Raw genomic sequence first — 72,089 nt, forward strand, 5'->3', positions numbered from 1 at the left:
TGATGTGATGGGCTCAGGAAAAAGATTGTGCACTTTTCCTGATGCGAGTTCTTATCAACCATATACATTTTGCCATATAACTTCGTAATTTACAGGACTGCCGCAATCATACTCATACTGATTATTCTACACATTGTATATTACCATTAGAATACCTCAAAGTTGATGTGATGGGCTTAGGAGAAAGATTGTGCACTTTTCCTGACGCAAATTCCTATCAACCATATAGATTTTGCCTTATAGCTTCGTAATTCACTGGACTGCCTCAATCATATTCATACTGAGTGTTCTACACATTGTATATTACCATTAGAATACCTCAAAGTTGATGTGATGGGCTTAGGAAAAAGATTGTGCACTTTTCCTGATGCGAGTTTCTATCAACCATATACATTTTGCCATATAACTTCGTAATTCACTGGACTGCCGCAATCATATTTATACTGAGTATTCTACACATTGTATATTACCATTAGAATACCTCAAAGTTGATGTGATGGGCTCAGGAAAAAGATTGTGCACTTTTCCTGATGCGAGTTCTTATCAACCATATACATTTTGCCATATAACTTCGTAATTTACTGGACTGCCGCAATCATACTCATACTGATTATTCTACACATTGTATATTACCATTAGAATACATCAAAGTTGATGTGATGGGCTTAGGAAAAAGATTTTGCACTTTTCCTGACGCAAATTCCTATCAACCATATAGATTTTGCCATATAACTTCGTAATTCACTGGACTGCCACAATCATACTCATACTGATTATTCTAAACATTGTATATTACCATTAGAATACCTCAAAATTGATGTGATGGGCTTAGGAAAAAGATTGTGCACTTTTCCTGACGCAAATTCCTATCAACCATATAGATTTTGCCATATAACTTCGTAATTCAATGGACTGCCGCAATCATACTCATACTGATTATTCTAAACATTGTATATTACCATTAGAATACCTCAAAATTGATGTGATGGGCTTAGGAAAAAGATTGTGCACTTTTCCTGACGCAAATTCCTATCAACCATATACATTTTGCCATATAACTTCGTAATTCACTGGACTGCCTCAATCATATTTATACTGAGTATTCTACACATTGTATATTAGCATTAGAATACCTCAAAGTTGATGTGATGGGCTTGGGAAAAAAGATTATGCACTTTTTATGTTCGGAGTTTTAATTGATCGCGTTATGTTAAGCCTAAGCTACGTATAATGTACAGTACGGTCTCAAATATGCCTTTTAAAATACGTCAATTAATTAGTTTTAACTTGTATACACGTTTTATCAATGTATAATTGACATTATATAAATATAAAAACATCATTTCGCACCGTATTGTCATTGATTTGTGTTTCCGACATCCCTGCAAAACACGTTTGTGGCGTCCGCAGGCGTACCAACCCACATCTATTACAAACCGAAACTTTTCCTGACGCAAATTCCTATAAACCATATAGATTTTGCCATATAACTTCGTAATTCAATGGACTGCCGCAATCATACTCATACTGATTATTCTAAACATTGTATATTACCATTAGAATACCTCAAAATTGATGTGATGGGCTTAGGAAAAAGATTGTGCACTTTTCCTGACGCAAATTCCTATCAACCATATAGATTTTGCCTTATAGCTTCGTAATTCACAGGACTGCCTCAATCATATTTATACTGAGTGTTCTACACATTGTATATTACCATTAGAATACCTCAAAGTTGATGTGATGGGCTTAGGAAAAAGATTGTGCACTTTTCCTGATGCGAGTTCCTATCAACCATATACATTTTACCATATAACTTGGTAATTTAGAGGACTGCCTCAATCATACTTATACAGATTATTCTACACATTGTATATTAACATTAGAATACCTCAAAGTTGATGTGATGGACTTAGGAAAAAGGTTGTGCACTTTTTCCTGATGCGAGTTCCTATCAACCATATACATTTTACCATATAACTTGGTAATTTAGAGGACTGCCTCAATCATACTTATACAGATTATTCTACACATTGTATATTACCATTAGAATACCTCAAAGTTGATGTGATGGGCTCAGGAAAAAGATTGTGCACTTTTCCTGATGCGAGTTCTTATCAACCATATACATTTTGCCATATAACTTCGTAATTTACAGGACTGCCGCAATCATACTCATACTGATTATTCTACACATTGTATATTACCATTAGAATACCTCAAAATTGATGTGATGGGCTTAGGAAAAAGATTGTGCACTTTTCCTGACGCAAATTCCTATCAACCATATAGATTTTGCCTTATAGCTTCGTAATTCACAGGACTGCCTCAATCATATTTATACTGAGTGTTCTACACATTGTATATTACCATTAGAATACCTCAAAGTTGATGTGATGGGCTTAGGAAAAAGATTGTGCACTTTTCCTGATGCGAGTTCCTATCAACCATATACATTTTACCATATAACTTGGTAATTTAGAGGACTGCCTCAATCATACTTATACAGATTATTCTACACATTGTATATTAACATTAGAATACCTCAAAGTTGATGTGATGGACTGAGGAAAAAGGTTGTGCACTTTTTCCTGATGCGAGTTCCTATCAACCATATACATTTTACCATATAACTTGGTAATTTAGAGGACTGCCTCAATCATACTTATACAGATTATTCTACACATTGTATATTACCATTAGAATACCTCAAAGTTGATGTGATGGGCTCAGGAAAAAGATTGTGCACTTTTCCTGATGCGAGTTCTTATCAACCATATACATTTTGCCATATAACTTCGTAATTTACTGGACTGCCGCAATCATACTCATACTGATTATTCTACACATTGTATATTACCATTAGAATACCTCAAAGTTGATGTGATGGGCTTAGGAAAAAGATTGTGCACTTTTCCTGACGCAAATTCCTATCAACCATATAGATTTTGCCATATAACTTCGTAATTCACTGGACTGCCGCAATCATACTCATACTGATTATTCTAAACATTGTATATTACCATTAGAATACCTCAAAATTGATGTGATGGGCTTAGGAAAAAGATTGTGCACTTTTCCTGACGCAAATTCCTATCAACCATATAGATTTTGCCTTATAGCTTCGTAATTCACTGGACTGCCTCAATCATATTTATACTGAGTGTTCTACACATTGTATATTACCATTAGAATACCTCAAAGTTGATGTGATGGGCTTAGGAAAAAGATTGTGCACTTTTCCTGATGCGAGTTCCTATCAACCATATACATTTTGCCATATAACTTCGTAATTCACTGGACTGCCGCAATCATATTTATACTGAGTATTCTACACATTGTATATTACCATTAGAATACCTCAAAGTTGATGTGATGGGCTCAGGAAAAAGATTGTGCACTTTTCCTGATGCGAGTTACTATCAACCATTTACATTTTGCCTTATAGCTTCGTAATTCACTGGACTGCCTCAATCATATTTATACTGAGTATTCTACACATTGTATATTACCATTAGAATAGCTCAAAGTTGATGTGATGGGCTTGGGAAAAAAGATTATGCACTTTTTATGTTCGGAGTTTTAATTGATCGCGTTATGTTAAGCCATAGCTACGTATAATGTACACTACGGTCTCAAATATGCCTTTTAAAATACGTCAATTAATTAGTTTTAACTTGTATACACGTTTTATCAATGTATAATTGACATTATATAAATATAAAAACATCATTTCGCACCGTATTGTCATTGAATTGTGTTTCCGACATCCCTGCAAAACACGTTTGTGGCGTCCGCAGGAGTACCAACCCACATCTATTACAAACCGAAAAAGCGCCGATGAAAAGAGCCGCTAACTTCACGACGGTTAGTCAATTCCAAATTCCAATTCACTTCACTATTCAGTAATTTTCCATCCACTCTCTAAAGTTACCACCTGGGATTTGGGAAAATTGAGCTTTGTCTATAAACAAGATTACCAATGGTTATTATATGCTAAGAGATAGATAATAGTATAACTATTTTATTAAACTATCGGCTCAGTGATGACCAATTAGGTTAATTATTAATAAGTATAAAATACATTAGTTCCAAATTAACTAGTAGTACGCTTATTCTGCACGTAACGGGATGAGTGAACATGAGCGCAATAATAAAAGTGTCCACCCACACCTAGCATACCTACCAGTGTCACTGGTGAACACAAAAATGTTATTTGTATGGGCAAATCAACCCATGAGTCGGGGCAAATAATGGTGAGTCGGTGGCTCAGTCGGTAGCGTCACGGACTTCGGGCCCAAGGCAGCGCGATGTCGTGGGTTCGGATCCTGGTCACTGCCACTAATTTTATCAGTGCAGTTCACCTTTGTACTGTACCGGCTCACCCCTTACTTTGCTGTAAACGATCCACGCACGGGCGCTTAGTCTATGTGGACGGGCAAATGCAAGGTTAAAAGAGGCTGCCAACCTCTTAAAAAAAAACCAAATCTCAGTCAACAACCATCCTAACTTCTCGTCCATTAATTAACCAAAGTCATTGGTAATATACGTAATGTATTTCCTGTTTCCCTCTCTTCTCATAGCATTTTATTATTGCAGATACATTAATCTAACTGTCACAAAGAGTTCGCACACTCTGGACTGTTCACCTTGACTACTTCCTTCACAACTTCCTACGTCGTGGACCTGTTTCCCTCTCTTCTCATAGCATTTTATTATTGCAGATACATTAATCTAACTGTCACAAAGGGTTCCCACACTCCGGACTCCTCGCCTCGACTACTCCCTTCACCACTTCCTACGTCGTGGACCTGTTTCCCTCCCTTCCCGTAGCATTTTTATAATTGCAGATACTGTACATTATTCTAATTATCACAAAGGGTTTCTACACTCCGGAATTCTCGCCTCGACTACGTCCTTCATCACTTCCTACGTCGTAGACCTGTTTCCCTCCCTTCCTATAGCATTTTAGAATTTCAAATAGATTAATTTAACTTTCACAAAGGGTTCCCACACTCCGGACTGTTCACCTTGAATACATCCTTCACCGCTTCCTACGTCGTGGACCTATTTCCCTCCCTTACTGTAGCATTTTAGAATTTCAAATAGATTAATTTAACTTTTACAAAGGGTTCCCACACTCCGGACTGGTCACCTTGACTACATCCTTCACCGCTTCCTACGTCGTGGACCTGTTTCCCTCCCTTCCCATAGCATTTTAGAATTGCAGTTACTGTACACTAATCTAACTGTCACAAAGGATTTCTGCACTCCAGAATGCTCGTCTCTACTACTTCCATTACCACTTCCTACGTCGTGGACCTGTTTCCCTCCCTTCCCATAGCATTTTAGAATTGTAGTTACATTAATCTAACTGTAACAAATGGTTTCTACACTCCAGAATGCTCGCCTCTACTACTTCCATTACCACTTCCTACGTCGTGGACCTGTTTCCCTCCCTTCCCATAGCTTTTAGAATTGCAGTTATACTAATCTAACTGTCACAAAGGGTTTCTACACTCCAGAATGCTCGCCTCGACTACTTCCATTACCACTTCCTACGTCGTGGACCTGTTTCCCTCCCTTCCCATAGCATATTAGTATTGCAGATATATATTAATCTAACTGTCACAAAGGGTTTCTACACTCCGGACTGCTCGCCTTGACTACTTCCATCACCGCTTCCTACATCGTGGACCTGTTTCTCTCCCTTCCCATAACATTTTTAGAATTGCAGATACATTATTCTAACTGTCATAAAGGCCCCCCACACTCCGCAGCGCTCGCCTTTACTACTTCCTTCACTATTTCCATCACTATGACCTGTTTCCCTATCTTTCCATAGCATTTAAGTATTATAGATACGTTAATTTAACAGTCATAAAGGGTTTCCGTACTCCTTTCTTTTCACTGCTCACCTTTCCGCTTCCTTTACCACTCTCTACGTCGGGGACCTGTTCCCCCCCCCTTCGCATAGCATTTTAGTATAAAAATATACCAACATCTTTGAATATTTAATATTCAATGCCAACATTAAATTGAATAATGTAAAAAGCTGCTATGTTCTAAATACATACATACCTATATACTTTTAATTTAAAGGTGAATTGTAATGCTAAACACAAACGGTATATAACTGCCGACTAATATTGTTAAGTTCAATTTATTATTCTGAAAGTTGTGAAATTGAATTAGCTTAAATAACATTATTCTGAAAGCTGTGAAATTATAATGATATATATTCATAGACGCCAAACTGTTTACTCCATGAATGAAAGAGCTTAGAGTAAAAGTCGTTCTCTTTGTAAGTAGACAACAAAATTGTTGGTCGCAAAACGTAAACAAATAAAAAGAAGAAGAAGGTAGCTCCTAATGTTATTCTTATGGGACAAATTTAAAAATGTTTTTTAAGTATTTTATAATTACTACTGAGCGGAATCGTCTAGAATTTTAATGGTGTCTTTACACTGGTGTCATAACTAACTGTGCAAAATTTGAACGCTATAAGTGCAACGGTTCTTGAGTTTTAGGTGCGAACACACTCACTCACAGACAAGCGGACAACTTTTCTCCGACTCCGCTATACACGATACATAGATTCGTTCACTTCGTTCACTCATCTATTAACTATAAACTGAAAACCAACCATTCCTTGATCACGGCTACCTTTAACTCCAGGCCGCCCAATTTGTTATTCAGGATTAGTTTTGCCAACAGTTCATTTGGAGGCTTGATTGACTTTAATGAAGGCTTACTAATTGAGAAATTAGTTTTGTTCATAAAATAAAATTATAAATGCCTTAAATTCAATTTTATAATTTTTTTATTATGAAATGAAACTGTCATAAACTAACCAAACCAACCAAACGTGCTGATAATGAAAAATCCAATGAGGGTTTATTAATCGAAAAAATAATTCAGTTCATAAAATAAAATTATAAATGCCTCAAATTCAATTATATAATTTTGTAATTATAAAATTAAACTGTCATAACCTAACCAAACTAACCAGACTTGCTGATAATGAAAAATTGAATGAGGGTTTAATCGGAAAAATAGTTCTTTTTATAAAATACCCCCGCCGCAGCAAACCTGCTGACTAAGCGAATTTCCATTCGTCTGAATTGATTTTCAGTTAAATATATTTTAATAACATTAGGTTTAACGAGTACCTAGGTTTGCTGCTACAAGGAAACTAACTTAAGTGTGTTTTTGAGTATAATATTGATAGCTTAGTACAAAATAAATAAATTTGCAAAGTTTGATCAAAATATATTCATAAACAAGCAAACTACAACATTTGACAATATTCTCCATAAGAATAACATGGGAATTTTGAATTTACAATTTTTTAAATTTTCTCCGTTACTAATAATCGAACAAAAATACTTTTATTTACTAAATTATTTGTTTTTTTAAGCTCTTTAAAAAGGTCTAAAGAGAAATTGGGAAATTTTGTGTTTTGAGGGTCAAAAGTGAGAAAAACCAATTTTTACCCCATAAAACCCCCCGTAAAGCCCCGTTCCCATGGTCCAATCGTGCTGGTTCGCGAACTCATTCAAGTTTATCCCGCTTTACACCTTTAAACCAAATTTCATCAAAATCGGACAAAAATTACTCAAGTTATCGCGTTCACGGACGTATATATATATATATATATAAATCTATATATATATATATATATATATATATACATATATAAAAATTTGAACGAATAGTGTTTTTGGCCTCTGGGGACATCAAAATGAAAAAGTAAATCGGTCTCGGGCCTAGGTCTTACCGTGCCACCTACGGTAATAGCTACTTCCCTATAGGGAAATTCGCTAATAAAACTATAAATGGCTCAAATTAAATTCGATAATGTTTTAATTATACAATTTAACCGTTTCAAACCTAACCAAACCAACCAAACTTGCTGATGATGAAAAAATCCAAGAAAAAAATAGTGCTACGAGTGGGTATCTAACCCAGCTCCTTCAGTTTATCAGCCCGGCACTATATCAAATGATTCAAATGATTTTTTTTGGCCATTCCGTTACATAACAATAGGCTACGTCAAATAAATAGTAAATAAACATGCCAAACTTCTTCTTGCACTCTTGACTAACAAGATTAAAGGCTGAAATAAATACCCCCGCCGCAGCAAACCTGCAGACTTAGCGAATTTCCATTTGCCTGATTGGATTTAAACTAAAATGTCTCCTTAAAAATATCACATTTATTCCCTATTTAAACAGAATTATAGGTTAATGAGTACTTAGGTTTGCTTCAACAGGGAGAGTAGAGGCAATATGATGGTTTAACGCCACTTTAGGCACGTTTTCCCCATAAGAATAACATGGTGAGCTTTTTTTGACCACTTTTTTAAAAATCCAGCTCTCGGCCTATACAAGCCTATATAAATGTTCAATACCATTGTACAACTCCATTACTATTTCAAATCCACATCCATTCACAAAATCGTGCGAGGTTTGTATGCGAACTTGGGCGCGCTCCCCCATATAAAATGCATGCTACCCATATAAAATAATGTTAAATTTTTTTTCTTACTTTTTGATTTTTTTATGTTGTAATATTGTTTATAATCAAAAGTTGACACCCACTACGTTTGCCAGAATTTCAACCGTTTTGCCGTATCTCAAGCCGTTTTCGAGATATAAGCGTTTTTAGATAGTTTTACGGACTTAGACGATTTTTCATGGTAAATTTTATTTCTACCCATATAAAATAATGTTAAATTTTTTCTTACTTTTTGATTTTTTTATGTTGTAATATTGTTTATAATCAAAAGTTGACACCCACTACGTTTGCCAGAATTTCAACCGTTTTGCCGTATCTCAAGCCGTTTTCGAGATATAAGCGTTTTTAGATAGTTTTACGGACTTAGACGATTTTTCATGGTAAATTTTATTTCTACCCATATAAAATAATGTTAAATTTTTTTCTTACTTTTTGATTTTTTATGTTGTAATATTGTTTATAATCAAAAGTTGACACCCACTACGTTTGCCAGAATTTCAACCGTTTTGCCGTATCTCAAGCCGTTTTCGAGATATAAGCGTTTTTAGATAGTTTTACGGACTTAGACGATTTTTCATGGTAAATTTTATTTCTACCCATATAAAATAATGTTAAATTTTTTTCTTACTTTTTGATTTTTTTATGTTGTAATATTGTTTATAATCAAAAGTTGACACCCACTACGTTTGCCAGAATTTCAACCGTTTTGCCGTATCTCAAGCCGTTTTCGAGATATAAGCGTTTTAGATAGTTTTACGGGCACTGCTACAAGGGTCAAGTGAAGCGGTCATGCGACTGGGGAATCCCCAGGTGGTGACGTCACTGGGGACGAGCCTATATATAGAAGTGGCATCCGGGTGATATTTCATTCTCGTGCGTGATGCCGACCTGTCAACACTGCGCTGCCTCGCTCTCCAAGAAGAGCAATTTGGTCCGCCACTACAAGCTAGTACATCAAATGAAGGTGAAACTGTGCAAGGTATGTGATTTAATCTGTGATGATAATGTGGTTCTAAAATCGCATATATTACAAAGTCATAAGAATTGTAATTTTTGTAAGAAAAATGTGGTTGGTCATTTTAAAAGACATGTCAATTCTTGTAATAATTGTCCATATACAATGATTGAATTTGTTGGTGAATCGATTAGAAATGAACTTAAAAATAATCTTCAGTCTTGTCCTCTGCCGATAAAATGGACTTTAGTAAGGAGAATTAAATTTATAAAATATTCAATGGATCAAAATGGACAATTAGTTAATGAAAAAGAATGTATTGCAGATTTTAGAAGCCTTACCACCTTAACTATTGAGAAAAGAGATTTAATACCCCAAATTGAAAATGCTCTTTTAAAGATTGACGCTTCCATGCACAAATACCAATCTCAGGGCAGTGGATGGATATATGACCATACTAAATATTGGCAGTTGCATGTTTACAAGTATAAGCCATTAACTCCAAAGTCATACATTCCCACACCAGAGAGTATTAAATTGAAACATGCAGTTTTAAATATAAAAAATGTTGATAATAAATGCTTCCTTTGGTCAATTTTAGCAGCTTTATATCCACAGAACTCTAATGAACATGCTAATAGAGTCTCTAATTATCTACCCCATGAAAGTCAGTTAAATATGACAAATATAAAATACCCCGTAAAAATATCTGATATAGATAAATTTGAAAGACAAAATAATATAAGTGTTAACGTATTTGGGGTTGAAGACCATAAATTCATATATCCATTAAGAACAACCAAACTAAATAGTGATACTCATGTAGATTTATTATTATTACATGAAGGTCGTAAATCACATTACTGTTTAATTCGTGATTTTGATAGGTTAATGTTCCACTCTACAAAACATATGAATAAGAAGCATTTTTGCAAGTTGTGTTTACAACATTTTTACACTAATGATAAATTAGAACGTCACATAACGTATTGTAAAAACTTTGATGCCCAACGAGTGGAAATGTCTAAACAAGATACATTACAATTTAAAAACTATAAATATCAACTTAAAGCCCCATTTGTGATTTATGCAGATTTTGAATGTTTTATAAACTCAAACGAGCATACTCCATCTGGATTTGCATTTGTTGTAGTAAAAGATTCTAAGATTATTTCTGAAGAGTTATATAGTGGTGAAAATGTTATGGACATGTTTTTCAAAAGGTTATTTGAGACTTATGACTTCATTAAACGTCAAATGTCAATATACATTCCTCTTGTAATGACTCCAGAGCAAGAGGCATCTTTCCAAAACTCAACACATTGTCATATTTGTGAAAAGCCCCTATATTTTGATAGGGTGAGAGATCATTGCCATTCCTCTGGGCAATACCGTGGAGCTGCCCACAATGATTGTAATTTAAACTATAAAGTAACAAAGAAAATACCAGTATTCTTCCATAACTTGAAAAATTACGATGGGCATTTAATAATGCAACACTTGGGAAAGTTTAATCGTAAATTAAATTGCATAGCTAAAGATATGGAAAAATATATATCATTCTCTGTAGATGATTTAGTATTTTTAGATTCATACAACTTTCTGTCCCTTCCATTATATAAATTGGCTTCCAATTTAAACACATTTAGATTCATACAAAATCCACTACTACAACGTAAAGGTGTATTTCCCTATGAATATATGACGGGACCAGATACGTTTGCAGAGTCTCTACCCCCAATTGAGACATTTTATAGTACTCTAACTAAAGAACATATCTCTCCCAATGAGTATGAACATGCAAAAAATGTATGGACACATTTTAATATAAATAATTTACAAGAATATCATGATTTATATCTTAAAACAGATGTATTACTACTAGCTGATGTCTTTGAGACATTTAGAGACCTGTGTTTAAAGGATTATAAACTTGACCCCGTACATATGTATTCACTTCCTGGACTTACATGGGAGGCCTGTCTTAGAATGACCGGTATAAAATTACAATTATTTCAAGATATTGACATGCATTTGTTCATAGAAAGTGCAATCAGAGGAGGAGTCAGTATGATTTCCACACGTTATGCTAAAGCCAATAATAGATATATGGGCGAACACTATGACCCCAATCAAGAAAGTGTCTATTTAATATATTTAGACTGTAACTCACTATACTCTACAGCAATGTGCGAGCCACTGCCTGTGGATGGATTCCGTTGGACTAATGAGATAGACTACAAATACAATCAAAATGACGAGTTTGGATACATTTTAGAAGTTGATTTAAAATATGATAAAAGCTTACATGATTTACATAATGACTATCCATTAGCACCTGAGAAAATGAATGGCAAATTAATACCTAATTTAAATGACAAAACTAAATATATTTTACATTATAAAGCATTACAAAAATATGAGGAATTGGGTTTGATTGTTACAAAATACCATAGAATTTTAAAATTTAGACAGTCTAGATGGCTTGCGCCCTATATTAATTTTAATATTGAAAAACGCAAATGTGCTAAAACTGATTTCGAAAAAGACTTTTATAAATTGTTAAATAATAGTCTCTTTGGTCGAACAATCATGAATCAACGCAAGTTTCGTGATATATATCTCAAGGATGAGTCACTATTAACAAAATATGTCACTAATCCAAGGTTTGACTGTAGCAAAAAGTTTGATAATAATTTACATGCTATACATTTAAATAAATTAGTTGTAAAGTTTAATAAACCAATATATTTGGGAATGACCATTTTGGATATTAGTAAAGTAATAATGTATGATTTCCACTATAATTATATGTCAAAATTTAAGAATAAAAGATTTCTAATGACAGATACAGATTCATTAATGTATGCTATAGTTACAGAGGACTTTTACAAGGAAATAGAAGGTGACTTACACTATTTTGATACCTCTGGATATAGTAAAGACCATTTCTTATACTCTGATAAAAATAAAAAAGTCACTGGCAAGTTTAAAGATGAATTAGGTGGTCATATTATGTATGAATATTGTGGTTTAAGACCAAAGTTATATTCTTACATTCCTCTAAAATGGTTATATGAAGAAGACAAGCAAGCTTTAGAGGTGAAGAAAGCTAAAGGAGCTGATGGTGCCACTGTTAAACATCTCCTCAGACATCAACATTATTTGAACTGTCTTGCAACTGGGCAAGATTACTATGAGAATGTGACAAGAATTAAATCTACAAATCATCATCTTCAAACCTTGACCATGAACAAGAAAGTACTATCCTTTGACGATGACAAGAGGTTTATTCTTGAAGATGGCATTAATACTCTTGCGCTTGGTCATTATAAAATTGATCAAACATGAATTGTATGTGTAGATATAAAATAAATGCAAATGTTAAAAAACTCCAGTCTTTTATTTATTTACCCTTACCATCCTCTTGATAGAATTGGTCAAACATAAATCTATATTTGCCATTATTCTTTGACCTTTCTTTGTCTATTACGAAAAAGCCATATTTAGTTTTATCCCAACATTGATGACAGAGATTTTTAAATTGGTCAAATGAAAAGTCATTACCAACATGATTGTGATATACATGTTTTAAATTTAAATCATCTTGTTTGAATAATATTAGGAAATTTACATTATCACGTAAATGTTTGTGTACTTTGCTGTAAGATTGACACAAGTAAAAACAGTTAATATTTTTGTGTCGACCCATTGAGAAAAATTGTGTAATATTTGGACTATTTATGTCATCAAATACAACAACTGACTGTGATTTTACATCATTTGGTGTGATTTCACAGTCAGTAAACGTGTGTAATTTCACTTCGTCACACAAACTAAATATTTCAATTATTTTTTTATATTTTTCTTGTTCTAAAGATTTAGATATTAAATATAAGTTTGTAAATTTTAATCCTTCCTTTCTTACAATTAAATTGTAAATTACAACCGTCTTCCCACTTCCACTTGGACCACAAATAACACATCGAATATTGGTAGGAAATAGACCCAACTTCTTTGGTATATTTTCCTTAGTATGTACTATTTTAAATTTATGTTTTTGTTGAATAAAAGACATTTTTTATATAATAAAAATGGTAAAAAATGATAATAAGAAAACATGTAAAAAGGGCAAAGGTTTATTCCTAAAGCCTTACAGGGGTCGAGGGTTATTGAATACTCTTATAAATAACCTTCCATTCCCACTTCACATACCATCATATCAGTACTGTGGACCTGGAACGAATATACGTGGGAATCTAGCCAAAAATGTACCTCCAAAAAATAAACTAGACTCTTATTGTAAAGAGCATGACATATTCTACATGAATAATCCCGATACCGCTGCTCGGAACAAAGCAGACATGAGATTAGCAGACTTAGCTTGGACTAGAGTTACGGCCAAGGACGCAAGTCTTGCTGAAAAAGCTGCTGCTTATGCCGTGACAAATTTGATGAAGGCAAAAGCAAAAATGGGAATGGGATTAAAATTTAATAAAAAAGATGGACAACTACCAGCTGTTAGAGGCCGCAAAAGACGTGCCTCACTTCAGGGGGGTGTACCTAAAAAACGAGCTAAAAAATCTAAAACCAAGAGTAAAAGAGTGCGGAATAGTTAATTTGGATAGCTCATCTGGCACACATTGGACAGCATATCGTAAAAATAAAGATATTGTAATTTATTTTGACCCATTTGGAATCCAACCTCCAAAAGAAGTAATTAAATATTTTGAGGGATATAAAATCTTCTATACAACCGATCAAATACAAGATTTAAATAGTTCTATTTGTGGAATTTTATGTTTATCATTCATAAAAAAATTTTGTTTATAAAAATGGATTCATTTACTATAACATTTTCGGGTACAGAGCCAGAGCTTAAGTCAGTGTTCTTTCCTCCCATAGAATTAAATGATGATTATGTAATTGGATTAGTAGATTTTCAAAGTTATAATTCTATATTTAATGTTAAAAAACCTCTAAATACTTTAACATATTATAAAGTAGAGAAAAAAACATTACCAAAAGGAGATATCTCAGTTGATGATTTAAACCAGTTATTAGATGGTAAACTTAAAGTTATAATAGATAAAAATGGAGACGCATTAATTAATACTAAATCCAAACTTTTATTCAAAGGGCTTATTCCAAAATTAAATCAACTTAAAGGCAACAAATTAACCATTGGAGAAGGTGATGATGTTTTCTATTATGATCACAATGCTCCAGTTACAATAGAAATTTCTGAAGGAACATATGAGGTGGTTGAGCTTGCAAAGGAAATTCAAAAGCAAATCCCAGACTTTTTCCTTACAGCTAATAATAAAACTATGAAAGCGACATTACTTTCTAGCCATGTGTTTGATTTTACAAAACCATGTTTAGGGTCTGTCTTATTGGGATTTAAAGGTGTTTCTACTCCTGGTGTTCAGTTTGAATCTACAAATAAAATAAACATTAATAATGTAAATGTGATTAGAGTAAAATGTAATATTGCAAACGGGTCCTATTTAAATGGCAACAAATCACACACCATACATAGCTTTTATCCAGAAGCTCCTCCTGGCTACAAAATTATTGAAGTTCCAAGAAATATTATATATTTTCCTGTAAATAAGAGAAGTTTAGATGTTGTCAGTATTACATTTGCCGATCAACACGACAAGGCAATTGACTTTAACGGAGAAGAAACTACAATTACTTGTCATATAAAAAAGATATGAGAATTTATAAGAATTTATCTATAAGTGTACAAAATGCTAGGTTCCTAAAGTCAATAGGACTAAAGTTAAAATTTTCTATTAATAAAAATGGAAGATTTTCTAGACGTTACAGGGAAATCCCAATTCGACGATAGTGTGGTTAAAATTACAAATCACTCCTATGTTCCCCACAACACTTTGGCAATAAATAATTCTGATGAAATTCGAATATGTATTAATAATCAAGATTTGCTAACTCTCCCATGTAGGAGTTATCTGTATATTAAGGGAGAAATTGAAAATCATGATAAAGGTCATTTTATAAATAATGCATTTGCGTTCTTATTTGATGAAATTAGATACGAAGTTGCAGGTAAAGAAATAGACATTGTAAGAAACCCAGGAATTTCTAGTCTTATGAAAATATTGAGCTCTTACAATAAAACTACTAAATTGTCAAATGTAGCATTTGATTCTGACACGAATTTAAAAGAGTTCCATAAAGGTGGCAAGTTCAGTACTTGTTTGCCATTAGAGTTGTTAATGGGAGTATTCGAGGATTTTAATAAGGTTTTAGTAAATGTCAAACAAGAATTGGTGTTGAAAAGATCCAAAAATGATTTGAATTGTATATTAACAACCACTAGTGCTCCAGCCAGTGGCACTGCTGATACGATTCCCAAAATTACACTTAACTCTATTGGGTCATGCCACATGTGATACCATCAGATGGGGAGAAGTTACAATTACAAAAGATGTTATTGCAAAATAAAAATTTGCAAATTGCATTTAGAAGTTTAGAGTTGCATGAACTTCCATCATATCCCAATACCACAAGACATACATGGTCAGTAAAGACATCTTCAAGTTTAGAGAAGCCTAGGTATATTATATTTGGTTTCCAAACAGCTAGGGATATTAGTGCACGAAAAAGAACTGACGAATTTGATCACTGTAAATTAAAAAATCTCAAAGTATTTCTAAACTCTGAATATTATCCTTATAGTGATTTAAATCTTGACTTTGAAAATGGAGATGTCTCTAAAGCTTATGAGATGTTTATGAGGTTTAGAGAGACTTACTATAATACTATCCCAGATCCTATGATTAGTAGGGCTGAGTTTATGAAGAAATATCCACTAATTATAATAGACTGTTCTAGACAGAATGAAACAGTGAAGGAAGGAATTGTTGATATTAAATTAGAGATTGAAACTGCAGACAATGTGCCAGCAAATACATCTGCATATTGTTTGATAATACATGATAAAGTGTTTGAGTACAATCCTTTGTCAAATGAGATAAATAAAATGTAAATAAAAGATGAAAAACATTCAACAAGAATTGGTTGACTCTGCAAATCAAATACGAGAGAAATATAGAGCTTTAAAACGTGGCAAGTTTCTAGAGGCTGAAGAGAGGTTCCAAACATTCCAACCTTTAATAGAGCCATTACAAGAATTAAAAAAAATCACAGCTATTGGCAAAACAGAGAGGCCTCAAATGGAGATACTCCCAATGACTCCATCTAGAATATCAATGATACCAAGATTACAACCATTACAACCATTACAGCAATCCACTCCACAGAAATTAGATTTTGGTCTTTTAGCATCAGACTATTTAGGAAATTACCTCAGTAAAAGTAGTATGACAGACACTACATATGGTATTAGACGAGAAGCAAATAAATTTTTTATTGGAAATAAGGAAGTTGATATTGCCAATGATGATGTCACAGTTGCAAATAAAACCTACAAGGGGACAAAAGGCTTGTGGCAGTTGTTAACTTTAAAAGAACCTGAGGATTATACTCAGGCTGATTTGCAAAATTATAAAGAGATTTTGGAAGCCACAAATGGACATTTAAAGAGTTACAAAGATGGTGCACCAATTTCAAGTAATAGACATACTAAATATCTTAATATAATTAAACCTCTTTTTAAATCTGTTGGTGAAGGTTTGAGACAAGTGACTGGTAATAAAATAGACTATATTTATTGGGATGATCCTAATGAGCTTGTAGATAGGTTAAGACTTCTTTGGCTAAGTCGCCAAGCCGGTAACTCAGGAGTGGATAATGAAATAGATTCCATTATTGAGGAATTAAGAGAAAGTGGAATTATTTATTAAATAAAAATATGTTTATAGATAAATTTTATCGTTTATATAATCCATATAAAAAGCCTACAGAACCCAGGGCTAGTAATGAACCTACTTTAAATTTACAAGACGATAGTTGGAATTGTTTAAACCGTAAAATTGGTAATGTTAAAGATGGGGAGTTTGTAGACGATGTATCAACTTTGGGTCAGACATTAACTAGAAAAGGTGATGTATTTTTACAAGGTAAAACTAAATATGAGTTTTTAGAATCTAAGAATAAAAATTGGAATGCTAAAAAACAGAAAATTACTAATGTGGAAAAGGGTGAAAGTTTAGATGATGTGCCCACTTTACAACAGACTTTAATACGAACAGATGGTGGTACATTTGTACAAGACAATAAAAATTATGAATTTTTAGAATCAGAGAATGGTGTTTGGAATGCTAAGAAACAGAAAATTACTAATGTAGAAAAGGGTGAAAGTTTAAATGATGTGCCCACTTTACAACAGACTTTAATACGAAAAGAAGATGGTAAATTTGTACAAGACGATAATAATTATGAATTTTTAGAATCAGAGAATGGTGTTTGGAATGCTAAGAAACAGAAACTTAGCAATTTGATAGAAGGTACAGATAGTAAGGATGCTGTGAATGTTTCACAAGTTCCAAAAATGGAAGCAGGCTATTGGGATTTTAATAATAAAAGGTTAGTACGTGTTAAACCTGCCGTTGATGACACTGACTGTGTTACAAAAGAACAGACTATAACTTTTGATAAAAAAGAAAAATGTTGGGATGCCAAAAAACAATATATAAGAAATCTGCCAATGGGGGAATATTTAGATGATATTTGTTTAATGTCACAAGCTATGTATTATGATGGATCAAAATTTGTATATGGAGGAAGAAAATTTAATTTGATGGAATACAATCCTGATTTATTAGTTGCCGACCCCACATCTTTGAGTGGATTTAAGTATATAGATAATAGACCATATATACCAGAAAACTATGTATTTAAAAGAATGGACGATAATCTATTGATTGGGGCTAATGGTAATATATTTACAGTACAAGGAAAGAGTGATGTTATAAAAAATGAATGAAATTGCATACGAACTTCATAAGCCTGCGAGAAAGAATTTCATTAGAAGGTCTTTTAAAGTTTTAGGTATAAACGAAACTGTACAAATAGATTTAATTGATATGCAAAACTCTGCTAGAGAGAATTCTGGCAATAAATATATTTTAACTTTAATAGATACATTTTCTAAAAAAGCTTATGCTGCTCCGCTAAAGAATAAGACGGGTTTGGTGGTTACAGAAGCCATTAAAACCATTCTACCAAAGGGGGTTAAAAACATTCAATCTGACAATGGAAAAGAATTTTTTAATCAATATTTTAGCAAACTAATGAAACAATTAAATATTAATCACTATCACACATTTTCTACAACTAAGGCTGCAATTGTGGAGAGGTTTCAGAGAACTTTAAAGAATTGGTTATATAGGGAATTTAGTGCTCAGGGGAGTTATAAATGGTTGGATTTACTTCCAAAGTTAATTAGAAAATATAATAATAAGGTGCATAGATCTATAGGAATGAAGCCTAACCAAGTGAATATTAAGAACAGTAAATATGTGCATGAGAGGTTGACTTCTAAAGTAGTGCAAGTTAAAAAGCCAAGATATAAGGTAGGTGATAGTGTGAGAATTTCCAAGTATAAACATGTTTTTAGTAAAGGATATACCCCGAATTGGACAGGGGAGCTATTTACAATAGCAGAAGTAAAGAATACAAAGCCTGTGACTTATATCTTGAAAGATGAAAATGGTAATATAATCAGGGGAGGCTTCTATACAGAGGAATTGTTAAAGACCAAATATAAAGACATGTATTTGATAGAAAAGGTTATAAGGAGAAAAGGTGATTTATTATATGTCAAATGGCTTGGGTTCCCAAGTAGCCAGAATTCATGGATTTCCACTAAGGATGTCCAAGGGAGCGCGACATGAGCCGGGAGCGCGCCCAAGTTCGCATACAAACCTCGCACGATTTTGAGAATGGATGTGGATTTGAAATAGTAATGGAGTTGTACAATGGTATTGAACATTTATATAGGCTTGTATAGGCCGAGAGCTGGATTTTTAAAAAAGTGGTCAAAAAAAGCTCACCATGTTATTCTTATGGGGAAAACGTGCCTAAAGTGGCGTTAAACCATCATATTGCCTCTACTAGGGAGGGTAAAAAAGTTTTTTTTTTATGTAGAATATTAAAAGGTACTGTGGTTTAGTAAGAAATTAATGTATTTTCCAACTTTTATCAAAATATGTTCATAAAGAAGCAAACTACAACAGTTGACTTATTCTCCATAAGAATAACATGGGAATTTTAAAATTACAATTTTTTTGAATTTTCTCCGTAACAATTAGGCGCATAATAATGCTTCAATATACTAAATTATTTGTTTTTTTAAGCTCTACAAAATGGTTTAAAAAGAAATTGTGAAATTTTGTGTTTTTAGGGTCAAAAATGGGGAAAACCTATTTTTACCCCATAAAACCCCCCATAAACCCCCGTTCCCATAGTCCGATCATGCTGGTTCGCGAACTCATTCAAGTTTATCCCGCCTTACACCTTCAAACCAAATTTGATCAAAATCGGACAAAAATTACTCAAGTTATCGTGCGGATGGACATATATATATATAAACACACATATATATATGGTTTTATATATATATATATATATATATAAACATTTGAACGAATGGTGTTTTTGGCCTCTGGGGACATCAAAATGAAAAAGTAAATCGGTCCCGGGCTTAGGTCTTACCATGAGACCTACGGTAATAGCTACTTCCCTATAGGGAAATTCGCTAAAACATGCAGGAGCTCACTCATTACAAACCATGCAAAGCAATGTATGCATAGGTACTACTAGGTGGCGTTCGCAGAGGCATCCACAAAATTGAGCGGAGTCATCAAGGGTTCATATTATATTGTTTTTGTCTTACTGCAGTAAAAACAGTATTTTTTCATGCATGCGCTGCGGGTCTAAAGTAGCATTTTTAATATTTAGGGAGTAAAAATCGTTTTTAGCCTCTATGGAGTAAAAATCAGTTGTTGTCAACTCAGTTGTAAATTTCGATTGTAAACGATTGCATGTATCGAAAATATGTATCGATTTGTGCTTCGTAATCATTTTAACATATTACAGTCTACAGTCTCTTCCCGTAGCATTTTAGCATTGCAGATACATTAATCCATTCCCAAACTCAACACTGCTCACCTTTACTACTTCCTTCACCACACCCTACGTCGTGGACCTGTTTCCCTCTCTTCCCATAGCATTTTAGGATTGCCGATACATTAATTAAATTGCCAAAGACAGTTCCCACACTCTGCGCTGTTAGCCTTACTACTTCCTTCACCATTTACTACGTCTCCTTCCTACTGGCCTGTTTCCTTCCTTTCTCATAGCATTTAAGTATTACAAATTCATTTATCCATCTGCTCAAACGGTTCCCCCACTCTGCACTGCCAGCCTTTACTACTTCCTTCACCACTTACGTCGTGGACCTGTATTCATCGCTTTCCATAGCATTTTAGTATTTTAGATACGTTAATCTAATTGCAACAAACATCCCCACTGTCCGTACTGCTAGACTTTACTACTTCTTTCACAATTTCCTATGTCTTGGGCATGCTTCCATCCCTTCTCATAGCATTTCAGCATTGCAGATACATTAAAACTGCTACAAACGGTTTCCAGTTCCCACACTCCACACTGCTCACCTTACTACTTCTTTCACCTGTTCCTACGTCGCGGATCTGTTTCCCTCTCTTCCCATAGCATTTTAAGATTGCAGATACCTGAATCTAATCGTCATAAACAGATCCCACACTCCGAACAGCTCGCCTTTACTACTTCCTTCGCCACTTCCCACATCGCGGACCTGTTTCCCTCCCTTTCCGTAGCATTTTAGGAACGTTGTGACCTTAATCTAATCGTCATAAACAGTTTCCATACTCCAGACTGTTCACCTTTACTACTTCCTTAACCTCTTCATACGTCACGAACCTCAAGCTAGTGTCGTCATTTGATTATAGTACCTGGGGACCGAGCTTTGCTCGGGGAAAATCATTTCACTCTGAGTGAAATGCTTCAGAGTGCTTTCAGTTCACTCTGAAAGCACCGTAGTATTGGAGATGCATAAATCCACACATCTACATCCTACACAATTTCCTACGTCATGGATCTGTTTCCCTCCATTCCATTGCATTTAAAGATTGCAGATACCTTAATCTAATCGTCATAAACAGTTCCCACACTCCGGACTACTCGCCTTGACTACTTCCTTCACCACTTCCTACGTCGCGGACCTGTTTTCCTCCCTTCCCGTAGCATTTTAGGTTTGCTGATACCATAATCTAATTGTCATAAACATTTCAAACACTCCGGACAACTCGCCTAGACTACTTCCTTCACCACTTCCTACGTCGCGGACCTATTTTCCTCCCTTTCCATAGCATTTTAGAATTGCAAATACCTTAATCTAATCGTCATAAACAGTCCCCACACTCCGGACAGCTCACCTTGACTACTTCCTTCATCACTTTCTACGTCGCGGACCTGTTTTCCTCCCTTCCCGTAGCATTTTAGGTTTGCTTATACCTTAATCTAATTGTCATAAACATTTCCAACACTCCGGACAACTCGCCTAGACTACTTCCTTCACCACTTCCTACGTCGCGGACCTATTTTCCTCCCTTTCCATAGCATTTTAGGATTGCAAATACCTTAATCTAATCATCATAAACAGTTCCCACGCTCCAGACAGCTCGCCTTGACTACTTCCTTCACCACTTCTTACGTCACGGACCTGTTTCCCTCCCTTCCCATAGCATTTTAGGATTGCCCATACCCTTATCTAATCGCCATAAACAGTTCCCTCACTCCTGACAGCTCGCCTTGACTACTTCCTTCACCACTTCCTACGTCGCGGACCTGTTTCCCTCCCTTCCTATTGCACTTAAAGATTGCAGATACCTTATTCTAATCGTCATAAACAGTTCCCGCACTCCGGACTACTCGCCTTGACTACTTCCTTCACCACTTCCTACGTCGCGGACCTGTTTTCCTCCCTTCCCATAGCATTTTAGGATTGCAGATACCCTAATCTTATCGTCATAAACAGTCCCCACACTCCGGACTGCTCGCATTTACTACTTCCTTCATCACTTCCTACGTCACGGACCTGTTTCCCTCTATTCCCATAGCATTTTATGATTGCCTATACTACTTCCTTCACTACTTCCTACGTCACGGACCTGTTTCCTTCCCTTCCCATAGCATTTTAGGATTGCAGATACCTTAATGAATTCGTCATAAACAGATTCTAGACTTCGCACTGCTACCCTTGACTACAATGTATCGAGTAATCTTAAGTATAATCTTTGCTCAATATTAACAAGTGATGTTTTTCCTTTTGTACTGTATTTGTTATTTCCTAGTATACTGTGGGTAGTTGGCTTATTATGAGCACATGCTAAAACTTCAAATCTTTTGTTTACTTTTTACTTGTTATTTAATTCAGCCAACATGGTTACCTAGCAACCCATAAGACTAATGTTAAAAAATGTGATTTTCAGTTTCATTTTTCTACGGATTCCTGAGAGACTTTTTTAACGCCATATAGATGTTGGCACTCACCGATATGATCTTTATCACCATGCAAAATTTGAAAACGATTGATTCAGCCGTCTAGGAGGAGTTTGCGTATTACGAAATGCATAAAAGTCGACGTATAAGAGCTTCGCTCGCTTCGCTCGCTCCGCTCAAAAAATGAAAAATAACACAAAAAGCTGCAAGCCATGCAATGCAGAGAAAATTTATTTTACAATTTTGTAAACCGTAAGACTGACAGACTACACTGTGGGTTCGACCCAATAGTAACATGCTGTGCATACCAGCAAAACTCTTTTATGGAATAAAATGGATTGGCAAGCATCCAAGCTTTTAGTGTGGTCGCAAACTTGTTCGGTAAGAGTTGTCTGACAGTTATGGGTAAGGTATTGTAGAACCTTATTTTATTCCTGCAACAGGAAAACAATTGAGAGTTAAATCTAGTCTAACTCTATCTCTAAAAACATTTTCATTGTTCCTAGTGCTATAATTATGTACATTATTAACCAAAGGAAACGCTGCTTCATTGTTTTTAATCTCTAACAAGCATTTGTAAATAAATACAATGTGTACAGGCATTATACCATGCTGAACAGAGGTTTACAATGCTCCAGTTGATGGGCTCGTGGGGTCTCATAGCTTATAATGTCATAGCTTATAATCGTGAATTTGTTCCATAGCTTATAATGTTGAAAATGTGGCATAGCTTATAATCAGTTATAAGCTATGCCACACTTTCACGAAAAATTATAAGCTATGCCACAATTTCTCTAAAACGTTATAAGGTATGCAACATTTTCAGTTTCACAACTTATAATGGTCAAATAGTGGCACAGCTTATAATTCCGAATCTGTTCTATAGCTTATAATCCTGATTTTGAGTCATACCTTATAATTCTGATTTTGGGGCATAGCTTATAATTTTTCGTGAAAGTGTGGCATAGCTTATAACTGATTATAAGCTATGCCATATTTTCAACATTTTATAAGCTGCAGCACATTTGAGCTATAACATTATAAGCTATGCCACATTTTCAAGATTATAAGCTATGCAACATATTCGCAATTATAAGCTATGACATTATAAGCTATGGCATCGTACCGCAGCAGGCAGAGGCAGAAGCAGAAGGTTTTTGCTCGACTTGACTAGACTGAAGAAGAATGAGTGAGTGAGTTGAATGTTGGTTTTGGTTGAATCGTTACTATAGTCAATGGTATCACTTACTTAACTTACTCATCTTGCATAAATGATGCATTGCATTTGCATTTGCTTGCATAGCGAAGTGAGCGATGGATGCGAGTCCGAGTAATAGTAATAGTTATTGGTGAAGATTTATTAAGAAACTTGTGCTTTACCGTGCTCAAATATAGTTCATGGGTTTACGAAAATAAATATTGAATGCTGAATTGACGTGCATTTTGCAAGGACATGCACAGGATTTTCCTTTGTAAGTCTATGAGGCAAAATTCAGGTCTAAAGAGGTGGCAGGCCCATTCTTAGTGTAATGTAGGTTTAAGTTAAATGCCTTCTTGGTTTTCAATGTTAGGCCTATTTATTTTACACTTTTATGCCGAGGTAAGAACTTTTTAAAAAACTAGCCTAGGCCTATGGTATATCTAAAATAATATAGGGCTTAGACACAAAAATCATTTTTAATCTTGTCAACAAACTGATTTTTGTTTTGGTGCCAGTTGATAAGTAGGTTAGCCCTATGCCTAGTGTGCAATAAGAGCTAATAAACCTCAACATCCAAAGTGAAAGCTAACTTTTGACTCCTTAAACTGTTCAACTTAGGCCTGACTTAACACGTTCACTGCGTTGTATATTTTCCTGCATTATTCCAATGTTGCGTTACGAGATCTATAGGTATCGTCCGCTATGATTACCCAGGTGCGATAAGACCCTTACGAGACCCCGAGATTACGTTGCGCAGTAATCTTTTGCGCATCATAACCTTGCAAAGAAAAGAGAGAGAGCGTTGAGTGTTTGTTTATGTGAACCAGTACAATGTTGACAATCTTCAGGAAGTGAATATGACGTCATTGTATTATTTATTTGTAATTACCAAATTAAGAAAAATATATGTTATCTGTTTATTTATGAATTCTTAGTAATCGTAACCGTAGTAAAATATAGGCTATATTTTATCGGTCTATTATCACTTTTTATATTAATGCGTTTCTTTACGGCTGATTTCAGGCTAAATAAAATACAAATGAAATATGTTTACAAATTACTGTAAGTTATTTATTTCGTTAAAATTTTGGGGTTGGGCAATGACCTCGAAATGAGTGCGTGCCACAGTGAGGGGGTTTTTTTATTTCACGATTCTGAATCAACCACTTGACGGAATTTTGTGTTGAAAGAAAGATCATTTTGAGAACTAGGGAATATATAAGCCCTAATTTTAGTTTAGGGTTTCAGTTTTTTAGAAATTAAGTTTTAATTTTTTTTTATCTAGCAGCCGGCGTAAACATTCTAGACTAGCTTTTGCTATAATACCATTTGCCTAACGTAATCAGCTGTAAACATTCAGCGTTTGCGACACAAATTCAGCATTTGTCTAAAAATTAAATGACATACGTAGGGTTGATTTATTTATACTAGGATGTGTAATGCTATGATCATTGATAGGCCTATGTTCATTTATTCGGTAAGAGGATGACAGATTATTTTAATATAGGCACATAATAATGTACTAGATGTTCTAATTTTTTTTTTGAGCAGTCTTTAAAATCTTTAGTTTGTTTTAGTGCAATATAATTTGTTACAACTAGCCTAGCACCTGGTTGAATATAAAAATATTGAATATTGTATAGAACTATGAGGTTAGTTTGTTTACTCCGTGATTTTGTCATTGATTATAGGAAATAAGTAAGATTATATAACCATTGCTGTATACGAATTGAAGCTACAGTTTTCAAAAGAAAGCTTAAGAAAATACTTTTTTGCTACTTCAATTTTTGAGGAAAGGTTGGGAAATAACAACTATCACTTGTTTTAATTCATCTTGGCAGCTTTTTCTTTACAATAAATTTTGATCTGCTTGAACTATGCTTGAATTAGGAACAGAAATATTGATTTAACTATATACAGTTTTAATGGACTACTTGATTCCCGTACGTAGGACGGGCCAACAGCTCGTATTACTTAATATATGACCGCTAAAGTGTACAATATTTGAATAAATAAGGTAGGATGGATGATATTTACAAGTGGAACGAAGTGTGGGTGAAAGTGGGTGAACTACAGTTGATAGTGTTCAATCACGACAAGCAACTTCGAAGTGACAACTTGAAAACCTGATTCGGTAATTTAAAAATATCTGATTACACTTTTCACTTTATTTAGGCCTACGTTTCATCCAGACTTTTTTTGCGCTATTGAAATTTTGGGTTAAGCAACGAAATAACAATTTCAAGCCTTTTTAGGTCCTAACTTATTTTCAGTGTGTCGAAACTAGGCACAGAATGTGTTATTTTTACACTTTTACAAATCTAATCAACAATAAATTCCAAACAAGAATGGTCCTCGCTGCCATCTTGCTAAAGTGAATGCTTCCTATAGTCAAAGAAGATTAAAAATGGAAATTTTTCAAATATTTTAATGCTTTGATATATGAATTAAATAGGCCTACTATTGAAACTGTTTTTTGTTTAGATGTTAATCTTTTTGTGTTTTGTAAAAGCAAATTGTAATTTTATTGGCCTATGAATGTTAAGGCCCTTGAAGGGACAAGGGACAACAACCTCACTAGAGACATCAACCACGATCGTGGAGGGCGGTTATGATTTTCTGTGACCCAAGGAGTCAAAGATGATGTCTATAAGTCCGAGGAAGACATTCAAGATTTTTCAAGAAAGGGCGGTTTGCCACATACAAGTTCAATGACAGTACTTCTGCAGAGGGAAAGTAGTTCCACAGTGATGCAAACTTGTTGGTTACTGTACAAACACCAACCAGTCAACTGAATTGGCGGAATAATTGATTCCCGTCCGAACCTCATTAAACATTATGCAGATATATATACAGGATGTTTTTTTTTTAACCTTGCATTTTTATTTATGTAAAAACCGCAATAAATAGAAATATGCAGTTTGCGGGAATCATCTATTGACGTAGGGGGCCCAATTGTTTTGAATTCAACGTTACATTCACATTCCCCCCCCTTTCCCCCCCTGCCCCCAACTTAATTTTTTTAAATGGCAAGGTACCCCTTGTGACATATTAAATAAAAGAGCATGAAAAAAGGAAATGTTTGGTGAAAAAAATTGAAAAATTGGCTCATAAATTTGTGAGATATTTCACCCCCTTTCTCTTTCCCTACCCTTAACTTAAAATTTTGAAATTGCGAGATATCCCTTGTGACATATAAAAATTAAAGAGCATGAAAAAAGAAAATATTCTCCCCGGAACTTAATTTTTTTTTAAATTTGCTTTTTAAAAAAAATAAGTTCCGCGGAGGGGGGGGGATATCTCACAAATTTATCAGCAAATTTTAAAATGTTTTTCACTAAACATTTTCTTTTTTCGTGCTCTTTCATTTGATATGTCACAAGGGATATCTCGCAATTTCAAAATTTTAAGTTAAGGGTAGGGAGAGAAAGGGGGTGAAATATCTCACAAATTTATGAGCTGATTTTCTATTTTTTTTCATGCTCTTACATTTGATATGTCACAAAGGGTACCGGTACCTTGCTATTTAAAAAAAATAAGTTGTGGGCAGGGGGGAACGTGAATGTAACATAGATGATTCCCGCAAACTGCATATTTCTATCTATTGCGGTTTTTACCCCTATAAAAAAGTAATTTCTGGCCATATATGGCCATATCAAAATTCCATGTATGTTTTTATAAAGCCATATATGGTTTTTTATGGCCATATATGGAAGCAGATATGGCCAGATGTGGTTGTATCCATATATGGGGGTGTCCATATATGGTCATATATGTAGTCTATATATGGAATTATTGGCCATATATGGCCATACATGTTTTCCATATATGAAATGATTGTCCATATATGGCCATACATGTTTTCTATATATGAAATGATTGTCCATATATGGCCATAAATATCCTCCAATATGGAATTATTGTCTATATATGGCCATATATGACTCCCAGGTATGGAATTAAATTACTCATATATGGAATAATAATTTTCCATTTATGCTCATGTATAAATGAGTTTTTGACAATAACTGGAATTATTATAAGGAATTGTTGCCACATTTGGGTTTTGTAACTGGAATCCCAAACACTTCTTATAATATATAATAGTTTTGTTGCTCTCGCAAGCACAAACTACTGAACTGATTGAGTTGAAATGTGGTACAGTAAGGGGGCAGATAATATAGGCATTTCTCCTTTAAAGTAATTAGTAGTAAAGTAATAAAGTGTCCAGATTTGAACCCAGATGACAAAATCCTGTACATACATCTATTGTACAATTTTATTATAACGCAACAAAATCTCTAAACTGACGTATAATTTTAAAATTGTAAGTGTAGTGGCCTAAATAAGGAGAATATTATATTAATAATTAATTAATTGTACCTTTGCTATTAAACAGCCGCAAATATCAATGTCACGTAGTTAGGCTATTTTAATGATAACATTCTTCAAATGACATAAAATGTCTAAGAAAATCTTGTTTTACGAGACCAAATACAGCTTCTCTTATTCGTAATGGGTTTTGTTGAGTCAACTGATATGAAGCGGTTGTGGTGTAGTGGTTAAAGGGGCCGACTCCCACGCTGGAGTCCTGGGTTCGAATCCTAGATGGCTGTTAGTAAATTTTGTTTTGAAATTTTCGTATAAAAAATTTTTATCATGGTTTTAATGCATAGTTTATACCATTTGATGTGAAAATATGTTTAATTGTTATTTTTTTATTATTTTTTTTTTATTTAAAGATTTCCATATATGATCATATCTGGTTATATTTGGTCCAAAACCAAATATAACCAGATACAAAAAATTTTATATGGCCATATATAAACTTTTTCATAAGGGTACATAAATAAAAATGCAAGTTAAAAAAAAAAACACCCTGTATATATTTATATACAGGGTGAATTTTAAATGAGTTCCCCCCCTACTTTTTTCTACATTTCTTAAGATATCAACTTCGGACCACGTCAGATCATTGTAGTGTAGTAAGTACTTCATTTTGACTGGATAAACATTTTTGGCTGCCATCTTGGATCCGCCATATCGGATACAAATATTTTTTTTTCAAATGTAAAGATAGGGTCGTGACCCATTGTTTCAAACTAGAATTTTACGCTGATTACAATGCCGCAATTAGTTTAAAAAAATCTTGATCCGTTCTAAAGTTATGAGGACTTTTTATAACTTTATTTTTAGCCCATTTTAACATTGTGCATTTACAAACTAAGACCATAATCTCAAAATAGTGCTAGATAAAAATAAGTATACACCACCATTTATTGTCGACCTATTATCACTTGATTATGACGGATGTATTATTTTGGCCGCCATCTTGGATCTGCCATTTTGAAATGTGATAAATTAATTTAAATATGAAGGTGGTGTTGTGACCCATCATTTCAGACTACTTTTTTATGCTGAATTTAATGCCGCAATCCGTTTTGCATTTTCATATTTGTTTTTTGAAATATTGGAAATTTAAGTAAGATAATTTTAATATTTCATCAAAAAAGCCTGAGAAACAAAAACGGATTGCGGCATTGAATTCAGCATAAAAAAGTAGTCTGAAATGATGGGTCACAACACCACCTTCATATTTAAATTAATTTATCACATTTCAAAATGGCAGATCCAAGATGGCGGCCAAAAAAATACATCCGTCATAACCAAGTGATAATAGGTCAACAATAAATGGTGGTGTATACTTATCTTTATCTAGCACTATTTTGAGATTATGGTCTTAGTTTGTAAATGCACAATGTTAAATTGGGCTAAAAATAAAGTTATAAAAAGTCCTCATAACTTTAGAACGGATCAAGATTTTTCAAAACTAATTGCGGCATTGTAATCAGCGTAAAATTCTAGTTTGAAACAATGGGTCACAACCCTACCTTTACATTTGAAAAAAAAAAATTGTATCCAATATGGCGGATCCAAGATGGCGGCCAAAAATGTTTATCCAGTCAAAATGAAGTACTTACTACACTACAATGATCTGACGTGGTCCGAAGTTGATATCTTAAGAAATGTAGAAAAAAGTAGGGGGGGAACTCATTTAAAATTCACCCTGTATATCGCCCAACCTTCAATACCAAAAAGGCTATCTGTCACCCGTTTGGGAAGAGTTAAACCCTTAACTTAATTGTATACTAATTTATACTAGGTCAATATCAGTGCTTGATTTGTGGGGGAACGCGGCGGATCGGAGTTCCGGTTTTATCCTTTCGGAAAAATAAAAATATTGGCATACATTGGTACATACATAGATACAAATTACATTAAATAGGTTACATTTCTGGCACCTATTTTTTTACAAATCAAACACTGGTCTACATAATGCAGAACCAAGAACAACTTTCCCAGTAATTAACTTATTTTAACATTTTATTTACTTTCGTTTCAGAATTATCTTCAATGAAAGTAGTTCCAGACACAGATCTCAAGCCCGTAGGAATTGGAAATAGTTTTTGGGAACATAATAACTTAACAGATAAGGTACTGTAATTTCATTTACCCTATAAAATAAATAGTTTATAACACTAGTGGATAATCCCCGGACTCCCTTTCTTCATTCTTGTGTGGAAGACCCTCGTTAGCCCCTCCCCCTTGACAAGGTCCTAGAACCGCTACTGCCATGAACCATCCAACTATGAACTTTTCTTTGTTCAACATCATGTAAAATGTTAGCCTATCAAAGTAGTAAGCAAAATATTTCAATTTTTCTTATAGCATCTTATGAATGAAACTGAGCCAACACTGAAATTAAAATCATCGAGTTAAATTGTTTTGCATTATTAAGATGATGTAGAATAAACTGTGTTTGACATTTTATAGTAATTCATAGAGTTAATCTAGAGGTAGTATTAATTTGTTTAATTAACCGTTTTCAAACTAAAACCGGGCTAAGTAAACATCTTCCAAGCCTCTAGTAGAAAAATAGGTCACAACTGCTTCATTGGTGTCATTGCCATTGTTTGTGAAGCACTAAGCATCAGTGTAAGCTCTGAAGGTTACTAAATCCATTTGTTTTAACAATGCAAAGTATTAAATTTACTAGGCCCAAAATCCTAATTATAAATTCTTGTAATTCTAAAGTATGTTAGGCCTACTTAATTTCTAGTTTTTGCATAAACCATGTAGGCTATAGCAAAAAATTTAATCAATTGGGAAATAAGCTAGACAACTGGTGTGACCATCAAAATGAAGTGGAGGAGACATCGATATCATCTGTGATATCGTTTAGAAAACAATAGACGATTATTTTGTGAAATAGATTTTGTGAATAGCCTATAAAACTGTTGTATGTTTGAGACAAAATCAATTTATACAATGTGAAAAACTACTATTGTAGATCTTTTTAAAATGAAATAGCCTTTAAAAATTCCAATCGTTGATGACCTGGAAAAAATAGGTTATCCAAAACGGTAGAATCCCTTTTATTTCGGTTAGTTGTGGTTTTGCTGTACCTACTTCCAAAGGATTGCATTTCAAATTCTGTGTATTCCACCTTGCCATGTGTAGCTTGTTATGTAACTTGATTGGAAAACATCCCAGTTGAGGATGGAAAACATATTAGTCTATAGGATTTATTTGTCAAACATTAGGTACATATTTATCCATATAAACTAACAAAGGAGAATGACTTTCTATTTGTCCTTCAGTTATCAATCCAACTGGAGCGGTCAAGTGGAAGCGGAGGGGGTCAACGGGAGGGGAATGTCAACTGGGCCACTCATCTCCTGGAGAAGTTAGGAGGCAGCCCCGGCACCACTGGTATGTTTAGTAAAATTACTACCTTTGAATTCAAAGTCATATTTTATAACTTAAATGGTTATTGAAGTTTTGAACTATTAGGCTTATAGAAACAATTTTGTCGTCATTGTGGGACAGAAATTTCCATTAGAACTCAATTGAGCTAAAACCACCCAAGACCTGTTTTGCCTGACATTACCAGATTTGTTTAAGTTTCTGTATAGGTCGAAACGAAATCTCAAAACCATCAAAACTTTGGAAAATCTTCAATTTCGAGATTGGATCAGAAGTTTCGAGATTCAAAAGTTTTGAAATCAAAGATTTTGGCAGTACTAATGAAACAAGTAATTTATAGTCTGACCTGCAATAGTTAATCATAAATACTAACTAATACTAGAACAATTTACAATGCAGATATTGATATTTTTACTTTACAGAAATGAATATTGACCAACTTAATGTTTTAATTAGTCTGGTTTTTGGTCTAATCTAATGTTTACGTTAGATTTAGGACTTAAATTTAATTTAGTGTTTGTTGTTCAACATCAACTAATTAGGCTAGACTATATTCATGCTATGCAGGGTTAGGAGTCAATTTCATTCAGCGATTGCATAGTAAAAATGTTATTATTATTACCTATATTTTCTTGTAGCCTTGACTATGCAACTAAGTTTCTTTTTGGGTTTTGGAATTCGAGATTTGACTTTTAAACTTTCGGTTTCATCCATCACATTTTCTGATGCCTGTGAAGATGATTTTGCCTGAGGTTTAGTCCTTCCATGGTTGATACTGTACAAAGTGTTAACAAATATAATTTTTTCCATTTAGAAAATGCAGATAACATAGAAAACTTGTCTAAAAGTGTATTGCTCCAACCTCAACTCTAGCCATTTGTTATTATTTTTGTAATCTTATAAGAAACCGTGATTTCTTGTACCATCATGGATTGTTGTTGAAAATCACTCAACAATGTAAAGTAAGTGCATTGTGCAGTGATGTGACCAGAGACCTAATTATCAGCTGACAGATGTTTAAAGAGTTTTGTTATTTTTGGTAACTAAGGAGTATAGCATCTCAGGTTCCTCATCAGTAACTGGCGAGAACCTCTTGTGCGAAGGAGTGGGGGGGCGTGACGTCACTTTACTCTTGAGAGAACACCATTACCGTAACGAGATGCTTAGATTCCATCGGTGTTCGTGGCGTAGTTGATAGCGTCTCAGATTGGTAATCGAAGGGTCTCCGGTTGGAATCTTGCCGGCGACACTAACTTTTTGTCCAAGATTATGCTTATTTTTTACTTTTAACTTTATTTTTTTAAGAACTATTTTTTGTATTAGTAAACCTTCATTCAATTTTTATTTTATACTAGCAGTTACCCGGCGCGCGTTGCTGCGCTTAACAACTATTATTGTAAATGGTAATTTGTTCTTTACGATGAATAATAAAAGTGTGTACCAAAAATAAAAATAAAATATTTTACTTAATTGCCAGTGAATAGGGCCTAAACAATTTTTTTTTGTTTTTTCTATAAGTTTTTAGACGTACCTACCACCACGTGAGCACGCAACATACAGCTGTCCGTGTGAAAAGCATGCATTTTCAAAATTTAAACCGACGATAGTCAGGGTTTGCCCTAGTGCCTTATAATGGTGATTGGGAAAGAAAGACAAAAAAAGGAAATTGTAGTTGCTTCAATTCAGAGGGTAATTTGGATGAAGTCATCAGTATTCTTGGGATTAAGACTATTTCTCCTTTTAAGTGGATTTAAGTTTCGCATTAGTATTAATGGAGTTCCTTCTTTTAATGCCAGTAATGGCATTTGAATACCTGAGATAGCACGCACGATTATTATTCACTTAATAATTTATGTTAGATTGTGTGGGTATAGAACAAAAGATAAAAATATTAAGGCATTACCATCCCTTTTATTGTTTATAATACTTTAATCAAGGTTTTTATGTTTACATATTCAACATTGGAGAATTTAAACGTTGTTGAGTGCACAGGTGTGCTGCGATTAAGGTTTAATATATTTGGACTTATTCAAAAGTAAAATAGTTTTCTGTGCTGCACTCTGTAGAAACATTGTGGCACTATTTCAAATCATGACTAATACAGAACGTTGTGATTATTCAAACCTACAAAACAGTTGGTGAAAGAAAACATCTGCTTTTAAATTATATTTATTTGTAAACATTGTAGTTCAAAAAGTCTGACATTGTCCCACTTAAAACCCTCTGGGGCGGAGCCCTTTTGACGGATCTGCACCAAACTTCACAAAAACCATCCTTGAAAGATGCTTAATAATTCCTGAAAGTTTCATTACAATCTGTCGAGCGGTTTCGGAGTCCATAACGTTCAAACATATATATATATATATATATATATATATATATCAGGGTGGCGATCGACCGGGAAAACCGGGAAAAGTCAGGGATATTAAAAATTCTGGAAAAGTCAGGGAAAAGTCAGGGAAATTTGCAAACGGTCAGGGAAAAATATGCATTTTATGAATTGTGTTAAACAAGTAGATTGGCGATATATATTGATGATTACAATAGAAAAGTATAACCATAGAATATTTACATTACTTAAAGTAGAATGAATGTTGTTGCGTAGATACGTTTCCACCGTGAGTCCGCATTATCGTGTTGACAAGAGGTTTCGTCTGCTAGTAGCAGCGCGGGGAATAGTGGCCCACTCGCATGGCAACAGCTACGTCGCTACGTATGCCTCAAGGTCACTTTCGTTGCTATATCTTCTCTTTCCCTCCCTCCTGCCTCTCACTCTATTTTTTTTAAGTGAATTTCAATTAATAAATCTTTGTTACAGTGTTAGCTTTCATTATTGCAATCTGTCTTTGTTCTACCAATGATTTGTCTATCTAAATACAACTCAGTTTCATTCTAACGGCCTCTTAACAACAACTCAAACTCAACCCGTTCCACTTCAACTTGTGCCATTGAATATAAATTCCTATGTGCGTGTTATATTCGTGTCCGATGAAAAACTGAACTCGCATCTATTACATATCGATCCAATTCAAACTGAAGTCGTACCCTGCCTGCTCGATTTCAATTCAATTCATTTCAGAACGTTCCATTGCCTATATTTCCAAGGAGATTTTTAATCAATGGCCAATCTGAAAAAAAGCCTAGTCACTCCACTCCAGTCTTCGGTATTGGACATTGGCATTGGAGTGGAGTGGAATATCGGAATCGGAGTCGGACACAATTAATTTCTTCATCACTCATCATCAAACATTCTCCTCTTTTATTTTCAGTGGTGATAAAATTTACTATTTTTTCCTTTCGATGTGTTCTGAAATAGTCATCAATGTCTCCTAAAAGTGTTAAAACATCTTTTCAACTCAATTGGCTTAATGAGCCTCAATTTTCTCCCTGGTTAGAGAGAGTTGAAAATAATAATTCGGTAGCGAAGTGCAAGAATTTTAATTCCGCTAAGAATGCTCATTCAAAATATGTCGAAGCACTCAATGAAAAGAAAAAACAACAGGAAAAAGAAACAGAAAACAAAATGAAGAAAAGACTTGCAACGACTAAGTTAAAAGAGTTGGAGTTGAAAAAGAAAAAAATATTAGAGGAAGATCAAAAAGAAGTGGAGCTTTTAAATGAAGAAATTAAATCCATAAAGTGAAAAAGTGTTATTGGTGGTTGGTGATCTATTCATTTGGTAGGGATGGGGTACTTCTGAACTTGAAATTTACCTTTACAGACATTTTAAAGTGTTTTTTTATTTTTTATTGTGTATTAAGAGTAAATACACATTCAACATATGAACAGATTTTTGTATTTTTCGGATATTAGATTTTGTCAAACATTTATTTGACCAATAGCCTAACTCAAGAAATGAAGCTTGAATAAGCTTTGGAGATTGTAAATTAAAAGTACAAGGGAAAAATATTTGAATTTTATATTTTAGGCCTATAACATACATGACCTTAATAACAATGGTTGTGTAGCATCAGTTCATATCATCATTGTTGCTCATGATGGGTGAGTAAATCCTTAAATATTTTTAAGTTAGGCCCATTGAAAGCATTCTTTCTTATCAATAACCTATTTTTTCTTTTTACAAGCAATTTCAATTAAGTTATGTTTTTTACCACCAACAAAACAAACATATCTCTGTACATAACTCTGTTTTGTTGAGTTATGTATATTCAACAACTTATTCATGGTCGTCAAAAGTTAGTTGTTTTTCATATATGATTCGTAGGCTATACTAAGATCAGTCAGGGAAAAATACAGTTTTAACATTAAAAATCAGGGAATTATCAGGGAAATTTATTATCCTGGATGAGTAGCCACCCTGATATATATATATATACATACAAACTTCCTCTTTTATAGATATAGATATTTTTTATATTATCAGCAAGTTTGGTTGGTTCAGTTAGGTTATGACAGTCATTTTATAATAAAAAATTTTAAATTAAAAATTATAAGTAAACCTTAATTTGATTTTGATCTTAACTTATATCTTTTTAATTTTATCAGCAAGTTTGGTTGGTTAGGTTAGGTTAACTTAAGTTAAAATTAGTTTTATAATTAAAAATGTAAAAATTATTTTAGGTATAGGCCTAATTAAAAAGTTAATTTTTCTAACAAAAAAATTATAAAATAAATTTAAAGATTTTCTTAAATTGGCTTGAGGGGCTCTCCCACAATCCCCCACTCCTTCGCACAAGAGGTTCTCGCCAGTTACTGGAAGAGGAATCTGAGATGCTGGTACTAAGGAGAATGAAACAAAACAAGGGTCAGAATATTTTATGCTTCCCAACAAAAAAAATAACATTTATTTGTAAGTTACTAACCAATTGCTTGTTAAACTTTAAAAAGAATGTTCAATTAAATCAATCATTTTTGGCGGAGAATCTTTAAACCTTTCATTTCAGGTATTTCTTCTGGTATAAATAAAGTCTTATTTTAATACAAGGTTATTTCCACTAAACTTATAATGCTGTAAACAAACGAATGTAGCTAAATGTGCCAAATCATAGTACAGTAGATCCTCGATCAACCGGGGTAATTGGGGGAGGGAGACCACGAAAAACATGGGTAATCCAACATGGTATAGAAAAAAAGACAGGTCCATAAAAAACACTGTAATACCCTATGAATACAGTTACGTCATAATTTAGTTTTTTACATCAATAAAATAAGATATTACACAGTCATGATATTTCCAACTCATAAACCTTGGTTCAGTTATAGAAACCGATTAGTTTAAAATTACAGCTTGTCCTCAAACTTAAGAAAATAAAAAATAAATAAATAAATAATGCGGTTTCTGGGCTTTTTGTAATTATTTACATGTTGTTGAGATATCCTAAGCTCTAAAGTGCCTAAATTGTATATACAGCTTGCTAATTCACATTCGATTGAAGGTTGAACAAGTGATACTATAAAAGGTATAAAGTTACCTGAGTAAGTTACTGCCAAAGTGATCCTGTTTTTTCCTTACGGATTACGCGTTTCGAAGACTAAATCTTCATCATCAGATCATGTACAAGAACATATACTATCACTTCGAAAAGGTCGTCAAATGTTTACATACAAAACACGGACACATATTATATACAAATGTTGACATTACGAATAAACTAAGTAGGCCTACCGACGAAAACTTATGATATCCGACCGCACAGTTACAGGTGAAGGTCATGACTGAGATGCGGGAGACGGTCGGGCGGTGGACTTTGTACCTCTCGGTTCCTTATTCATCAGCTGTACTTGGTTTGTTATTAGAGTGTCATATAGAGCATTGGACTGGAAACTGATTTTGTCGTTTAATAATGTGTTAGGTTGAATTTTGGTTGATTTATAAATTTCAAACTCTTCTAAAGCGTCCATAACATTGCCTTTGTTGCAGAAATGTAGAGGGGTTAAATTCGTGTTAAAATTACTGTAGTTATGGTTTTCATTTACAAGATGTAATGCGAAATTGGACTTGAGATTATTACTTGCTTTAGGTAAATGTTCTTTGAATCTAGTTTGAAATGTCCTGCCTGTTTGCCCAATGTAAATTTTGTTGCAATCGTCGCATGATAATTTATATATACCAGTATCACCCTTATCAGGAATATTAGCTGAAATATACCTCAACGATTTTGAGGGAAAACACATCTGGACAGATAACAACCGCTATAAAGATAAGATTATCGTTTTCCACAGATACGTTGATGACATAGCAATACTTTTTGACGGCAATACAAGACAACTCCAGCTGTTTAATAAATACATTAATAATATCCACCCTAAACTTCAATTTACAATAGAACTGGAAAAGGACAATAAACTCAATTTCTTGGATTTAACTATCATACGAGGTGACAAACATTTCACGTTCGATATTTACAGAAAGCCAACCTTAACAGATACTACAATTCATGAAACATCACACCATCCTGTTAAACATAAAATGGCTGCATACAACAGTTTCGTTCATCGGCTTCTATCAATTCCACTAAGCTCTGAAAACTTTGAAAAAGAGAAAACTACTATTAAATATATCGCACATAAAAATGGTTACGATCCCGTTATAATAGATAAGATCATTAAAAAACAATTAAAGAAAAAGAACACTAGGAATGTAGCTAAACCCAATGAAAGAAAAGTATACGTAACTTCGGAGTTTGGTAATAAGTTACCAAACATTCTAGAAAACGAATTAAGAAAAAAGAACATCAACAATGCTGATCAAAATAGAGTTAACAATACAGCCGACAGAACTGGTATATATAAATTATCATGCGACGATTGCAACAAAATTTACATTGGGCAAACAGGCAGGACATTTCAAACTAGATTCAAAGAACATTTACCTAAAGCAAGTAATAATCTCAAGTCCAATTTCGCATTACATCTTGTAAATGAAAACCATAACTACAGTAATTTTAACACGAATTTAACCCCTCTACATTTCTGCAACAAAGGCAATGTTATGGACGCTTTAGAAGAGTTTGAAATTTATAAATCAACCAAAATTCAACCTAACACATTATTAAACGACAAAATCAGTTTCCAGTCCAATGCTCTATATGACACTCTAATAACAAACCAAGTACAGCTGATGAATAAGGAACCGAGAGGTACAAAGTCCACCGCCCGACCGTCTCCCGCATCTCAGTCATGACCTTCACCTGTAACTGTGCGGTCGGATATCATAAGTTTTCGTCGGTAGGCCTACTTAGTTTATTCGTAATGTCAACATTTGTATATAATATGTGTCCGTGTTTTGTATGTAAACATTTGACGACCTTTTCGAAGTGATAGTATATGTTCTTGTACAAGATCTGATGATGAAGATTTAGTCTTCGAAACGCGTAATCCGTAAGGAAAAAACAGGATCACTTTGGCAGTAACTTACTCAGGTAACTTTATACCTTTTATAGTTTGTACTGTGATCCAGAGACAAAACAACTCTAAATATGAAGTTGAACAAGTGCTTTGGTCCTCCTGAGAAGGTGTTGATTTTTATAATTAAATATTTTCTTTTGCAGTAAAGCTAAATTTTTACTTCTCCATTGCTATTTATTTTAAGTATATCCCAACATATCAACTTCCTTTGTAAAGAATCATTTAGTGATTGTAGTTAAATCAACAGGATGTCGGCGTATCAAGGGTATTTGGTCTGATAATGAGGAGAGGTTGTAATGTATATCAACGTATGTTTTAGGCCAGGCCAGTGGTGGCGGCAGTTCCAACACAAATCTTGTGATTCCAAGCAATGAGGAATGTGGCATTAGAGATGTCTGGAATCACAACTTGCATGAAGAATTCCGCACCATTCGGCATGTTGTACAGAAATACACATTTGTTGCGATGGTATGTGAATATAAAATGTTACTTTTAATTTCACAATAAACTCTTTATTCGCAAAGGCAGGTCCTATTATTTATGACTAGTCATACATGTAACATTGGGAAACTACATGTAACTGATAGAAAATAAAGTTAGTTTTCGGAGAAGTTTGCTGTTTGTTGGGCAGTTGTTTTAAAGGATTTCATATGAAATTAAATAATGACACGTCATCTTGGTAACTAATTGTGTTTAAACATTGTCCCATTACCTTATTAACTTATTAAAAATATTACTTAACCATCACTAAAATATAACAACTAAGAAAGCTTAAAGCATGTGCACTTAACCAGGATACGTTCCAGGAAAAATAAGTAAAATTAAATGCAGACAGACGGTCTTAATTACCAACACAAGTCAATGTTTTTAAACTAAGTCAATGTTTTCAAAACCTCAGTGTCTATTTCTGGGTAGGAAGGGCAGTTAACATGTAAACATACCAATAAATAATAAATCACTGTCACCAGCCATGCCCAGGCCTGGTCAAAGACTACTCAAGGTCAAAGGCCCTCCCCTTTTACCCAGTTTGCTATACAATGCTCCAATTATTGCAGACAAAATTGTGTAACAAAACATGAAAGTAGAGTAAAAAAATAATGAGCAGCTGATTGACTATTATAACTACGATTTAACCTGTCATTTCGTGTTTATAGTTTATGTTCTCTTTTCGGTATTTCTGAACTTTCTGGACTTTTCTTATAAAAGTTTTTAAAACATTCCTACAATCTTAATAAACAAGAAAATACTTTTAAAGCATTTTTTTAGGAGCGGAAACCACTGCAAATTACAAAAACATACGCAACTATTTTCTCAAGTCGCGGAGCACATTGCTTGCCGAGGAAAAAGTAGGGGAGTGATACAGACCGGTGACTACTTTCTCTAGGGCACCTATTTGTGTTGCCAGCTGAACCTAAAAACGTGTTGTATGGTGTTTGAAAGACTAATTATTTATATGCTATATAGTGACATTAGGAAAAATATAATGTGTAACACGAGTGCAAAAGGCCTTTGCTGCACTCGAGATCATTCCGCACGAGCCGTGCTCTCGTGTGCAGCAAAGTGCCACTTTGCTCACTAGTTACACAAATAACTATTTTTCAAAAACAGAAAATGTTACAGATTATTTTCAAAAGAATTTATTCACGGTAGTTTGTGTCTTGTAAATATTTTATTTGGTCCTTAGACCAGAACTTCTTTGTATTTACAGTGTCATTGTGATCAAATGCGTGTGTTATTCATTGTGATTTCTGTCAAACATAACATTCAGTTATGTTTTACTGCAATATTAACATGTTAATTATCATAATTTAATACTGTATTGTATTTCAATACACACTCAATAGTATTTTGTAGATTAACCGTGATTTTACGTATACAGGATGCCTCAACCCTTCTTTATCCCGGTTAATTGAGAGTTAAGGATCACAGGTTAAGGTTGCTACCACAGAAAAAAATACTTCTCATACTTGTCAGAGAATGAACATCAACTGAAGACAATTTTTTGAGATGACAAATCACCAAACTAACATTCCCCCTTCCCACCCCTTGGCCACTGCCTCCCCCCATAGTAAAAATGCATACCAAATTCCAAAGCAACTGCTGGACTTTCCCTTTCCCCATCCCCCCGCGTTGTTTGTCAACAAGCGCTGAACCTTACCGATCCCGCAAAAAAAACTCATTTTTGAGGTACATCCACCTGTCCAAAAATCCAACCATTTAAACTCCAAAACTACTAACGAGTATATTATCTATTTGTTAGCTAGAATCTAAATGAGTAGAAGTTATTTTCAGTACTTCTTAATAAACTAAACGCATTCAGATTTAGTGCTGTCACCAAAGAGCAGGTTATAGAAACTATGAATAAAATACGAAATACGTTCAAAGGCATCTGGTATCGATGGCATATCAATTGATATGTTGAAAGGTGTTAGCCCTTATTGTCTCGATCAGCAATAACTCATCTGATTAATGTGTCACTAGAGACTGGAGTTTTCCCTGGTAGTTGGAAGCAAAGCATTGTGATTCCGCTCCCAAAGTGTTCTTATCCAACCACGAGCAGGCACTTCCGACCAATATCAATTTTGCCTGCCTGTTTGAAAATCTTAGAGAAAATCGTTGTGGAACAGTTGGTAAGTTATCTGGAGGAGTCGGACATACTTTTAGAATCACAGTCGGGTTTCCGCAGAGGGTTCAGCACCTGCACTGCTCTTCTCAATATGACTGATGAGCTTCTTCAGGCCAAGGACTAAGGGTTGCACAGCTTTATGGCGACACTTGATTATTCAAATGCTTTCGACTCTGTTCATCACGACATGCTCATATCAAAGCTCAGGTTTCTAAAATTCCATTAGAGTCCACTCAAATGCTTTTCCTCATATCTTTGTCACCGATCCCAGGTGACTAAGGTGAATGGTAGGTGCTCTGAGTTAATTCAAAGAGAGATAGGGGTCCCTCAGGGAACTTGTCCAATACTTTTCATATTGTATACTCATGACTTCGATAGCATTCTGAAATTCTCCACTTTACATTGCTACGCTAATGATTGTCAATTAGTTCTTTCCCACGCCCCTTTTGATTTTCATGAAGCAGTCAATCTCATCAATACTGACTTTGCTAAGGGTAAAGCAATGGTCTGACGATCACGGTCTAAAATTGAATCCTGAAACTGTGCTTCATTTCTGGTCTTCTATTTTGCAGCCTAAAAATAGTCTTGTTGGAAAGGTAGAGCTGGACGGTCAAATTCTTGAGGTGTCTGATTCTGTTAAGGTGTTAGGTATCAGAATTGATTTTCAACTCAATTTTCGCTCACATGTTAGTTACATTTGTCAGAGTTTTGATTTTCAACTCAATTTTCGCTCACATGTTAGTTACATTTGTCAGAGAGTTTCAAATAGGTTGAGAATTTTACACCGTTTGAGAGGGATACTATCTAAAAATGCTAAGCTGGAATTGATCAAATCAACAGTCTTCCCTATTATTCACTATGGACTTCCATCGTTTGGTGAATGCCTTACTCTCGACAGTAGAGTTCTTCTTACGAGGTTGCCAAACCGAGCCCTAAGGTTTGTCTTCATTCTGAGGAAGTTTGATCATATATCTGCCTATCGCAAACAGGCTACTCTCTTTGGAAAAACAATGTTTTCTACAAACTTTTTTAATTGTTCACAAGACACTGTATTCTAATTTGCCTCCCTATTTGAAAGGGAAACTTATGCCTCGAACATCAGTTAGGGAACGCTGTACTAGGCAGGACGGCTTGCTTGAAATGCCGAGAGTAAATGCGATCGTCGAAATGACTACGCCTCCTGCGTTCGCGGAACTATCGAGAACATCTTTTGCGATAGCGGCGTTGTCGTCACATGCGTAGCGGCAAAATCACCGACGATCGGGTCAAATCCCGTCCCGAAAAGTTCCCGAATCAAATTTAATCCCGTCCCGAAAATTGGGAATATTTTTTTCCCGAAAATTTTCCAAAATTTCGGGACTTGTCCATCCCTATATCATTTAGAGGTAACAGAAACACTATCATTGTCTTCTGTGGTCACGGAAATGTTATTAATGTCTCCCTCTATCACGTCTAAATTCGGATCATCTCAGGCGGTCGTGTAGACGATAGACATCATTCTCGTTACTCGTGGTCCTATAAACATCATCTTCTTGATGATAAACATAGTCTTCTGCAATAGCAGCATAATCATAAACATCTTTCACGGTTATGTGGACATTATCAATGTCTCCTGCGGTCGCCGCCAAATCACGAACATCTCTCAAAGTCATCAAGACATCATCATCATCATCTCCCGCTATCACGGACACGTCATCGTCGTCTTCCACGTTTGCAGCAAAATCATCAACACCCTCCTGACGATGTGGCTGTGGAGACATCGTCATTGACTCCCGAGGTCATGGAAACGTCATTATCATCATTCCTGATCGCGGCAATGGCGGTAATTTTCCAATCGGTATCGTAATCGACGATAGATTCTCAATACAGATACCAATGTACAAGTATCGGTCGTATAAAAAATTGACACATTCCTAATTTTTACCATCCTATATGTTAATAGGCAAGCATGTTTCTTGAAATCTTTTTTTCTCAGCCCGTATGCATCGCAGGGAAAATCTACGCATAGGCTACTGTTAGGAAGATATTTTCCCTGTAGAAGTGCAAAATCCCATTATAAATTAAAATAGGCAAAAAAAATGAGCACAACAATGAATTTAAAATTTAAAAAATAACAGGGTCTTATGGGTTGCCATGCTGGTGAGGAAATAACTAAATATAAACAGAAAATCAAAACCAATAGAAGAAATTCCAATCACATGTTTTATTTACAGCGTGGGGTGAAAATAGAGAAGTCTGTACATTACATATTTTCGGTTGACTTTTTGACCACTGAACGACCTCTAGTATTTCCGTAAAACATCTTGGACAACACAAATTATGGTAGTTCGGAGTTAACAATCGATTGTGAAAGAATTAATCAATGTACATTATATATTTATTAGCTACAGTTCTTAACTTATTGAGGAAATTACATTCCAGGGGCTGATAGGATACACTGTAAAAGGTTTTGAAACACAACACTGATATTTTGTCCCTAATAAAGGATTTCTCCTGAGACTAGATTGATCAGGAATGTAATCAAGATTAGCTTAGCACTGGATCGCCAAGGCATCCGTCCTTAAAGATCTATGCAACAGTACCTTATTGTCAAGATGAGAATCTGCCTAAAAGTACATTACACAATAAGCCTATGTAGCTAGACCTTTATTATGTGAAGACCACAGTCAGTAGTTGGCAAGATTCTATTGATGGTTGAAGCAAAAAATGTTGAATCTCAAAACCAAAACCGAAACTGTTAAAATCGAATCCCGAATTTCAAAACCTAAATGAGAAACTTGCTTTGTTGCCTGATCAAGGCTACAAGAAAATATAGGTAATAATAAAACAATCTTAAACAGCCACAATTATTTATAGGACACAGAGTTTCCAGGAGTCGTGGCTCGGCCTATCGGAGAGTTCCGCAGCACTGCAGATTACCAGTACCAACTTCTGCGGTGTAACGTGGACTTGCTGCGGATAATCCAGTTGGGCCTCACTTTCCTGGACGACAGTGGCAAGACACCACCAGGCTACACCACATGGCAGTTCAACTTTAAATTCAACCTGTCGTGAGTTAGCTAAATAAACGTTATAAAATAGGTTAATTTTAAGTCGGCTAAATAGTTTTTTAACTGTTTGTTAAGGGTGTAACAGTAGTAATTTTTAAATTAAATCAAATTAAATACCTAATAATAATTCCAGTAAGTAACTTAGTAGTATCGTTTTGCAGGAGAAAAAAAAACTAAAAAAGCATACAACCATAAAATGATCCTTCGCTATGGGCTTGTGGAGTTTAGATTAGTTTTATTTTGAGGTAACACTTGTGTTGATATTTCTCCCAAATAATTATGAAGTTTTGGGTTATTTATCAGATTCATGCACAAAATAAAACAATACAAGTGATATGATTTTTTCACTGTCATTTCAGGTGTATCAACTATTTGAATCTTCGTATATAACCATTATTATTAGTCAGACTTGCATACTGTAATAAATATTTGTTTGACTATCAAAATTTTGAATATGCCCAACTACCGTACTGTAAGGATTTTCTCAGGGCAGGATTTTTCTCAACTGTCAGCTATTTAGTCGCCATTGTGAGTAATGATTAAATCGCGGATTATAGTCATGATGAATTAGATGTTATAAAATACACACTTTTGAACTGCTGCAATGAACCTGTTTCTGTTATTGCTAACAAAAAGCCATTACGCTTATATCTTTTCTTTAAAAAACTCAAAAATTGTAAGTTAGAACTTTTGAATGCAGTTCAGCTTTCAATAAACAATCAAATTGAGTTTTAATAGTTTTGTGGTTTAAAACTTTAGATCTATTAAGGCCCGGTTTCCCCAAAATGGTGTAAACTACGTTTATAATAAACTAGTTTATTTTTAAACTCCGTTTAAAACGTGTGTTCGGTTTCTCCAACATTTTACTGGCTTCGTTTAAGATAAACGGCAATTCGAGGGGTTGGCAATCCTGAATGTTTATTTGTAAGGAATCTTCGGTGGGCTTTGGGCTAGTGTTTCTTACAACGCTCGCTACGCTACGCTACAACTCAGTAGAGCAGACGATCAAAGTGTGAATGCAGCTAGAATAACATCACTGTTTAAGGTTATGTTATCAAGTTATTATAAGTTGTTGTCAAATTCCTGATTCATTCCATTCATTGAAATGGTCAATTCTGTCCCTTATTTAGTAGGCCCTCTCTAAGCTAACCCTAAACCAAGCCTATTTTCATCCAAATGAATTTGTAGTTGCTTCAATTATTATTGTTTTAACACCTACTTTTTGTTTTGATTTGAGGTTATGTTGCTGTTGTAACTTACTAATTGGAACTCAGTTTATTTTATCCCAAGTAGTTAAACCAAGTCGAGAGGTGGTTTAGTTTGAACTTAGATTAATACCTAGATTAAATTTGGGGAAACACAAATCAAAGTTAAACTAAGTTTAAATCGCTGTTTAACTTAAAACTAAGTTTAAATGAGTTGGGGAAACCGGGCCTAAGTCAATCATCTGATCTTTAAAAATGTAAACCTAGTAATTTAGTTTTTAACTAATGTATTATCTACACTGCAAACTATGTCTCAGGGAAGATATGTACGCGCAAGATAGTATAGATTTGCTGCAAAACTCTGGAATCCAATTCAAAAAACATGAAGAGGACGGCATCGACCCATTTGAGTTTGCAGCTCTTCTGATGACTTCAGGAGTTGTGCTGATGGATAATATCAAGTGGCTGTCATTTCACAGGCAAGTCTAGTCTTAATAGACTGAAAACATTTGTCACAAGCCTTTATTGCTTGCATCATAATAGTTGTGTCTGGGAAATGTAGTTTTTGAGTGCTAAGTAGTGGTACATACATGTATTTCATTTCATCCCATAAACATATTGTTTAGACCTTCCTACACTTCTGCATTTTTACGTCAGTCATTAGTTATGCATTTTTAGGCCGTCTTCATTTGCGGTACAAGTAATTTCATTTGAGATGTTATTTCATATTTTACACATTGTTGTAATCGACTAAAACATGTTCAACTCAACTGCAGAAATGTGATTTAAAAGAATACGGGATGAGAAGTGAATATAGGTGATTTAGCGTATCTATTTAGGGCCTATTTGTGTAAAATGGCAACTGTAGGTGATCACCGGGCACAAGAAATGACTTCTCAAAATCAATGAAACTAAAGGAGGATTAATTTAATGAACCATGAAAACTGTTTTTGGGCTTGGAAAGACTTTGTATGAATTCATGGTGGTCTTTTGTGTCATCATTTTGAAAACTTCTCAAAATCACTTAAACTAAAGGAGGATAAATTTAATGAACCACAAACATTTTTTTGGGGCTTGGAAAGACTTTGTATGAATTCATGGTGGTCTTTTGTGTCATCATTTTGAAAACTTCTCAAAATCACTTAAACTAAAGGAGGATTAATTTAATGAACCACAACAATTTTTTTTGGGGCTTGGAAAGACTTTGTATGAATTCAAGGTGGTCTTTTGTGCCATCATTTTGTAAACTTCTCAAAACCAATGTAACTAAAGGAGGATTAATTTAATGAACCACAAAAAACTGTTTTTGGGCTTGGAAATACTTTGTATGAATGAATTCATGGTGGTCTTTTGGGTCATCATTTTGTAGATTGCTGCTATTGTCCTTACTGCGAAGAGACATCCCGCAGGCAAAATGACTGGCAGCAATCTACAATTGATGATTTGGTTGACGCCAAAAACCACAATGGATTCTTTGATTCTCATGACACCGACTGCAAAACCCTCTGTATGAAGATTTCCTATGAATGCTTGTAATTATTGATAAACCTATTATGTTAGGTGTTACAAACTTTGAAACTATGGTAGTTATGACAATATAAATTATATTTCTTTGATTGTATGTTCCAAACTCGAGCATAAGATTCTTGTGGGTGGGCGAATAGCCTACAACCTTGAAAAAAAGTTCGGCTGGCAATTATTAATAGTACTTATATATGGTAGACACCTCTTAACCGACCCTAACAGGACTGGAGCTTGGTCGAATATCTCAAAAGGTCGGTTAAACAGGCAACCACTAAAAACTTTTAAAAAATGAACTGCTATTCATTTCGAATTATAAAGTCATCATTCTGAAGCTGTGCGTGCATCATTTCCAAAATAAACTACACTTATCTCCTTTTGTCTTGAGTATCGACGACACAAAAGTCACAAATAATAACCCCAAAACACGGTTAAATCAAATATTTTTAGTGGAATAAATTATATTTATATTCATAGACAAGAGTCAGTCAAAATTCTTATTTTAGTACCATTAGTAATATCATAGATAAAACTAAACTCCCTTAGTAGATTTGTCGGCTGCACTTAAGTTTACGTCCTACACTCATTCCAATGAATATATCGATCAATATATCGATAATTTAATTTGATATATAAAGTTTGGTTAGTTAGGTTAAAACTAAACCTAACCTAACTAACCGAAAGAAATAATCGATATATCGAACAATCTTTATATCGATATTTTTCATTCGAATGAGTGTAGGACGTAAACTAAAGTGCAGCCGATTTGTCATCCTTATGGAACAGCTGAAGCCAATTTTACTGTTAGTTCTGTACCCCGCTCTGTAGAGGTCGTGTTTTGTTTACAATTTGTTTCATGTATTTGAGTAATTTAAAACCTCCCAAATAAAACGATCTATTCATAAACAATAACTGGTTTACTAGTTATATGACCAAACAGTTAAGCACAAATCATGAAAATAACCCTAAAATAAAAGAAACAAAATTTTTTCTACACTAGCAATCAGTGTCAACGTACAGGAACTAGACACAAAAAACAAGCTTCCAAATTTAGATTGGAATGAAAAGTCTACTTGTATTGCTTAGTCTATGGCAATATTAAATTATGCTTTCAAAATCCATCGTAATACAGTACAGAACTTATTGTTGAAATAAAAGATATACAAGCAACCATTTTGTTACGAGACAGTATGTTTATTTATAGCCTGAACATCCTGGAGCTTAGCATATTGTTCCCATTGCTGAGCGTGGGAGCGGAAATGACGAGATTCCTAAAAAAGCGGGGGTTAAACCGGACTGCCCTAAAAAATAGTCGGTTAAAACAAACTGTGATATTTTGCTAGTGAGGGCGGATAATCCGATTATCGGTAATGTAAGGTTGGTTAAGGTGTGGGGTCTACTGAGTTGAAGCACTTTTGCAGTTCATTGTTACACTAATAAAATAACAAATTTAATGCCAAACTTGAGATATTTTTACATTTTAGTGGTTACGACTTTGGATACCTCCTAAAACTTCTGACGGACTCCAATCTTCCGCAGGACGAAGGAGAATTCTTTGAACTTCTGAGGTTATACTTTCCTGTAGTATACGATGTAAAGGTAATCACAAAAACTATGATTAGCTCATAACACCAATATACGTAATAAATAACATGCAATTAGTTAGAATAAGGAACAATTTTGTTTTATAAAATACTAGCTGCTTTACACGTGCTTTGCAACGGAGAAAACGCTAAAGAGAAAAATTGTTTCTTTAAATCTATTACATAAAATAGCTATACATCAGCCTTTGGTTTCAGAAACAAAAAAATATCTTTCTTTAAAGCTAGGGCCACCAGCTTATTGGGGTTGATGCATGTATGAAAATACTTTACAAATAAAATTTAATTTTCAAATTAAAAGCTTAGGCCTATTGAATGTTTATTTAGTTGGAAAACTTACCTTTAAAGTCAATAGGTAAAAATAATCACAGAGTACTGTATTGATGCAAGAAATTGTCTATATTGTTTTAACATTTTTTGCATTAAAAGGCCTATGGTTTACCATAACTATTCAACCTTTGTCAGGAATCTTAACCTGCAGCTCATTATGTAAACTATACCAGTAAGCAAAAATAAAATAATAGAAATCTTTATTACCTTTTGTAAAAAAAGTTGTATTATTGTTAATTTAAGGCCCACAAATTTCATCAATGTAAATAAGATATCAACAACATTAGATGACCGTTTTTATTTTTACTAGTTCCAAAGTTCATTGTAATCTATATATGAATAAGGCGCATAAGGCGATTCTTTGCGTCAAAATTGTGGGCGACTGGGATGTTGTAGAACGACGGGGGAGGGCTCAAATTAAAGGTCTCCATCCCGCGACGGTGGGAAAAAACATGAGTATCTATTTAACAATGTTACAAAATCAGGTTAAAATGCCAAATGTGCATTTCCCATAAGAAGGGAAATGCATACCATAAGGTATGAGAAGGGAAATCTTGTCTCAATCTCGTCTAAAAATTTTGTGAGAAATAAAAAATTCCGTCTCGTCTCGAACAAAAAATCCAATTTCCTCCATCCCTAGTTTGTATCAAGATTGCTATGTCCTAATGTCTTTAGTGTTTTACAAACTGTATTTTAATGTTTTAGTATTTAATGAAGAGTTGTAAGAACCTGAAGGGTGGACTGCAAGAGGTCGCAGATCAGCTAGAGTTGCAGCGGGTTGGACCACAACACCAAGCAGGCAGTGATTCTCTGCTCACAGGAATGGCATTCTTCAAGATGCGAGAGGTATGTAACCAGGCCACGCCATGTCTAAAATAAGTTTTGCATGTTTAATATATAATGTCTGATGAAGTCTAATCTCCTGATGACTTCCACTTATCAAACCTAGGAGTACCTCCTGGAATTGACAGATAACTGACCGTATCAAGTTTCTGATAAGGCGTCTTTAGAATCATCAACAGTATTTAACATTTAAATATAAGTTAAATATAGTTTCTACAGAATATGACTTGAGAAATTTTAATGGCCGCCATTTTGATATTTTATTTATTTGACATTGCCGAAACTTTTTTGTATTTATTAACTTATTTTCACGATTAAAGTTTTATTGTATTTAAATTTAAAGTACAGTTGAGTTCCTTTAGTCCGAACACAGGTAATCCAAATGTCCACTTGATCCAAACAGGTTTCAGAATTTTTTGTAAAAATTTGTATTAATTTAAAAATCTATTTTACAAAATTAAATACCAAAAACATTTGTTTATTTGTTATTTTTAAGTTTTAGTGTGTTAAAATTAATTGTATATTCAAACTGTTTCGGTCCATTATTGATATGCAGTAGGCTCCCATATAATTGTTTTTGAGACATCACAGTTCATTTGGGGCAAATAAATTGGAAGCAGAACAATGGATTAATTATCTATCATAGCTCAAAGATGAGTCAACACGTGTGCTGAAAATTGTCTGCTTCTTATCATTCATATCATTTGCTGTGTGAGATTTCAATAGTTTGCAACTGATTATGACATAACTCTCAGTAGCCTCAGTAGCCTGTGATTGGGTGATCAGTAACCATGATAACTTGTTGAATGTTTGGAAGAAGAGAAACGAACCAAAAAGAGAAAAGGAGATCAAAGAGGAAGAATAACTCGGTTTTATCTTCTTTTTATTAAGTGTTGTTATTATCAAAATAAAATATGAATTTAGAGTTATTAAGTTGTTTAGAAAGGTCATCAAATATTTTTACTATTTTCAATATGGTATGTTTTCCATCACAGGAACATCAATGCTAGTTGATTACAGTCCACTCTTGGTAATTCAAACACTTGATAATTCAAAACTTTTGATAATTCAAAATGAAGGCTCAGTCCCTAGAGAATCTCTCAATATTTCAAATTTTTACCATGCATTTTGATACACTCGGTATTTCAAAGTCCAAATAGAGGGCAGGTCAATTTGTAACACGCAGTAATTCGAAGTTTCGTCGGAAAAACACTCTATAATTCGAAGTCATGCTGTAATTTGAAGTTTAGTCGAAAAAACACTCTATAAATCAAAGTCACACAGTAATTCGAAGTTTAGTCGGCAAAACACTCTATAATTCGAAGTGATCTCTTCCTGTTATAACAGGAAACTATACAGTACAGTACATCCTGTTCCCATGGTAGGCTAGTGTTGGACGTTTTGATGTTTGTTTAGTTAGAGCAGTAGTCAGAGTTAGTTCGCTGACTTGTTTTTCTAAGTTGGGAATCCGATCTCTAGATTGCGCGACATCTCCTTGAGTACAAACGTAGTTGTCGACAGCTGATAGTTCAGCTATTGGCGAAATATATAGCGCTAAATAACAGATTTCTTTGCAACTACAGTAACTGAAAAATAAGCCGTTGATTGTTTAAAAGTGTACTAAAATACGGTATGATGTTTTATTGGTTGTAACGTGCTGTACCTTTGTATGTATTAAACAAATGAACTCTCTGTAATTCAAATGGTTTATTTTTCTCCCGATAAATCAAACTCTTGATAATTCAAAACTCTTGATAATTCAAATTTATATGCTTGGCCCACCAATTTCGAATTATCAAGAGTCTACTGTATTACCATTCCCATGCCCCAGTTCTGAAACAGCAAGTTCTAGTAGTCTTAATCAGCAAAAGCTTACAGGAGCTGTTTTGTTCATTGCATTATTTGTTGCTGTACTTTGTTTGAATAATTTTATTTATTAAGTTTGAGTAAGCTGTTATTTTAAACGTTACAGTTAGTATGCCTAAACCAAGGTCAATGACTCAAAATATCATAGTTACACAGTTATTAGCTATGATTGTGCAATGTTGTCATTTTATTGATGTAAAAATTCAAGTGATGACATTCATGTTTATACAGTGTTTTTTGTATGTTTATTATGCATTTTATAACTATTCCGTATAATCAAAATTCCACTGTATTTAAATTATTTTGGCTGAACCGAAAGAAAGTATGTAGGTAGTAGGTAGAAAATGAGACTGTTTGTGAAGGTTGCCAGTACCTTGGAACCTTGGAAGTAAAGTAAACTAGAAGGGATCAAGTTAAAGTTGGCTTATCCTGATGGCAAAGGTAAGCTACTACAACCAAGTGGCACAGAAAATTTGCTTGCCAAAATATACTTATTATAACATCAACCGTCTAGGGTCTTTTGAATAATTGAAATATTAATACTTTCTTATTAAATGGCGACCATACAAAGTAGGTATTTTAAGCCAAGTATGAATGGATATGAGTGTAGGATGAGTAGCGTGATCTTGTAGTCATGTTAGTGACTAAGGCCGACATTCCTTAGACACAGCTGTTAATTAAAAGCCCATACAGCTAATGGCAACTAAGGGACCTACAGTTTAACACAATAGCTGAATATTTATATCATTTAGCAGTAATTATAAACTAATGAAAGATTTTTAATCAGTCATTTTTCACTCCAGATGTTTTTTGAAGACAACATCGATGATCAGAAATATTGTGGCCACCTGTATGGGCTGGGTACTTCGTTTGTTGTGAACGGAAACACATTTCACGACAACGGAGACAACAGCAGTTCGTCATGATACAACACTGCCATCTGTGTAACGGAAATTGAAACTGTGTACGGAACTGAACAAATTGTGTAGTAATGTACCTGCCAACATCCGGGTTCTTTATCAGGGGATTATGTAGGATATTCATGTTTAATATTGTAAAAATAAAAGATTTTACCTTGTACCATACCAATTAAATAATCTTCATACATAGACATAAATAATAGTATTTTTGTTTATTTTGCTGTTGTGTTTACCTACAACTACTTTTTAAAATGTAGACTAAATGTTTAGTTAAATTTGATTATATTGAATTTTCAATTTGGTAGATTAGAAAAAGATTATTCTAGAAAAAAATCATTAATCAGATTATTGATAAAAATATTTCAATTGCAATCGGTTTCATAAAAATTTATTAAGCTAAATAATAAATGAATATCTTAGAAATCATTTTTCTTTTGGAAATCTAAATTAATATCCTTTACATGCAATTACCATTTTTTTTATTTTTTTTATTTTACGTCCAAAGTCTCCTGATATTTGTGATCATGCACAATAAGTTCCTATTATGCGACTTTCAATCCAGCCCTAGCAAGTAACTGTAATGATAAAGCATTTTCAATACTTAGTGTTATTTTATTGTTAATTTGTACTATGATTTTTGTACTTCTGATGTAGGTCCTTTGGATATTTTTGCACACATTAATCAATTGTGTTTAATATAATAACCCTCACTCTTTGTGACCTGTATTATTATTGTCATTAAAATGTTGGTTTTAGATATGTCTATTTCAAGGTGAAATCTCTGCCATTTATTTCAAATACATTATCCCTTCTAAATACGGTCACGGGTATTTTTCAGAAGAAAGCCGCCACTATTGTTTCCCTAGACTAATTAAATTGTTTTCAAATGATTACCTGGTATTAAGAGAAATCGATTGCATTCTTTTATCTGTGAATTCATGTGGCACCGTAGAATTAAAGAGAATAATCTGTTTGACACAATCTGAAGAGATATAAGTTTATTAGCCCCCTAAAAAAGGAAAAAAGGCTTAATGGTTTTTGTTATTATTTCTGTTCAGTAAATAAAAAAACCGTGTGGGTAAAGCGATAAACTAACCTTATCCAACCTAACCTAACCTGTGGGTTATCCACAGTTTAAATAGTGGTGGCCCTCTTCTTAAAAAGACCCAACCCATAACTCTCACTGAGCCATAAAATGGGGTTCTTAGGCTCTTTTAGCGAATTTCCCATGTAGGGAATAAACTATTTACCGTATGTCTCATGGTGAGACCTGGGCCCGGGACCGATTTAATTTTTAAAACGTTTTTATTAGCTCGCTTTCTTGTCCGGTACAAATTTTACAATCAATTTTATACTAACATTTTTGTTTTGAGGTCCCCAGAGGCCAAAAACACCATCTGTTCAAATTCATAAATTTGAATTTCATGTGGTGATGTATGTTTTTTCAAGGAAAATATTTTGGTGTCACATTTAGGTGAAACTTCCATTTGTAGAACCAATCAATGTAAACGTCCACAGAATATTGCAGAGAATATGTGGCCTCGTGGATATCGGAATGTTGGCACAGGATAGCAGTGTCATCAACGTTCAGAACCAATGAGGCGTCTTCTGGAAGAGGGATGTCAGCTATGTATAGATTGAACAATACAGGGCCAAATATTAATCCTTGTGGAACACCTGCATTGGACTCGTCGAATAGATGATTTAGAATAGTGGTGTGTCTATCCAAATCTCAAAACCATCAACACTTTGGGAAAGTTTCGGTTTTGAGATTCGATTGGCGAGTTTTGAGATTCAAAACTTTTGAAATTGAGGATTTTAGCAGTTTTTTTTCAAAACTGCTAACATATTTTAGATTTTGAGTGTTATCATCTTACTAATATTGTAAACTAGTAAACACGTTGCTCGAAATCGAGCAATTGCAAAGAAGTTAAGTAGTTATTTAGAAACAAATAAAAGTCATCATAATTTCCTATAAGTTTAAAAGACTTTTGAAAAATAAATAACACCAATTAAATTATACAGCTGATCAAAATGTAAACAATTATGTTCTTCATAAGGATAACATGGGAACTTTTACAGCCACTGGGGCAGAGCCCAAGGGACTTTTTCAAAAATGTAAGGTCAGTTTGCAAATTTACGCGACACGCTCTTTCTAATGAGAACACGCTCTTTCTAATGAGACGTCAATTAATAAAATTGGTTAAGAAATAGCGGAGGAGTTCACCCGACAAAGTTTTATGTAGCATAATCTATAAGTATAAAAGAGGATGTTTGTACCTATATATATTTGTTTGTTTGTTTGGCAGTGATAAACTCAGACACCGCTGAACCGATTGCCACGAAACTTGGTACATACGTGTAGAATGTCATGGAATAGGTTTCTACACCATCAATTTCGTGATCCGTCCAATTGGCTCCGCCCCAGTGGCTCTGGAGTTTCCCATGTTAACCTTATGAGAAATGGAATTAATGAATCTTAACAGCTGTTTCAATTAAACAAGTTGGTTCTATTCTATGATGTTCAATAGTATTAAAGTTACAAGGATTACCAACAGGGTGCAGCACTATTATTTCTTTTACATTTATGACAACAGCTAATTTGCAACCAAAAGGTGAGTGAGCGTAGCGAACGAGCTCCAACCTAAAGGTGAGTGAGCGTAGTGAACGAACTTCAACCAGGACGTGATTGAGCCATGCGAACGAGATCATCTTGAAAATTAATAAGTTAAACGGGGCAAAGCCCGCGGGTTACAGCCAGTAATTATATAGATGTGAAAGTTTGTGTGTTAGTTTGTTTGAAGTTCAATCACGCATAAACTACTAGACGGATTGGGCTGAAATTTGGCATGATGACAGCTCACATTCCCGATTGTATATAGGCATATTCTAATCTCAAAAATCAGAAGACGATCTTGTAAGGGATCATTTAGGTCAGCTGCAATATTGACTCTTCCTTCACTACACATCCTTGAGAATTTGTAAAAAAATCAGTCATTATTTAACACAAACATTAACTCCAAGTGCATATACCTTACGCACCCTACTTAAAAATTCCCGTCCATTCAACTTCATTTTTCCAACATCGCCTTATGTACAATGGAATTAAGCTTTTCAACCAACTTCCTCCATATCTAAACCTAAAGCTGGAGACTGATCTGCGCAGGTTTAGGAGTAAACTTAAAAAAACATTTTGGTCGAAAAGGCTTGCTTTGCTACAGTTTACAGAGTCCGTGATTTTTCCCTGACATGTAGTCAGTGATTTCTGCCTGGAAGATTTACTAGAAGGTCAAATTGTTTTAGTTAGTAGAGTTTTCAAAATTTTATCTTTTGTACATTTCAATTTTAAACTTGACTATTTCAATGCAATGTAATTTTGTAATTCTGGAATTAAAGAACTTATGACTACTTATAACAACGAAACCTGTTTACTTTGTTGAGGTTACAAATAAATTCAGTGAGGCTAATTAAAATGTTTATCATTCAATTAAAACTGAAATAAGAAAATTAATTACCTAATATCACTAATTTCTATATATGCACAGGGAGTAAAAATCTGGGGTTAAAATTCCGGGGGGTAAAAATCTGGGGGTTAAAATCCGAGCCGTGTACATCTACAGTTTCCTAAATGAGGGTGTAAAATTCCGCCCACGAACAAACTTGCTCAGTGAGTGCTCAGGTTACTACGTCATAGTGACGTCAGCTTTGCCTATATGGGGTAAAATTCCGGTGCCCCAACAAAGGGGTAAAACCATAGATAAAACATACTCCCTTAGTAGATTTCTCATCCTAATGGAACAGCTGAAGACAATTTTATTGTTAGTTCTGTACGGTTTATGTTAGAGGTCGTGTTTTGTTTACAATTTGTTTCCCGTTAATACAGTCATTTAAAACCTCGTTTAACCAAATAATACGAGCTAATCATAAACAATAAATTGTCCCCTAGTTATTCAACCAAACAGTAAAGCACAAATCAAGAAATTACCCCTAAAATAATAGAAACAAAATTACGTCGACACTAGCGCCCAGTGTGGCGTACATTAACTAGACATGAAAAACGAGCTTCAAAATTTACAATGGGATGAGAAGTCTACTTGTGTTGGTTAGTCTATGGTAAAACCTTGTTGCCAGCGTGGGGGACAGCTCACTTACTCTACAGATCATAGACTATACGAGCTTTTTAAATAATATTGAAGGTTCACTTGCACTACAGGCTCGTATACTATACGAGCCTATCGAAAATAAAAAATAAATGAAGAGGGTTCACTTACTCTACGAATCATTGTGCCTATGAGCCTCGTGTATTATATTTAAAAATACAGTAGGAAGGTTCGCTTACTCTACAGATCATAGTGACTATGAGCCAAGCTTACGAATTATTTGATAATTTAGGAATCGGCTCGTATAGTATACGAGCCAAAATAATGAATAATATAAATTATAGGAATAGGCTCGTATACTATACGAGCCTGCAGAAAAATATTAGATGGCTCACTTACTCTACAGTTCATTGGCACTATGATCCGTAGAGTAAGTGAACCCTCTTCAAAATATTAGATGGCTCACTTACTCTACGGCTCATTTAGCTACTCGTTGCGCGGTTTGCGTTCGTGAAACTTTAGGCGCTATGCCCGGATTCGACTGCTGCGACTGCCTACATAAGTGTATTGCATCACCTCAATTATTTATTAAAACGAAATAAATATGTATGCACAAGTAAATTTATTACATTTTTGGACTGAATACTTTAAAAATGGAGGGAGCATGACTTTTATGTTTAATTAAATTAAACGTTATAGAATAAAACATATTTTGACTAATATCAGGTTATATAATACACACTTGTATGATCCAGATACAGAGCTACAGACAAAACCTGTGGTCCGATTTAGATTAAATTTTGTATCTGGATTTATCCACGAGTCACTAATTTTTTAAGCACGGGTTGAGAAATAATGGCAAAAATTTATAAAAACAGTTCACCAGTTTAGAATATTTCTCAGTTACTGTGAGTTGCAAAAAAAGTGTATACAGAAGCATTTGTGTACACAGAAAATATAGAGGACTAGATGTATACAGAAGATATATTAAAATACAATACGCACACAACTATCAACGTTTACATATGTAAAATTAATGAATTTGTTGTATTGAGTATTTTTAACATTATGACGAAGCCTTAACAAAACATATTTTTTTTAAGGAGTTCTAGGGTGTTGAACTATATTGTATTTATCTTTTGTGGAAGATTCTGTCCACGATTTATGATTGCTAACAATTTAATACAAAGATTTAAGTCTCTGTACGTGAAGACTAAAAACACGAAACAAACTTTAAAGTGATAGAAAAGATTTGATCAGGAGCTGGCGTTTGATACCTTTTGGGAATAAATATAGCCTCTACTTCAAAGGTATACATGGTGAGGTAGCCTCTGGAAGTCCATCTTCAGGTTAACAAAAACGTCAATAGGTCATCTAACCAATTTGGTTAGATGACCTATTGACGTTTTATGAAGATGGACTTATTTTCAAGTCCGAAACTATAGTAGTGTAATACTGAAGAAGGATCACTTGACGAAGCCAGGTAACTTAAACCATTTAGCTTAAAGTTATACAAGTTGGTTTCACACCAACATTTCATGCACATATGAAATCTATATAATTAATACGCGAACACGAAGTTTGTCGGTTGAATCCTCCACCATTTCTTAACCGATTTTATCCACTGACGTCTCATTGGAAAGAGCGTGTTGCGTAGATTTGCAAACTGGCCTAAATTTTTTGAAAAAGTCCCTTGGCCTCTGCCACAGTGGCTTTTTAAGTTCCCATGTTATCCTTTCGAAGAACATAATATTGTTTACATCAGCTGTTTAATTTAATTGTGTTCTTTGTTTTTCAATTCAACGAAACGCATTGGTTACATTAACTGATTTTGTGGAAATTAAATATCTATCTATATATTAATTACGAAAGCCGATTCTTTGCGTCAAAATTGTGGGCGACTGGGTAGTCGTAGAACAACGAAAGAGGGTTCAAATTAAAGGTCTCGATCCCGGAAAAATAGTGAAATTCCCCAAATTTTAACACAAAATTTGATAAAACCTTTGACTTAGTCAATAATATAACGTAAAATGTTCTCCATAAGAATAGCATTAGAAGCCATTTGTCTGTTGATTTTTGTTTACCTCAATACAGCTGATCGTGATTCATCTAAGCCAGTAAGCAATATTACATTTGGATTTAACTCATTTGCCAGTAAATTCTGCAATGTACTGTATACTATATAAAACCAGGGATGACGTTACCTACAATTGAGACTTTTGTCGTTATGTCTTAGAATGTTGAAATTAATTTTACTGTGCAATTTGCAAATTTGTGTATTTGTATGTAAATTAGCCAAGCGCATGAAATTTAGTAGAATCGTGGGAGATGGTTAAAATCAAAGTAAATGGAAGTAGAATGGCTGAAACATTTAAGATTTGGTTTCTTTAAACATATGTTCACGAAGTTTACAAAATTATTTTACTTTGATTACATTTCTTCACATTAGTAGGTTATTGTTGTGCTGAAGGAATGTTTAACATGAAATAGCCCCATTGACTAAATAATCAACGATGCAAGATTAGTTAGAAAACTTCTGTTTTGTTTTTATTTCAAAACATATGTTGAAAATGTATTCAAAACTTTTGTTTTAAATTTCATAACATTTAATTTGACACGTAATTGTAGTGTTTAATCTATGATTTTATCGAGTGGAATAACCTTAACAGTTACTCCAGAGAATAACCTGGGAATAAAATTTGAAATAGGTTTGTACAGGCAATACATATATTCCTTTCATTAATTACTATAACAAATTCCAATGGGCGGAAAAATAAAATTGTTTGGAGTAGATTTTAACCAGGTATCTACTGTCTGTTGCTCCAAGGAAAAAAGGTTAAAATAATATAGCCCAACATGCATTGTATATATATACAATCTATATAGATAGTAAAGATAGAATCTATAACAGTAAACCCTGGAGGTAGTTTCCGATTCTTTATGTTTCACTAACCAAAAATATGTACCTATATCAATGCTGATGAATTTGTTTTCTTGATTGATTTCATTAACATGATAATGGAACCCTAACCAATGGCAAGTAATCAGTCGATGATTCGCTTTTTTAACTGTAGGCTAAATAAATAATATAAACGGTAAAATGTTTTCAAACAAAATTTACATCCATTGAATGAAAAATAATATACTATTAACATGACTATAGCTGATATGGCTTAGCTGTCGGCTATCTGTACATTGCATCATAACATCAGACAGCGCTGTGTTATTAACTTAAAAATTATAACGGATTAGCAAATAAATACTTTACTATGGTCTTAACAAACTATGAACCCGTTGAACGTTTAAATTGGCCTATTTTAAAGAGTGTATAAAATCAACCACAGCTTTAGGAGGAATACCACCACATAAGCTGACACAGAGAGTAGTTTATATTTTATGTTGATCAGAAACGAAACTATAATCAACTATAACTATCAACTATAACTTATAGGGCAGCCTTTACACTAATTCAGTTGTGCCTTTACAAAAGGAGTAGAGCTATAATATTAGAAATAATAACTGGGCCAGGGTACTAATATGAGTACATGTAGTATTGTAGCACTGTATCGATTCTGACACATAGATAATTTTATTCTGAGTTTGTTTAAATATTACAATAGTTTGTTTTACATTTGAGCTTTTTAGGGACTTATGTCCCTACAAGCCACTAGTTTATCAATATAAAGCCCAAAGTACACATGAACTTTTGTGAAAACTACAAGTCATACCCCCATAAACCATATACTTAAAATGTTCGTCATGACGAGAAAACTAGCGCAAAACTATCCATTATTTCATAAACTGCCCTTAAAGGTCGTAATTGCTTTCCAAGGAAACATAGGAAAGTCATAGAACGCCACCAAGTAGCAGAAATCGAGATTTTTTAAAAAATATTATCGTTATCATCCTATATAAAAGAAGAACACCTACAATATGAAGATTCCCACAAACAATGAACAAGGATGTTATCGGAAGTGCTACTATTTTGTAGGAAACACGGACTTAACTTTATGATGATTTGCAAAGGAAACCCATCTAAGGCTGAATTAAACTGGTACGGCAGGGACATTATATATGTTTTCATAAAAGTCAAGTGATTTTAAAATAATATGACTACATCCAAGAAACCTTATTAAAACTTGCATTGAAGGATTCGCATTATTCACATTCAAGGGAAACAAAAACCCATCTGAACAACAGTAGGCCTTACAATTCTGCATATTTTCAGGTAAATATAACTTACGTTGTAACAGTAACTAGCCAAATTAATGCCAATTGAGGCAAATAAAATTGTGACAGAGAGGTTATGCAGAAAATCAGGCAGTTCTTAAGTACCTATTGTAAACAAAATTGTATCTCTATAAAAAAATTACTGAAATTTGTACTGGTGACAATGGGTAGTACCATGCTGACTACGTTATCATTGACGAAGATCAACATGGACTACCTAATGTGGCTATAAGTGGGAAATATTTGTAGAATACACTAAAAACCAGATCAGCTTTTGAAAAATGGTAAAATATTTACAAGAAATGTTTAGGCTATTATATGGAAATGTTAGGTACGTTCCATCTATGAGTTTAGTCTTTTAAACTCATCGGAAATTATTACTTTTATTCGTTTTTAAATAAGTTAATAATTGTTTTTAAATAACTACTTTACTTCTTTGCAATTGCTTGATTTAGAGCAACATGTACACTAGTCGTTAATTATACTAGCACAATTTTGACGTGAGATAATAGCACGTTTGAAAAACAATGCTAATGACATCAATACACACAGTAGGAATTTATTCGATAAGAAAACTCCTTAAACGATCTATTTTTAGCCTTTAAATACTACCCTGTGTACGCCACTATCTGCCCTGTATTTTGCTCATTTTCTTTACGCTGCCTCTACCCTAATCACTAATTCAACTGAACAAAGGAAAAATATGTGTGTTATAACATTTTGGATCTATGGTATTGCGTTTTAAACCATAATAAAAGCTAAAATACAATTTAAGAGTGTTACTGAGAGAAAGTCACGTGACCCTGTAATTTTTCTACCTTTTTTCTATCCCACCAACACATCTTACGCTAGTTCTAGCCCGTAACAGTTGAACACAATATTTCAGGCAAGTCCTAGATCGTACTAAGAAATAATGTACAGACAAAACTCTAATTTTATTTATATAGAAGATGTCTTGTGTTCACATAATCTCTCAGTGAACTGATAATTTGTCACTTAGTAATGCTATCATCCTTCATTTAAATATTGATATCAGTAAACCAAACTATGAACATCGGTTTTTATATGTAATTGTTTTGGCAGAGCTTTGCTACTGCTAAAAAAAAAGAAGTTTCCCTACTTCTATTTATTTCAAACTAATTAATAAAACAAATAATAAATAAACATGCCTTTATTTATCAAGCCGTTCTCTCAAATTAGTTGAGACAAAGTTTGACATTAAACATTTCGAATCCTCCATGTTAAACTTGGTGTGTAATAATATCAAATGTTAATAAAAATATCTTATGGTACTCCTTATATACTGTATAATACGTGAAGGTGATTTCTACGAAACACCACTCCTCCGTTAATAATGGATGGATTTTTAAAAACGATGTGTCAAAATGAATCGACATCATTCAGTTAGTCTATATAACTTTAAGTACTCGGACTCCTTTTACCATCGGCACAGAAAACATACTACTATCTGATTGGACCGTTAATACCCTCTAACATTGAACCAAAGTATGCCCAACTTTATGTATACGACGTAAACACAGCTGTTACTTACAGAATGGGCCACAATCCGTGAAATGCGAACAACTGCAGATGCTTGATCTAAGTGAATCTATATATTAATAGGCAAGCAGAAATCTATATATAGCCAAAAGTACTGTACCCATGAACTTTTGAGAAAACTACAAGTCACACCCCCATAAACCATAAACTTAAAATGTTCGTCATGACGAGAAAAACCTTGCGCAAAACTATCCATTATTTCATAAATCACCCTTTAAGGTCGTAATTTCTTTCCAAAGGGAACTTTCCTTATACATAATGTTAAAAAAAACCTCAGCTGTCCTTATTTGTATGTTATTCTTTCAATGTATTTCCTTATTAAAATCAGGTGTAATTATTTGTTTGTATTTCTGTATTCTGTTTTGTTTATTCAAGTTTAACTTTTTCTTTATCACAATTTTATTTACAATCTGTTCATTTTTAGAACATTTAGCAAATACAATGACAAATTTTAATAAAACGTTAGTTAATCTCTGTCCATTGACAGAGCTAACTTAAAAATATTTCAATGAAAACATAAATATGTAAATAAACAAGGGAAAATTAAATTGTTCAAACAAAACGTGTGCTTAGATCCAAAACATGAATCCTTTTTAGCCTGTATATACTGGTGCTGTTGTCCAAGAGGTTTAGAGCCAGGTGATTAGGGTGATTTTCAAGTTTCTTCAGATATTTTGCACTAAATTTGGTTATTTCCTCTTCAACCGTAGGAATTCCACTGTCCTTGTGAAGGATATTGTTATTAACATACCACGGGGCTTGCAGAATGAACCTTAAAACTTTTGACTGAAATCGTTGGATAATGTTTATGTTCGACATACTGGACGTTCCCCACAGTTGGATTCCATAAGTCCAAATTGGCTTCAGTATTACTTTGTATAGTAATAATTTATTTGCAATGGTCAATTTTGATTTACTATTTAGGAGCCAGGAAAGATTTTTAAATTTTAAATTTAGGTACATTCTTTTATTCCAGATATGGGTTTTCCAGGTTAATCTTTTGTCAATCGTCATGCCGAGATATTTCACATCGTGGGATTGCGGAATTTGGACATTTAAGGTTACAGGAGGACAAGTACCTAATCTGGTAGTGAAGGTCACATGAGTAGATTTGCTCTCATTCACTTTTATTTTCCATGTTTGCAACCATTCTTCTAAGTCATTAAGTTTAACTTAACCAATCAATAATTTTATTAATACTTATGAATTAAAACGGGGTGGGTGAAGCCCGTGGGTAACAGCTAGTATGCTTTAAAACCTTTTTTCTCAGCTTATGTGCATCGCAGGGAAAATCTACGCATACTGTTAGAAAGATAGTTTCCTGTGGATGTGCAGAATGCCTTTATAAATTAAAATACAAAAATAAGCACAAAATTATAAGTGCTTCGCTCAATAATATAAATGGGGTATTTGCATTTTTGTGACGCTTAGGCCGGGGCCACACGTGGCGGATCGTCCGCGCGGCTTATGATCGTACGATCATAAGCCGCGCGACGATGTCCCGGCCACACGGGGCGGATGAACCGCTTCCGGTTGAGGTTTCCCAGCTTACGTAATGAGGTTCTATGGTTTAATTCACTCGTTCTCGTTGAAGTCATGGAAAAAACACGTAGTTAGTTTGTGCATTAGAAGCGTGTGGTGAGCTAGAGCCTAAGGCAAACCGAAAATTGGGTCCATCATTTCATAACCGATAAACCATTTGTGTTCCGAACCTTTTACGAGCACGTGCGAAACCATAATTCGGAGTCTTTTATTGTTACTATCGCATGTAGATAGCATCGTTTGACGAGCTACTTCAATTGCTTTGACCGCATATTAACTAAGGAAGATTTCCTCATGAGAAATGTACAAAATGAGAAATCCCACATTGTTTAAAACAAGTTCTATTGATTTGTCTGTATCGAACATTTGTCACCTGTAAACCGAAACGCACAAGCACAAACTAAAAAAAAAAAAAAAAAAAACAACTACAAATGCTTGAAAATGAGCTCCAACCGCGCGGACAATCCGCATCGTGTGGCCACTCTCATAAGACTACGTGTGTCATCCCCTCCAACGCGGCTTATGATCGCGCGGACAATCCGCGACATGGCGCGGACAATCCGCCCAGGCGGCTTAGGATCGCCCCGTGTGGCCACTCTCATTTGATTCAATGTGTTGTCGGACCACGCGGATCATCCGCGTGGTCCGTCCGCGCGGATGATCCGCGTCGTGTGGCCCCGGCCTTAACATCACGCACACTGCGCCTCTGCGATGAAATCAAGCAGTAGTGAGTAGACAGACACAGCAAAAAACCGCCAACCGGGCGCTCGAAGGCTTGTACAATAGGAAACAATGCCATTGTTTGCGCTTCCGTTGGTAACGCAAATATTTAGAGCTCGATATACTAGGAGCAGCACACTACTATAGCAGGGTTTATTGAAATCGTATTGGTGGATCTTTTGCAGTTAAACACTTTACCTGCTCTGGTTTAAAAAAAATGCTAAATTTTTATAATTTTTAGTAGTGATTTCTATATGTCCGCTATTTTACCAGTGTAAAGCAGATTAATCTATGATTTTATATAAGAAAAAATATCTGTTTCTTGAGAAGGCACGTTCTAACTTCAAAGGGATGTATATCCGTTTTTGATTTTTCCTTCGTCTTGTCGCGTCAGTTCATATCGTACATATGTACTTCTGTGCAAATGAATAACCCTCTATCATAGTTTAGAGAAATTGGTTGTGGGGTTACTGTTAAAGCTAAAATTCATTGACATGGGGGATGTCAGTTAGTTGTCTCAGCCTTATACATAGGCTACATAAAGTTGTCAATTAATCTCTCTACGTAATGTTAGGGGCTTACTCGTTTATATGGTCATGTGGCTTCTTTTGCAACAAATGATGCAAATAAAATAGCAATGTGGCATTTCCAAAAAGCAAAATAAGTACTGTAAATTGTTTGTTACGTAAATATTAATTTGTCTGTATACGTAACTAGCCAAATTAATGCCAATCTATCTATCAAATATGACAATATGTATAATTATACACTACTTTTTAATGAAACAGTATGTATTTCTTGTAATTTCAAGAAATACATAATGGTAATTTGTAGGAAATGTTATTCTCTTTCAGAATATCACGCTCCACTTTGGTCGATTTCCTCGCCATTTCAAAGTTATTTGCAAAAACGTTAAGCAACCTCCAAATGTATAGTAGTGAGAAAATACTGAATTAAAGATGTTGTTCTTAAGCTTTGTACAATTAAATCTACAGTTCTACTGAACCGATTTTATTAATTAATATGTCATTGGATAGCCTAATTTGTGAATACACTGTATTTGCAAATAATTATGAAAGTACTGTTGAGGTTGCAAGCAAGATCGTTTGGATATAAATCGATGATAAAGAACTCAATTTTTTGAACAATTTGTGTTGGTCGTGATTTAGCTGTGTGCTTTAATGAAATGGGAGTGGTATTTCAATGAAGGTTCTTAGGTCAAAACAAATAGAATAACGTAGTTAGAATTAATTAAATATATTTAAAACTAAATTCCATATCCAAGATATAATGCAATTTATACTTTATGATTGAGCGATACAGTATCTTGAACTTAATTGATTAAAACTATCAATATCTCAAGTGAAAGCTTTTGAAGTATTTTAAGACATATAAAATAACTTAAATAAAAATAGAGTTACGTATCATTGATTGCAGATAGGTAATTATCGTTGATTCGTGATTCAGCAGTGTGCTTTAGGTAGTCCGATCTCAATAAACAATACAGTAGCTCAAATAAATCTGCGGTACGTCCTTAGTTGGCCAAAATTATGAAAATCGGTCGGGTAGAAGAGCTAACCCGACTCGGAAAAGAAAAACCAATTATTTTTATAGATGGTAATAATTGGTTTACCAGTATGTATAATCTAATCATACGAAACATGTGTTAATAATTCAACAGCTTATTGTTATCTAATTAATTTTTCTTTGATTAAATTTTCTACATTCTAAACATTCTAATGTTATGTGCTTAAACTGTGCCATTAATATTAGTGAGTAAAGTGATGTATGGATTTCATAACCATTATTTTACTAGATACCGTTGTGTTTAACCATAACGGGCACTGTTGCTAGTAGATCTATAAAGCAGTTCCTTTGCTTCCTTCATTAGATATAAAATATGGACTAACAAGATTGGGTAACATTTAATTGCGAAGCATTCGTTTTGGCTTGAAACTGTCAGATATTGTATTTGCGAAGGTTTATATGTATTCCTATACAGTAATAGTTTTCCCAGCATATCTGGAAAAGTGCACACTAAATATGGAAACCAACTCCTGTTCTGAATTTAAGAAATTTCTACTAAGATTCCCGTACGTAGAATGGGCACCAGCTACCTAATTCCAAATCAACTAATTATTATTGAGCGGAGCGAGCGAAGCGAGCGAAGCTCTTATACGTCGACTTTTATGCATTTCGTAATACGCAAACTCCTCCTAGACGGCTGAATCAATCGTTTTCAAATTTTGGATTTGGGAACGGGGGTTTACGGGGGGTTTTATGGGGTAAAAATAGGTTTTTCCCATTTTTGACCCAAAAAACATAAAATTTAGCAATTTCTTTCCAAATCATTTTGTAGAGCTTAAAAAAACAAATAATTTAGTATACTCAAGCGTTATTATACGCCTAATGGTTACGGAGAAAATTCCAAAAAATTGTAAATTTAAAATTCCCATGTTATTCTTATGGAGAATAAGTAAACTGTTGTAGTTTGCTTGTTTGTGAACATATTTTGATCAAATTTGGAAAATGTTTTTATTTCTTACTAACTATTAACATTTTACAAAAAAAAAAACAGTTTTACCCTCCCTGATGCAGCAAACCTAAGTACTTGTTAAACTAATTCTATTTAATTAGGGAATAAATGTTATATTTTTAAGTAGACATTTCAGTGTAAATCTAATCAGTCAAATGGAAATTCGCTTAGTCTGCAGGTTTGCTGCGGCGGGGGTATTATATATTTACTTTATCTTTCTTATAGTTTATTTATTTCGTTTATATATAGATTTTGTTATATCTTATGGAGTTTCTCCTTAACATTTAAGTTGTGCACGCTACCAATTGAGTGAAGATATTTGGACATACCACAAGACGAGGCAGTTGGGCAACGATTGGAAGGTTCCCCGGGGCGTTCCTTTGGTGCGGACGTAGACTCCGGGGTTGTTCGCTCGAGACTCAAGGGTTGATCCAAGCGTAGTCCTTCCTCTCGTCGTCGGTCGCTCGTCCTATGGGCCGTCCTCTTCGGGTTGCTTTGGTCCTTGGTAGCGTGGTAGTGTAGTGGTGCCTTTTGGTCTTGAAGAATAGCCGTGGTTGTGTCCTCGTGATCTTGAGTCTGGTCGGGATCTTAATAGGTGCTTCAAACTACCCTGTTAAGTCACTGTCCCTACTCGATCCGGGACTCCCGACGGTTTCTTCTTTGAAGTGCTACTTCTTGAGACCTCTCCAAGACTGATTAACACTTTTCTTCCCCAAGACCTCCTTTCCCCTCCTGGATTATCGGTTCTTCCCCCCGATGTCTTCGGGAAACGCCTACCCTCCAATCATCGGTGGAATATCTTCGATCATCGTCCTCATTGGCTTCTCCCCTCATGACCAGCCTCCAGATGGCGTGGTGCTGACCGTAAGTAAAATTATTTCTTTATGCATGTAAAATTTCTCGGAATCGATGGGAACAATATTGTTTCTCGTCGATTGTTCCCATCGGTTACAATTTCTTCTACGATGCATTCCAGATCGAAATTCAATCTATGCCTGGCTTGTTCTCAGCCAGGTCTTTGCCCATGAGAACGTGACTTGAACTTGAGATCTTGCGATCATCTTTACTTTTCATTCCTATGAGGGGTCAGCGAACGTTTTGTATTGTTCATGAGTTTGTAAAGAAAATGATTTAATAATTTAAATTTTTAATTTCCATATGTTTATAAGGGCATTTAACAACCGCGCAATTAATAAGTACTGTAAACCATATTACTGTAAAAGGCCGGTCTTTGTCACAAAAACATACTTCTTTGTATAAGGATTGTTATGTAAATGCAGTTGTCATCGTAATTTACAATTATTGATCTGTCTAAGTGTTATTTTTTCAATAAATGTAAATATCTTGTTTGGTAAACAAAGGATGTAATTGAATCTGTAAGTTAAGACAAGTATGCGAAAACTACAGTTTTCCATTAGCTCAAGCCTAAATTATATTGTATGTAATGTAGCTTGTTATATTTCGTTATTTTTGTCACGTAAAAACATTTAAATTCTGTATGATGTATAAATATAAAAAAAAAATTAACAACAAATTCATTTGAAAGTAAAGTTTAGACATTGGTACGGTCGACATTGGTACATTATCATTGGCGAAAATGCACATGCACATTAACATTAATGCGGCTATGTTCAGTTCAGTTCAAAAATCTTTATTCACATAAAAAACATTTTTTTATACAAATATTCAACCATGTGTTGTAAAACACGTGTGGTTGAAAAACTTAAAACTATACTTATATTCTATAAACACTGTCTTGAGTAGGTTCATTTTATTTTAACGGTCTTTTTTTCTGTTTAACTTTAAATTCACTGTCACTGATACCTTATATCTAATTAGATTTTTCTCAAACACTTATGGTTCATCCCTTCACTGGCTATTCACTCTTACATACTATTTTATATTTACAAATCGTTTAACGGTATATGCTACATTCGATAATTAATTATTTCACTTTGTTTGATTGAGTTATTCTTTATCAATTCCTTTAATTTATTTTTATATAATTCAATTTTCAAATCCTGCATACTTTTGAGTACTCTAAAATTAAAGTTAAAACATTTTACTACTTTATGGTAACACTGTAACCTGCTTGTGTCTTTCATAACAGGTGGTATCATAAGCATACCCTCAGTATAGTTTCTCGTACTCCTATTAATAACAACTGTTTGAAATAAACTAGTAAACTTTTTATCCTACTAATATTATAAATGAGAAAGTTTGGATGTATGGATGTATGGATGGATGTATGGATGTATGTTTGTGACAAGTGAACGCGAAAAATACTGGTCGGATTGGGCTGAAATTTGGCATGATGATAGCTCACATTCCCGATTAACATATAGGCATATTCTTATTTCAAAAATCCTTTCGGGCTCCGCCCAAGTGGCTCTGGAGTTTCCCAAGTTAACCTTATGAGAAATGAAATTATTGAATCTTAACAGCTGTTTCAATTAAACAAGTTGGTTCTGTTCTGTGATGTTCAATAGCATTAAAGTTACAAAAATTACCAACAGGGTGCAGCACTATTATTTCTTCACCTGCTAAGTGATAGCACTACATTTATGACAACAGCTAATTTGCAACCAAAAGGTGAGTGAGCGTAGCGAACGAACTTCAACCTGGAGGCGAGTTAGCGTAGCGAACGAGCTAACCTGAAGGCAAGTGAGCGCAGCGAACGAGCTCCAACCTAAAGGTGAGTGAGCGTAGTGAACGAGCTCCAACCTAAAGGTGAGTGAGCGTAGCGAACGAGCTCCAACCTAAAGGTGAGTGAGCGTAGCGAACAAACTTCAACCAGGACGTGATTGAGCCATGCGAACGAGATAATCTTGAAAATTAAGAAGTTAAACGGGGCAAAGCCCGCGGGTTACAGCTAGTAATAACATAAAATCCTACTTCCTACTAATATCATAGACTAACCAGTACGTTTTATCTATGCTAATATTATAAATGAGAAAGTTTGGATGTTTGTGACAAGTGAACGCGAAAAATACTGATCGGAATGGGCTGAAATTTGGCATGATGATAGCTCACATTCCCGATTAACATATAGGCATATTCTTATTTCAAAAATCCTTTCGGGCTCCGCTCCAGTGGCTCTGGAGTTTCCCATGTTAACCTTATGAGAAATGGAATTATTGAATCTTAACAGCTGTTTCAATTAAACAAGTTGGTTCTGTTCTATGATGTTCAATGGCATTAAAGTTACAAGGATTACCAACAGGGTGCAGCACTATTATTTCTTTTACATTTATGACAACAGCTAATTTGCAACCAAAAGGTGAGTGAGAGTAGCGAACGAACTTCAACCTGGAGGCGAGTTAGCGTAGCGAACGAGCTAACCTGAAGGCAAGTGAGTGCAGCGAACGAGCTCCAACCTAAAGGTGAGTGAGCGTAGCGAACGAGCTCCAACCTAAAGGTGAGTGAGCGTAGCGAACAAACTTCAACCAGGACGTGATTGAGCCATGCGAACGAGATAATCTTGAAAATTAAGAAGTTAAACGGGACAAAGCCCGCGGGTTACAGCTATTTGAATATAAATATATCTTCTCTAGCTGCATTACGTCTAAGGACTGAAACAGTGGTGCAGCTGAGTCAAATTTCTTTACACCACAAATAGTTTTTAATGTAAGTTTTTGCATTATTACAATTGGTTTAAGTATTGTTGAAAACGTCCCTCCCCAATGAATTAAACCATACTTAAGAGTAGATTCAAACCAGGATAAATATAGCGTTCTAAGAAGTTTAGGAGTAATAAACTGTCTCAAATGAAAGAAATTATAGTTAATTTTTCTACGTTTTTTACATAGTTGATTAACATGTGTATGCCATTTTAAATCTGAATCTATATGAAGGCCAAGATACTTGACCGAATCAACAAAATTAATTTTTGTACAGCAACAATCACGAAAACAAGTAACTAAATGACAACGTAGATCGATCTCTTCTTTCAACGACTCTGTCAAATGAGGTTTGTAAGTAAATATCATTGCATAAGATTTAGAAGTATTGACGATTAATTTGTTTCTTATCACCCAATTTGATATTACGTCCAAATCATTATTAATTTTCATCCTCAGTAAATCATAATTGTTAGCACTGCATACTAAAGATGTATCATCAGCAAAAGCATATATCTTAGATTTTAAATCC

The 72,089-nt window shown here is 34.3% G+C and overlaps 1 protein-coding gene across 2 annotated transcripts; it reads left to right on the forward strand.

The window, feature by feature from the left end:
* The first annotated feature begins 24,233 nt into the window (after window positions 1-24,233).
* Window positions 24,234-54,027, forward strand: LOC128990758 (CCR4-NOT transcription complex subunit 7). 2 transcript variants are annotated; one of them, XM_054413316.1, is made up of 9 exons: window positions 24,234-24,423; window positions 30,556-30,647; window positions 31,814-31,925; window positions 39,607-39,755; window positions 44,770-44,963; window positions 46,486-46,647; window positions 49,174-49,288; window positions 50,326-50,466; window positions 53,133-54,027. In XM_054413316.1, exons 2-9 carry the CDS (start codon window positions 30,567-30,569, stop codon window positions 53,253-53,255), a joined length of 1,077 nt encoding a protein of 358 aa, XP_054269291.1. In that variant the 5' UTR covers window positions 24,234-24,423; window positions 30,556-30,566; the 3' UTR covers window positions 53,256-54,027. The 2 variants fall into 2 exon arrangements, with proteins under 2 accessions (XP_054269291.1, XP_054269292.1); XM_054413317.1 differs by lacking the exon at window positions 24,234-24,423 and adding an exon at window positions 24,454-24,551.
* The last annotated feature ends 18,062 nt before the right edge of the window (window positions 54,028-72,089 follow it).

The sequence above is a fragment of the Macrosteles quadrilineatus genome, unplaced genomic scaffold (genome assembly GCF_028750875.1).
Source record: "Macrosteles quadrilineatus isolate MER2022 unplaced genomic scaffold, UCM_ALF_1.0 Scaffold_3__2_contigs__length_128488019, whole genome shotgun sequence".
NCBI lineage: Eukaryota > Metazoa > Arthropoda > Insecta > Hemiptera > Cicadellidae > Macrosteles > Macrosteles quadrilineatus.

Bases quoted from the DNA above. Each gene is read 5' to 3' on its own strand.
- LOC128990758 (XM_054413316.1), top strand. From the start codon at position 30,567: ATGAAAGTAGTTCCAGACACAGATCTCAAGCCCGTAGGAATTGGAAAT. The intron at 31,926-39,606 runs GTATGTTTAGTA...CGTATGTTTTAG, and splicing joins AGGCAGCCCCGGCACCACTG to GCCAGGCCAGTGGTGGCGGC. The intron at 44,964-46,485 runs GTGAGTTAGCTA...ACTATGTCTCAG, and splicing joins AACTTTAAATTCAACCTGTC to GGAAGATATGTACGCGCAAG.